General features: G+C 37.4%; 4 protein-coding genes and 2 pseudogenes across 4 annotated transcripts; all 6 read right to left on the bottom strand.

Moving 5' to 3' along the window:
• Nucleotides 1-2,802: 2,802 nt before the first annotated feature.
• On the bottom strand, nucleotides 2,803-4,480 carry LOC141672398 (cytochrome P450 CYP736A12-like; annotated as a pseudogene).
• Nucleotides 4,481-17,011: 12,531 nt separating this feature from the next.
• LOC141670876 (uncharacterized) lies at nucleotides 17,012-19,051 on the bottom strand. The gene is made up of 3 exons (XM_074476918.1): nucleotides 18,011-19,051; nucleotides 17,815-17,933; nucleotides 17,012-17,719 (listed from the first exon to the last, which is right to left on the bottom strand). The coding sequence occupies exons 1-3, from the start codon at nucleotides 19,044-19,046 to the stop codon at nucleotides 17,273-17,275; spliced, it is 1,602 nt and encodes a 533-aa protein (XP_074333019.1). The 5' UTR covers nucleotides 19,047-19,051; the 3' UTR covers nucleotides 17,012-17,272.
• Nucleotides 19,052-20,608: 1,557 nt separating this feature from the next.
• LOC141670833 (cytochrome P450 CYP736A12-like) lies at nucleotides 20,609-22,266 on the bottom strand. The gene is made up of 2 exons (XM_074476854.1): nucleotides 21,574-22,266; nucleotides 20,609-21,467 (listed from the first exon to the last, which is right to left on the bottom strand). Exons 1-2 carry the CDS (start codon nucleotides 22,249-22,251, stop codon nucleotides 20,640-20,642), a joined length of 1,506 nt encoding a protein of 501 aa, XP_074332955.1. The 5' UTR covers nucleotides 22,252-22,266; the 3' UTR covers nucleotides 20,609-20,639.
• A 16,101-nt stretch (nucleotides 22,267-38,367) lies between these two features.
• Nucleotides 38,368-40,012, bottom strand: LOC141673831 (cytochrome P450 CYP736A12-like; annotated as a pseudogene).
• A 12,559-nt stretch (nucleotides 40,013-52,571) lies between these two features.
• On the bottom strand, nucleotides 52,572-54,587 carry LOC141670859 (uncharacterized). Its single transcript, XM_074476896.1, has 3 exons — nucleotides 53,547-54,587; nucleotides 53,351-53,469; nucleotides 52,572-53,255 (listed from the first exon to the last, which is right to left on the bottom strand). Exon 1 carries the CDS (start codon nucleotides 54,580-54,582, stop codon nucleotides 53,563-53,565), a length of 1,020 nt encoding a protein of 339 aa, XP_074332997.1. The 5' UTR covers nucleotides 54,583-54,587; the 3' UTR covers nucleotides 52,572-53,255; nucleotides 53,351-53,469; nucleotides 53,547-53,562.
• A 1,557-nt stretch (nucleotides 54,588-56,144) lies between these two features.
• LOC141670790 (cytochrome P450 CYP736A12-like) lies at nucleotides 56,145-57,813 on the bottom strand. Its single transcript, XM_074476789.1, has 2 exons — nucleotides 57,110-57,813; nucleotides 56,145-57,003 (listed from the first exon to the last, which is right to left on the bottom strand). Exons 1-2 carry the CDS (start codon nucleotides 57,785-57,787, stop codon nucleotides 56,176-56,178), a joined length of 1,506 nt encoding a protein of 501 aa, XP_074332890.1. The 5' UTR covers nucleotides 57,788-57,813; the 3' UTR covers nucleotides 56,145-56,175.
• Between the last annotated feature and the right edge of the window lie 14,276 nt (nucleotides 57,814-72,089).

Below are 72,089 nucleotides of genomic sequence, written 5' to 3'. Positions count from 1 at the left end.
CATGTTGTCGAGTCTTACCCACAGCAGATGCTTTGAAAAAAAAATGTGTAAATATTCATCAGATGTGTATGTGGTGTCAACAAGCTGTTGAAGATGATTTGCATATTTTATTTGGATGCAGTTTAGCTAAGGAAGTGTGGAGTAGTGTAAGGCTTACAGAGCTGGGACAAGTATTGCCGGATGAATCAGTTATGGAAGTACTTAAAAGAGTTTTTAAAAATGGTACGGGTGATCAGATAGGTATGGTGGCTATGTTGTGTTGGAATCTATGGCACAGGATGAATGAATGGGTCTGGAAACGGGTTAATACATCTGTTTTTGGTATTCAGTCCAGGGCTGTTAGTATGACTGTGGAGTGGGCTCGAGCGAAAGAAATGACAGATAAGTCATACTGTGGAGTATGACTGTGTTGCAGCTCATAATTTACGTCGACAAATAAAAGATAATGCGCTTGTTGATTTAATCAAACTAAGTGGTAGAATTACATTGTGGCTGTTTATTGAGCTGTGCAGCCTACTAGCCTAGAAACATCAAGTCCAACAGAAACTTAAACAGAAGGTACAGCCTTACAGGATGCAGTTGGATCTCTTAAGAAACATGGCTAGCCCGAGTCTCGTGCAAATAAGAATAAAGGTACAGATCATGGATTGGTTGATTTCCCTAATGGCGATTCAGAAAAGGTTCGAGCTTATGGAGAAAAAAATAGTGCTTGGGATGCTCTGCAGAATCTTTTGACGAGGGAAGTTGATTCAGCACTTAGTGGAAACAAAGTGGAACACTTCGGAAATAGCACTACGATGGACTTGGGATATGAGAAAGGTGCAACGCGAAAAACAACAGCAAATGATTCCTTTATTGTGTCTAATAGAGCTGAAGGATAGGTTTGAGGTAATTTGGAAGATCTTGCAAATGCTGAGAATATGCGTTTATTGATGAGCAGAGTGGAAACTGTAGATACTATGTTGTTGGTTTCAGGAAACTTGGATGGTTCTGGCCACAGAACTGTGTCAGATTTTATGCTAGAACCGTACCCGATTAAAAAGGCAACCGGAGAAGATTAGTTCGTGATGAAGCAGTCTACAAATAGAAATCCAGGGGCAAAGACCGTCTCCTGGAGCATCTTGGGCTCCAGAAATGGATTACGGAAGAGAAACAAGGTCTAGTGTTTTGCGTTGATCTCTTGCTACAAACGCAAAAGTAGGCCAATGATAGACAAGAGCAAATTGAAGAAGGTCCTTAGAAAATCTTTTAGCGATAAATTTAATTTACCATCGTTATCATTCTTAACATAAATTATATTCCACCAGGACCACAACTGTTTAATTGTCACAATACCTGTCTTAGATAGAGCTGTATCTGTCTTTTTTATATATGTGGTTGTCTGTAGCTTACTAAACCTTCTTTTCATGCATTGAAGAGATCCTACAGCAAAATCAAATTCATTAACCATGTTAAGCAGTTATAATGTGATCATCGCGTGGAACCAATCAATAATATTACATTCACCCTGACAAATTAAACTGAGAAGTATAAAACACATACAAGGGAAAGTATTGCTACCCTAACATGGAAACAATTTAAAAATACAATTGCTATAATACATAACATTCAAAGTACAAATGATCTGAAAACAACAAATAAAATTCTATCGTCTACTGACTTTCACGGCTCTAAGCTGCTGAGTGAGAAGTCTGGGCGCCAAGAACATTAGGCACACTCGATCGCTGAGTGTGTAAATCAAGGATACGGTTAATCCCGTGAACAGCGATATTAGGAGAAAGATAAAGGTTTGGATGGGTGATGATTGCTTTGTCTACCTTATAACTTGAAGGTAAAGTGCTGGTGATAAGTATAGCTTTTGAAGGAATAAGTGTTGGGAGGAGAGACAAGGGTTTTAAGGTGCAAAGATGAGAAAAAAAGAGACGGTGTTTGGGAGTTATATGGTAGGGGATGTAATAAGGGTACGTGGCTGGGGTATAATGGAGATGCGCAGCATCCGTGGGAACGAACATGGTGGCCCTTCCGCTTAAGGGGATGACAAGTTTATTCTTGGAGGTCTTCAACAGCTTAGCCCAGATTTTGAAACTGCCTTGGCGGAGCAGAGTGTCTACGATGGAGTCGACTTCTTGGTCCATAGCTGGGCACGTGAATGATGATGTAGTTGATGGGCAGATTGTTGTGGCATAGGTGGACGGGAGGAGGTTAATGATAATGAGGGCAACGAAGAACAAAACAAGGGTATCGGGACAATAGGATTTCACCATGCTAAGAAAAGGAGTTGCGTAATCTGGAATATTATGAGAATGGGGACTCAGAGAACTGGACGTCTGGATGTTTATATAGGCCTAGGCTTCAAACTTTCAAAGCCGAGTCCAAAAGGAAAAAGCTTCAAACATCATAAGATCAAGTAATGTAAACTAGTTGGTTTTAAATTTGTATTATTATATGTTTTATTTGACGAAATCATATCAAAATTCTGTTATCACTCGATTTCAACTTCTCCATACGGATTCATCATTTTGTAAGTTACTGATTTAGTGCCAAAATTTTGAATACTTAATTTGTAATGACACTTTTTTATTAAAATATTATAAAGAGATTTTAATTTAAGATTATACCCAATCTTATTTTGCGTATTCAATCGTGAAAGAATATAATATTTAAATAATAGCCAAGCTGCCCTTACGTATCATATTTTTAAAATAAATTTACTACACAATATCCTAAGCAGGTTAAATATTAAATTGACAGTGAAAACGATATATCAATTCATTTATTAATCTTAACAGGTATCATTTTGATCATCAAAGTCATATAAATATGAAATATATACCTCCAAAAAATAAATATCAAGTAGTAGTAACTTTATGCTAGTGCTTTCATTACAACAGTTAATTTTCATTCCAATACTTATCATTCCACTTGTTTTGTGTTTTGGGAGAACAACAGTACTATACCACATTATTGTGAGCTAGCAAACCGAGCTGCATGCTACATTGCTACTGTCCAGGAATGACAATTCAAATTTGGCGAATCTTGGGGATGGCTAGAAGATGTTCAGCTCTGGGCGACGTCAAACCAAATGTTTCCTTCATATTTAAAGCATCAGGTGACATGCCAAAAGGTACCTCCCACTCAAAACTGTGAACCAACTGAGCTACCACCAATTTAACATTTCTTAGGCCCAAGTACATACCTGGACAACCTCTCCTGCCTGAACCAAATGGTATCAGTTGAAAATTTTGTCCTCCAAGATCTATATCACTACCTCTAAATCTCTCCGGCAAGAATTCTTCCACATTATCTGACCAAATTTTAGGATCTCGTCCGAGCCCCAATTATTGATGATAATGCGTGATTTCTTCTGTATGTAATATCCATATACCACAATGTCCTCCATGGACTCATGAGGAACTAACAACGGGACCACCGGATGTAGTCTCATGCTTTCCTTCACTACCATATGTAAATATTCTAGTTTTGATAAATGCGTTTCTTCTACAAACTCGCAATTTACCATGACATTTCTGATTTCTTCTTGGACTAGTTTCATCACCCTTTTGTGTCGTATGAGTTCTGTCATGATCCATTCGATGGCAGTTTGGGCGGTTCCTACAGATCCGAAAATTATGTCCAAAACAATAGCCTTGATGTTTGATCTGTCAATGTTTTTCGCTAATTGCTCATGAGTGCCTGTAGGATTGCTTTTCAAAGATAGAAGGACATCTACAAAGTCCTTATCAGGCTTTTCATAGCCTTCAGCAGCTTCTTGTTCATGATCATCGATGATAATTTCCAAGATGTTGTCTAATTCCTTGCCAGTAACTTTGGTCCTCCGAGTAATTCCCTGACACGAATATAGGTAAAAATGATACTACTAATTCTCTAATAGTTCCAATATATGAAGATCATGTATTCATTCTTATGGTCATGTCTTCCATCAGACCAGCCACCTTCCCGCTAACATCCACCACCTGACGCGTGTGTGAAGCTTCTTTTAGCGAATCCACGAGAAACCCCAGCTCCTCCCTTCTTAGCCCCGCCATAGAGTCGATCTTGGTGGGGCTGAGAAGTTCCAAGGAGCAAAACTTTCTGACGCTCCGCCAGTAAGCACCAAACTCAGCAAATGCTATGGTTTTGGAGCCGTAAAAGTGGTCTACGGCTAGCTGTACTCTGGGACGGTTAGCAAAAGTGGAGTCGTGGGTCTTGAGGAAGAGCTCGGCTGCAGCTGGAGAGGAGACTACAATTGTAGGAATAAGGCCCAGGCGGAGGGACATTATGGGACCATATTTTTGGGAGAGTTTGTAGAGAGTGCGGTGTGGAAGTTTTCCTAACAAATGGAGATTGCCAATAAGTGGTAAACCCATGGGACCTGGTGGTGGCTTGTGGCCACCAAGTGAGGTCAAGATGCGCCAAAACCTCCCCAACGCCACCATGAATACAACAAGAACAGCAAAAGCAGTGACACACATTTTGAGAAGTGCTTGAAACTGCTTTTTTTTTTATCTGATCAGTTGTCTTAAGTAGTAATTTTTGTTTGTTGATGAAAGGTGTTTACATAGAGTGCAACGGCAACATATGTTAAACACGTTTCATTTGTCTCAATTGGACTAATTTCGATCATGAAGCAAATTTTTTAAAGTCATATTAACAGTGACAATTACAACCATGTGATATATAGCGGCTGCAAATTAAAACGACTTTCGGAACATAACAACGTGGTTCAGAGAAAACAAATAAAGTCAAGCTTACAAAGCATGACTATGATTAATAAACCCGTATCAGAAAATCTTAAACAGTAAGAGATGGAGTGTGGGAGAAATTTCTATTTACACTACATTTTTTCAAAACCTCAGGGGTTTAAATTTATTTATATTCAAGTTATGAGTCTTTTTTCAGAAATTGTTTAATTATTAAAATGTTATTATAAATTCTGGTGTGCGTAACTATTTTTTTAAAATGAAAATGTGATTTCAGCTACATGTTTTCATAATCTACACTATTTATTTATACTTTGTTAGCTCGTGTACTAACAATTTCAAGGGGCCGTGAAGGAAGTATATGAGAATTAGGATGACATTAGACATAAACAAGGCTCTGAAGCGGCGTATGAAAATTCGGAAATCGGAGAATGAATGGATATGGGTTCCGTTTAAGTACGAAAATGTACCAACTTTTTGCTTCATATGTGGTTTGATGGGACACGCTGATAAATTTTACAGTCGTAATTTTTACATGTCTGAGAATGAGATTGTAAGACCCTATAGATGAGAACACCATTTAGACGCCAGACTAAGTTGATCCGAACAAAGTGGCCCAGGAACGAGGAAGATGACGTATCTGGTCAGGACGGAGAAGGTGCCAGTTAGGGTGAGAAATTTACTTCTAAATTTCAGGAGAGAAGTACGGATGAAAAGAAAGCTGGTGGTGAGATCCCTCAAAATCTAGTAAATGGCGGGATGTCAGAAAATTCGAAAAATGAGTACGCAACAGTTGAAGGGAACGTTTTCAAAAATAATAAAGAAGTCACCACAATGGAAAAAAAAGAAGAACAGAAGTGAGTTATGGGAGCATGATGGGCTTAACACGGAATTGGGCCTAGAATCGGACGAGGAGAAAAATATAAATATGGATTTGGATAAAAGTGATGGGTCAAAAAAGGTGTTTGTGGCGGATACCGGGGACCGAACCCGCCTCTCAATATTAAGTTGGGGACTCTGTGGGCTTTTCAATTCCTAAAAGAAATAGTCGTCCAATACAAGCCCAACTTTATTAGTTGCTTCTTGGAATGCCGTCGTTCAACTTTATTTTCTTATGTAACATTATGTAAGCAGGATAAAATTGAAAAAGCAAAAAAAGATTTAGGTTTCGACAACATATATGCAGTCTAACTGTCAGGGGCAATAGACTGTCAGGGGTAAGGAGGAGATTTAGCCTTCCTATGTAGAAATAAAGAGGAGGCTAATCTGAGTACTTATAACATGAACCACATAAACATGGTAATAACAGTCCATGGGTGGCAGCAGTTTTAATTCACAGGCTCGTATGGAGAGCCGGATAGATCAAAACGGAGTCGTATATGGGATTTGTTACGGAAGATTGCATCCACAAACAACTTTCCTTAGTGTATAATGGGAGACATGAATAATATTTGGAGTCAATCAGAAAAAGAAGGGAGAAGTTACCCAAATTGGTTGATATATGGATTTCGAGACGTAATGGATGATTGTAACCTTGTTGATATGGAGATGCAAGGGTATCAATATACCTAGGAAAGGGGATGTGACACGCATAATTGGATTAAAATTTGATTGAATAGAGATTTGGTATCGAGGTCTTGGCTAGGTGTTTTTAAGAATGCAAAACTCTCAAACCTAGAGGTGACAACTTCAGATCACACCCTTATTCTACTGGAACCTTACATCCAACAACTGGCAGTGGTAGTTTAGAGATTTAAATTTGAGAATGCGTGGCTCCACGACCCTACGTGTAAGAAAATTGTAGAGGAATCTTGGGAGAGGCATAAAGAATAGCCCTTGAATGACAAAATTAGAGAATGTTCAACTCAATTAGCAGTTTGGGGGAACGAAATCACTAGTAGCTTCAAGAAAAGAATTTCTTGAAATAAGAAAATTATCTGCACACTAAAAAGTCGGAGAGATGCTTACTCAGTTAAGAGGTATATAGAGGAAAATATAAATCTGACAAATATTTTGACTCAATAAGAAGTCTTTTGGAAACAGCGCTCCAAACAGTTGTGGTTAAAAGAAGGCGACCAAAATAGCAAGTTCTTTCACACAGCAGCAAAAACACGGAAAATAACAAATCTTATCAAAAGCTTGGTGAATGATGAAGGTAGAGAGGTAGACTGGGAATCAGGATTGCAAGACACGATGATAAGCTACTTTCAGAATTTGTTTAAGGCGACTGAAATAGACTGGGATGAAGTCGTAAACTGCATTTCAAGTACTATCACAGCAGAAGACAACGAGAACTTGTTGAGACCAGTTGAGATTATGGAATTCAACAAAGCTCTGTTTAATATGCATCCAGACAAGAGTCCGGGGCCAGATGGATTAAGTCCAGGGTTTTATCAAAAGTATTGGAGCATTGTAGGTAATTACATCATCAAGTTAGTTCAGGAGTTCTTTACCACAGGTGTACTTCTAGATCAGCTCACGGACACGAATATTGTCTCTATGCCTAAGAAACAACACCCGAGCAGAATAGCAGATCTTCGTCTGATTTCCTTATGCAATGTGACCTATAAAATTATATCTAAGGTTCTCGCCAATAGATTCACATGTGTGGTGAATATTTTAATCTCAGAAACACAAAGTGCTTTCATTCCCGGGCATTTGATTATGGATAATATAATGATTGCATATATGATGCACTATATGAAGAGGAAGACATCGGGTAATAAGGGTTGGATGGCACTTAAATTAGACATGAGTAAAGCCTATAATCGTGTGGAATGGAGTTATCTCAAGGCAGTTCTTTGTAATATGGGATTTGATGGTAATGTTGTTTCCTTAATTATAAAGTGTGTAACATCTGCATAATACCAAATCACTTATGCAGGGAGGGAGTTTGGTAATATTGTTTGGGCACGAGGCCTTCGACAAGGTGATCCCTTATCTTCCTACCTATTCCTTGTCTGTATAGAGGGGTTTACTTCACTCATTAAGAAATACAAAAGCAGAAGGTTATTAAGGGTCATTCAAGTAGCTAGGGAGGCTTCTCAAATTTCCCTTATTTTTTTTGTGGATGACTGTTACATATATTGTAAAGCTGATAAGGAGGAAGCAGCCCATATAAGTCACATGTTAACGGTTTTCGAGAGAGCCTCAGGATAAAAATTAAATGTGGACAAGTCAAGTGTATTTTTTAGCCGGAATATGGATGAAATGATCAAACAAGAGGTGGGTGAAGTATTGAGGTTTTGAGAAGCATACAATAACAGCTATTATCTTGGTTTGCCTATATAATTGGGAGGAATAAAACATTCATGCTGGGGTATTTGAAGGAAAGGATCCAAGACCGAGTACGAAGTTGGGATGGTAAATTTCTCAGGAAGACAGGAAGGGACATCCTTATAAAGTCAATAGCCCAATCTATACCTAATTATGCCATGAATGTTTTCCTTCCTCTCGAATTATGTAGGGAAATGGAAAGCATAATGTGCCGATTTTGGTGGCGTAAATCCTCGAAGGACATAGGGATACATTGGATGTGTTGGGATATATTGTGTGTACCAAAATTAAGAGGTGGACTGGGTTTCAAGCACACGCGTGATTTTAATATCACTCTATTAGGTTAGCAAGGGTGGCAATTCATGTGCAATCCAAAAAGCTTGGTAGCCAAAGTTTCAAATCTAGGTATTATCCTAAATCTTCATTTCTTGCAGCTACTATGGGAAGTAGCCCTAGTTTCATTTGAAGAAGTTTACTAGCAGCCCAGGATTTTCTGAAACAGGGTACCATTTGTAAGGTTGAGTTTGGTGCATCTATAAACCGAACGGCTAATCCATGGCTTCTGAACACAGATAACCCTTGTGTCTTAAGTGATAATGCATCTCTAATGAATAAACCGGTGTCGTCTTTAATGGTAACATGGGAGAGAGAATGGGATGTAGACCTTATACATGATATGTTTGAGGCACACAATGTTAATCTCATTTTATCTATTCCGTTGAGCAACAATGATGTCGACTCTCGATACTGGAAGAAAGAAAAACTTGGATTCTATTCAGTAAAGTTAGCTTACGTCTTAATACAAGAAGGTAAGACTATGCAGAGTACTGAGGTGGGTCATAGAGTGTGGGGAAGGCTATAGAACCTTAAGGTCCCTCCTAAATTGAAGCACTTGATGTGGAGGGCAGCGACAGATTACTTACCAACGAAGACACAGTTACTCCAGAAGCAGGTAGATGTAAATCATTTGTGTCCCATGTGCAATAATGTATTTGAGTCTATTCACCATATTCTTTTACAGTGTGATTTTTCTAAATCATGTTGGCAGGAACTTGGTGTTCCCCAAAATAAGCTAGCTGTATTATTATGCTACTGTAATCAAAGTGTTTGAATGTATTCAACTATTATAAAGTCTCTCTTTAATTTTATATTTATTCAAACTTATTTAAATTCCATTTTTCCATTAATAATTTAAAATAAAAGTGAAATTAAAATGCTTGTCATAAATTAATTTGAATAATAGTGATTCAATCATTTTCAATTGTAAAAACTTGAATTTTAAACTATTTTATAATTACAGTTAAAACTCGAAAAAATAATAATCTATTTTATAATTTCTAGTGAATTTTGTATTAAAAACTTGTGTTAGAACTTTGAATGTGAAATGTGGAATTTGCCCAGATGCATTATGAGTAAAAAAATATTATATATTTTTTTAATATATTATGTCGTGTCCCGTACCCGTGTCTAAAATCCTGACGGTGTCCCCGTGTCCTAGATTTTCGGAGGTGCCGAGTCCGACACTCGGATACGTGTCGTGTCCGACACTCCGTACCCGAGTCTGAGCAACTTAGCTTATTTGTAATTGCGTCTTATGTTAATCCTTTTAATTAGGTTTACTTATTTGTAAGTTTGTCTTTTGGCTGGTTGCACAGGGTAAAAAAGACGTTATATACTCCGCGACTTTGCCTCTTCATAACGAGTTTGAACGCAGGCCATGGTGAGTTGCGATTATGGATTATTAATCTTTACCTGGTCTAATTGTGAACATCTTATTTAGTAATTTTGACATGTCTCGTTACATCTCAAGGTCATGGTTTTGTTTCTTTACAAGCTAATTACTGATGTTAGTTTTTAAGCGCTCTAGACTTATTAAAGTTCATACATCAGACAGGCATGTAACTGAATTGGAACTACTTCTCAGTTTAGTAATTAAAGAAGCCTTAATTTTATAAATTTCAGAAAATATGTTGACGTTTCACATAAAGAGGTCGTGAATCTTGAATCTCCTTGTAATACATAATGTTTTTTGCATCTGGACCTGCTAAGTGCTGTGGTTGCTCAGCGAAACACTTTTTAATGTTATCGGAGAAAGTGAAAACCTTGGTCTTGTAGAAACTTGAAAATTAGCCTAAAATAATATAAATTTGCCAAACTGAGAATTTTAAGGAACTTAGGTCTTAGGTAGCTTCCTGGACATCAATTAAACTATTAGGACCGAAGCCCAACGGAGTTTTATGTCCCCGCCTACTTGTAGTATAAGAAAATTCCTTTTACATGTGCTCTGGAATAAATGTCAGGGTTAATTCAGGCTTTAATTGTGTTTCTACAGGGTTGGGGATGATTGGTACATTTGTAGTTTATGGTTTTAGGTTTCAATTTGTCCATTTTGTTAGAATGAACGGGAACCAAAGTGCACTATAAAAGCAACACAACATGGTTTAATCCATGACAGATTTGAATGAGAATTCAACTAGCAGCAGTTGGTCTCCATATTATGGGGATAAGAAATTGCTGAATGGACAGAACTATAATGGCATTTTGAAGAAGACGGTAAAAGAAGAATATATAGGATATGATAAAAATGTATCAAGACAGAAGATGATTAAGTATGACATGATATTCATATAACTCAGGTATATACTTTATCAGATATCTACTGTCTATCATGTGTCTTACTACTTATTTGCTGCATGATATGGGCTCAATTGCAGCTCTTCTGTCCACATTTTCATTTATGGTAATTTATTATATTGTGTCATGTGTGAAGGTATGGTTTTAAAAACGTAAAACATTATTTTATGTTTATAATTTAGTGCTACTCTAGAATCAATATTATCATGCTCTATCGTTGTTGAGGAATATTGGCTTCCTACACCCTTAGTGCAGTTATCCGGTTTCAAATTTACGAATGTTATAATTTTAACATATCTGCATCCTATGTTCTTGCGTCAACTCTTTTATGTTATTTTATTATAATCGTCTGGTCATGTGTTTCATATAATTATTTATTCACTAAGAAGTTCCTAGATTTAGAATACTTCTAGAGCTCTACTCTAATATAAATTATAAGGATTTTTTTTGAAAAATACCCAAGTCTAAAAATATTTTTACAAAAATACTGCCATTTTAAAAAACAATTACAAAAATACTTTTTAAATTTGCGAAAATACTATTTTTCAAATTATTTTTGCAAAAATACGGTTTTTGGCAACTGAAATCAACTGCATGCAACATTTGACGAGTTTTTGCAACTATATGCAACCTCAAATGCAACCAAAAAAACTCTTTTTATAAATTCTAGCATTGGTAAAAAAATAAGGTCTGTTTGAAACTCTTTTTTTTGTGCTCTGAATATTGCTAATATTTTTTTTGCAGAAGATACAACATAAGCGATAACCTACTGCTGATGTATTGTTCTACCCGACACATACTAGAAATGTGAAGAAAAAATAAGATCCCAAATGGCGATACTGAAGATAATGGCATGGATGACGAGGAATTTGAGGTTGTATGGGTTGACAAAAAAAGCCAACAAATATATGTAAGTGAAGCTGATGTCACTTTTGTTTTGTTTTTGATAAATCTGTCTCTTCTTTCGGTTCTTGATATTAGCAATTTAATAGCCTTCATGATTAACATTTTTTATTTGAATTGACTTAGATTAGGCTTTCAAGTTGCTATTGATCTTTGTTTCCAGAACTTGGTTCATGTTAAATTAGATTTTTTTTAGATTTTTTTAATAAAATAGTTGACTTTGTGCAGCTGCTTATTGATCCTCGTCCAATTTCCTGGAAACTCAAGCCTCTAAATTCCCGTTAGCTCCATTCTTCATTGAATAAGCAACTAGTCCAGGCTCGCCATTGTCTAGCATAACATGGTTTAAAATTAAAGAGTTACAAATAAAAATAGATGATCACTAGTATGATAATAATTATTTACCCCGCACCGGTGAAATTCTAAATCAAACATAAATAAAGTTTGTAGTCATGCCTTCTAGTTCTACTACACTGCATACCTGCTGAATATTTGTTTGCTATATATCGTTATTTTTATTATTTACTTTATGAGTAGTACAATTAGTGTAGAATTTTAGAGCTATGACAACCTTTGGTTTATTGAGTTATAACGGTCGCTGATAGCTTATACAATTCTATTATAGATATATAGTTACAGGGTTTGTAGTTCTTATTTAGTTGTGTTTGTGCATATGTTTTATTGACGATCATTTAATCAGATACTTTTTCTGGCATATCTTCTTCTATATGTTATTCAGTCAATTCAGCTTAGTGTTTTACTCAGAGCAACAATTTTATCCGTAATGTAAGCTAGAAATTGAGGTCTAAAACATTCTACATTTTACTTTTTGTTGAACTAGCTCATTTGGAAGAGTAATGTCTTACGAGTTGGAGTTCAGATGATTATAGATATACAGAATCATGATGAGCCTACAAACCAAATCCCAAACAAAATGATAACATAACTGCTGTCCCTGATCCAAAGTATGTAGATGCAAATATATATAGTAATAATTTAACAGCGAGCGATCGGCAATCTGCTTTTGCATTGCTTAACATGGCCTTTGATATTCTGCCTATCAATTTGTTTTGTTACAACTTAATTGTATTTTAGTTATGCAGATATTCTGTTGCTTCTCTACATTATAAAAATCGTGTTTTTGGCAAATGAAAAAACACAACTGAAAAATGATATTAGAATACATTGGAATGTCGATCATGCTTATTCATTTTCTTTTTCTTTCTTTTTTTTCTTTTTGATAGTTTATTCATATTCAACTTTACCTGAATTGCTAAAAAGATTCAAAGGTAACTGATTTTTTCTTAAACATCCTATATGTGGGTGTTTTCCACTTTAAGAAGTAATACGACAACTTGATAAGTAGTTTACTTGTTATATGGCATTCTCATTGCAGAGGATGAATTATAACCAGTGAAGCAACATGATATGGACTTATGAATCACTGCTTAAACTGATAATAAATTAATTGTGTCTAGTAAATTATACCTAGTTCTTAAAAAACAGAACTACCAGAGGAGTTGCAGTTTTAGTATGCTATATTTCTAATATTTAAATGTGTAATGCAGTTTCTGTGTGGCTTAGTATTTTAATACTGTAACATTTATTGATTCACCATAAAATGCTTAAAATGTGTAAATGCGGCTTATTGTTATTTTCGGAGAAACCAAGTTTGAGTTCAGAGTCCCAAAGAACTTTCTATAGAATCAGTGAAATTATTTAGTTGAAAATTAAGATGGCAAGAGCTCAGTTTTAAACCAAGTTCTAATATAATTTTTGTAGCTAATATAATTTACTAGAGAAGAAGATGAACGCCTTCTGGTGGGGGAATGGGGAGAGGGGTAGAGGGATAATGTGGATGTCTTGAGATCGACTTTGTTCTGTAAAGGAAGATGGTGGTCTAGGATTCAAAAAACTGCGGGAATTCAATGTGGCGATGTTGGCTAAACAAGCGTGGCGGATAGTAAATGAGGTGAATCCTCTAGTGACAAAGGTTATGAGAGCTCGTTATTTTGCTGGGTCAAATTTCTTAGAGGCTAAACTGGGTAATAACCCTAATTATGTTTGGAGAAGTTTAATGGAAACGCAGGAAGTAATTCGCCAAGGTTGTAGACGTCGTATTGGTACGGGTCAGAACACGAAGATTGGACGGGTGCCTTGGTTGCCATGTCAGACAAATGGGTGTATAACTTCTGAAATACCAGACAGTTTAAACGATGCCCAGGTTAGTAGTTTATTTGCTGAGCAGGGGGGAAACTGGGATGATGATGTGATAAGGGATATCTTTAATGACCGAGATTATGAGTTAATTAGGCAGATTCCTATATCCAGTTGTGCTAAACAGGATTCATGGTATTGGTGCTTTGATAGTAAGGGACAATTTTCAGTTAAAGATTGTTATAGACGTTTGATAGGGGAAGCAGTTTGCTCAGAAAAAGTGTTCTGGAAAAGGTTATGGGGACTGAACCTCCCAGGGAAGGTTGTAAATTTTCTATGGAGATCATGTTGTCGAGTCTTACCCACAGCAGATGCTTTGAAAAAAAAATGTGTAAATATTCATCAGATGTGTATGTGGTGTCAACAAGCTGTTGAAGATGATTTGCATATTTTATTTGGATGCAGTTTAGCTAAGGAAGTGTGGAGTAGTGTAAGGCTTACAGAGCTGGGACAAGTATTGCCGGATGAATCAGTTATGGAAGTACTTAAAAGAGTTTTTAAAAATGGTACGGGTGATCAGAAAGGTATGGTGGCTATGTTGTGTTGGAATCTATGGCACAGGATGAATGAATGGGTCTGGAAACGGGTTAATACATCTGTTTTTGGTATTCAGTCCAGGGCTGTTAGTATGACTGTGGAGTGGGCTCGAGCGAAAGAAATGACAGATAAGTCATACTGTGGAGTATGACTGTGTTGCAGCTCATAATTTACGTCGACAAATAAAAGATAATGCGCTTGTTGATTTAATCAAACTAAGTGGTAGAATTACATTGTGGCTGTTTATTGAGCTGTGCAGCCTACTAGCCTAGAAACATCAAGTCCAACAGAAACTTAAACAGAAGGTACAGCCTTACAGGATGCAGTTGGATCTCTTAAGAAACATGGCTAGCCCGAGTCTCGTGCAAATAAGAATAAAGGTACAGATCATGGATTGGTTGATTTCCCTAATGGCGATTCAGAAAAGGTTCGAGCTTATGGAGAAAAAAATAGTGCTTGGGATGCTCTGCAGAATCTTTTGACGAGGGAAGTTGATTCAGCACTTAGTGGAAACAAAGTGGAACACTTCGGAAATAGCACTACGATGGACTTGGGATATGAGAAAGGTGCAACGCGAAAAACAACAGCAAATGATTCCTTTATTGTGTCTAATAGAGCTGAAGGATAGGTTTGAGGTAATTTGGAAGATCTTGCAAATGCTGAGAATATGCGTTTATTGATGAGCAGAGTGGAAACTGTAGATACTATGTTGTTGGTTTCAGGAAACTTGGATGGTTCTGGCCACAGAACTGTGTCAGATTTTATGCTAGAACCGTACCCGATTAAAAAGGCAACCGGAGAAGATTAGTTCGTGATGAAGCAGTCTACAAATAGAAATCCAGGGGCAAAGACCGTCTCCTGGAGCATCTTGGGCTCCAGAAATGGATTACGGAAGAGAAACAAGGTCTAGTGTTTTGCGTTGATCTCTTGCTACAAACGCAAAAGTAGGCCAATGATAGACAAGAGCAAATTGAAGAAGGTCCTTAGAAAATCTTTTAGCGATAAATTTAATTTACCATCGTTATCATTCTTAACATAAATTATATTCCACCAGGACCACAACTGTTTAATTGTCACAATACCTGTCTTAGATAGAGCTGTATCTGTCTTTTTTATATATGTGGTTGTCTGTAGCTTACTAAACCTTCTTTTCATGCATTGAAGAGATCCTACAGCAAAATCAAATTCATTAACCATGTTAAGCAGTTATAATGTGATCATCGCGTGGAACCAATCAATAATATTACATTCACCCTGACAAATTAAACTGAGAAGTATAAAACACATACAAGGGAAAGTATTGCTACCCTAACATGGAAACAATTTAAAAATACAATTGCTATAATACATAACATTCAAAGTACAAATGATCTGAAAACAACAAATAAAATTCTATCGTCTACTGACTTTCACGGCTCTAAGCTGCTGAGTGAGAAGTCTGGGCGCCAAGAACATTAGGCACACTCGATCGCTGAGTGTGTAAATCAAGGATACGGTTAATCCCGTGAACAGCGATATTAGGAGAAAGATAAAGGTTTGGATGGGTGATGATTGCTTTGTCTACCTTATAACTTGAAGGTAAAGTGCTGGTGATAAGTATAGCTTTTGAAGGAATAAGTGTTGGGAGGAGAGACAAGGGTTTTAAGGTGCAAAGATGAGAAAAAAAGAGACGGTGTTTGGGAGTTATATGGTAGGGGATGTAATAAGGGTACGTGGCTGGGGTATAATGGAGATGCGCAGCATCCGTGGGAACGAACATGGTGGCCCTTCCGCTTAAGGGGATGACAAGTTTATTCTTGGAGGTCTTCAACAGCTTAGCCCAGATTTTGAAACTGCCTTGGCGGAGCAGAGTGTCTACGATGGAGTCGACTTCTTGGTCCATAGCTGGGCACGTGAATGATGATGTAGTTGATGGGCAGATTGTTGTGGCATAGGTGGACGGGAGGAGGTTAATGATAATGAGGGCAACGAAGAACAAAACAAGGGTATCGGGACAATAGGATTTCACCATGCTAAGAAAAGGAGTTGCGTAATCTGGAATATTATGAGAATGGGGACTCAGAGAACTGGACGTCTGGATGTTTATATAGGCCTAGGCTTCAAACTTTCAAAGCCGAGTCCAAAAGGAAAAAGCTTCAAACATCATAAGATCAAGTAATGTAAACTAGTTGGTTTTAAATTTGTATTATTATATGTTTTATTTGACGAAATCATATCAAAATTCTGTTATCACTCGATTTCAACTTCTCCATACGGATTCATCATTTTGTAAGTTACTGATTTAGTGCCAAAATTTTGAATACTTAATTTGTAATGACACTTTTTTATTAAAATATTATAAAGAGATTTTAATTCAAGATTATACCCAATCTTATTTTGCGTATTCAATCGTGAAAGAATATAATATTTAAATAATAGCCAAGCTGCCCTTACGTATCATTTTTTTAAAATAAATTTACTACACAATATCCTAAGCAGGTTAAATATTAAATTGACAGTGAAAACGATATATCAATTCATTTATTAATCTTAACAGGTATCATTTTGATCATCAAAGTCATATAAATATGAAATATATACCTCCAAAAAATAAATATCAAGTAGTAGTAACTTTATGCTAGTGCTTTCATTACAACAGTTAATTTTCATTCCAATACTTATCATTCCACTTGTTTTGTGTTTTGGGAGAACAACAGTACTATACCACATTATTGTGAGCTAGCAAACCGAGCTGCATGCCATGGTTGTTAAGTCGACAAGTCGACAAGTCGAGCCCGAGTACCGTGGAATTGACTAGTCGACAAGTCGCCCGACTAGTCGTAAAAAGTCGTAAATAGTCGACAATATCCTATTTAGAGTAATTATAATATATAATATAAGTAAACAAACTTCAAAATAATAGTTGAAGTAAAAACTAATAGATAATAAGTTCAAATATCCAAAGTCAAACATCTCTAATAAAATAAAAACATAACTAGAGAGTCAAATCAACTAAACAAACACAATCATGCATCATAATCATCCATCTCAGAATCATCTCCATCTCCTCCTTGGGTATTCTCCTCGGGTGGGACACCATAATCATCTTCCACTTCCTCATCATCGAAAGGAATATTATCTTCATCTTCATCTTCTTCATCAATCCGATCTTGTGTCGAACTAGTGTTCCGTCGAGTATAGGTTAGAGTGGAACCACCTCTAGCTCTCCTCGGAAAATTACGTCCCTCAAGTGATTCAGATGCACCCGAAGCTATATCCACCGCTTCCCAAAACCTATCCTCAATGCCAACCCACTCATTAGCCCATTCCAAGTCCTCAAATACAAGTGGATCAAATTTCCTTCCTAGCTCACGTCTCTTTTTGAATCTTGAATCAATCTTCCGGTTGTATTGGACATACACCAAGTCATTCAAACGTTGATGTTCCAACCTATTCCTCTTCTTTGTATGTATCTAAATTAATTAAATGTAATTAGACCAACAATAGGAGAAATAGTTGCAAATTGGCAATAAAGTAATAAACACTTTAAAAAAGACGAGGCACTTACAAACTCAAATGTACTCCAATTACGTTCACAACCGGAAGATGATGCACATAAACCAACAATACGCCTAGCAAATGCTTGAAGCTCAATCGCACGGCCTCCATATGCATCCCACCAATCAACTAATATATAAACAAGAATAACACAAAATAAGCATTCTTTTTTTTATGAAATTTACAAAGTTTTGAAATGAACTTACGAGGACTTTTTGACTTTCTATGCTCAATTGCCATTTCCCTTGTAAAGCCTTCCCGAGTATTTTTGTAGGCATCCGCATAATCACTTATTTTGTTCCTTGTATCCCTATCCTTGACCATCTTCTCAAGCACATCGTTGAAATCTTCTCTAAGTCGTGAGGCATAATCGGGATCGTTTTCAAGAAGATCAAAGTATCTCCCGGGATTAAGAAACAAAGAAGCTCCATGTAATGGTTTTCCCATTTGAATATTCCAACGATCATCAATGATTTTCACCACTTTGTTCCTGATTGCCATTTTTCCACCTCCAAATTTCTTCTTGACTTCGGCTTTTGCATAATCAATAGCAGCTGCAATTTCAGCCAAAGCAGGCCTTTCATCACCATCCGCAATGCGCAACACTTGAAGAAGTGGCAATGATGCATCTACACAATCTCCAACATTACTCCAAAAGACGGACGAGAGAACAGTGTCACAAACTTTCCTTCCATTTTCTGATTTTGATAACTTTGACATGGTCCAATCCGACCCACAAAACAAGAAACGCAATGGTTCCTGTTTTTTTTGCAAACTATCCAATGTAAGAAAAGCAGTGGCAAACCTCGTAGCTCCAGTCCTGATTAGGTCCCTCCCATTAGTCTTCTCCCTCATAGCATCAAGAACACGCCCATGCCTATAGATAAATGTAGTGCATCTTCTTGCCTGGTTGATTGTCTTCTTAAATGCTGGAATTTTGCCAATGTCCTCCAACATCAAATCAACACAATGTGCAGCACATGGAGTCCAAAATAAAGTAGGCATCCTTATTTCCAAGATCTGACCGGCTAGCTTGTAGTTCGCCCCATTGTCCGTCACAACTTGCACAACATTTTTCTCACCAATTTCCTTTATCTTACTTTCAAGCAAGTTTGCCAACATTTGTGCATCATGTGATTCACTTGAAGCATTAACCGAACCCAAAAAGAAAGTACCTTCGGGACTATTCGCAAGGAAGTTTATGAGACTTCTTCCTCGCCTATCGGTCCACCCATCGGACATAAGAGTACAACAACATAGTCAAGGCCTTGACAGAAACAATTTTCATTAACATAGAAGCTACTGACTTGCTGCTCCCTAACGGCGGCTTTTTGGAGTTAGATGGCTGGGCAGCAGCCTTCCCTTTACTTCCAGCAGTAGATTTTGAACTTGGTAAGGTATTTGATGCTGCGGTTGATGGAATTTCCTGAACATCATCATCGTCGCTGTCCTCTTCAAAATTCTGCACATTTTTCTTACTCCTCTTCTTCTTATTTTGAACAAAGTCGTTTATTTCTTTTGTAATATCTTTGGTTGTTTTGGGACATTTAACAATATCCGGATAACCACCAATCAAGTGTTGTTTAAACCGATTAATTCCCCCATGATTTGAATTCCCGCAAAGAATACACTTAACAACATCTTTGTTAACTTCCGGCATAGGATAAAAAGCATACTTCCATCCGGGATCATTTGATCGACTAGCTTTTCTTTTAGGATCTTTAGCCAATTCCCTCCGCGTACTTTCAGTTTCGATATCCATTTTTTTCTGCAGAAAGCATGTTGAAATTAATGTTATAATGTTATACAGGTGCAAGCAGTGGGTGTACTGTAATGAAGCAGAGTGAAGTGAAGCAGAGTGAAGTTAAGCAGAGTGGGAGCAGAAGATCATTTTTTGATTCTGCTCTTTTTTTTGCAACAGAAGAAATAGTTAAAGAAGAAAGACCCACTGTAATTTGATGACGATGTGTAAATGTACACACAGTTTGTTTGATTGTGAAATATAAATAAAATTGAAAACTTGCTTTTGAAAAATTGATAAATTAAAATTCAGATGTAATTAAAAAATAAGGGGACTTTGTTTTTTACAGTAAATATTAAAATTATTTTGAAAGAATAACAATAATATTATGTGAAATAAGAATAATTAAAAAAATAAAAGTAATGAAAAAACCAGTGAACAAAATTAAAATGAAAATAATGAAAACAATTTTTGATAATTAAAGTAAAAATCAAAATTGAAATTTTAAAAAGAAAGTTTAATTTTTTTTAAAAGAAAGTAAAAAGAAATTATATTAAATTTTTAAAAAGAAAGTTTAATATATATACCTGTATGTATATACAGTATATACATACGCACACGACGTTAAAAAAAATTAAAAAAGATGGAGATAAGAAGTTAAAAAGATGAAGAGGGAAGAAGCAGAAACACACAGAAGAAGAGATAGAAGATTGGAGAAGAAGAGACGAAGAGAAGAAAGACTTACCGGAGAAAATGGAGACGAGCCGCCGCCGGAGAAGAGAGAGGATTTAAGTCGTGCTGTGCCCTTTCTTTCTTTGTGTTTGAGACAAACAAAACGTAAGTTAAACTCCAACAAACCCTTTTTTTTCCAAGTCGGGTCAGTAATAAACCGGGTTTTTGGTCGGGTTTCGGGCCGGGTTCCGGGTCGGATACGGGTCGGATCCGGGTAAAGCCCATGAACTTCAAACTCACAAGTCGAGCCTCGACTTTTTCCCACCTGTCGACTTGTCGACTAGTCGCCGACTAGTCGACGACTAGTCGTCGACGTAACAACAGTGCTGCATGCTACATTGCTACTGTCCAGGAATGACAATTCAAATTTGGCGAATCTTGGGGATGGCTAGAAGATGTTCTGCTCTGGGCGACGTCAAACCAAATGTTTCCTTCATATTTAAAGCATCAGGTGACATGCCAAAAGGTACCTCCCACTCAAAACTGTGAACCAACTGAGCTACCACCAATTTAACATTTCTTAGGCCCAAGTACATACCTGGACAACCTCTCCTGCCTGAACCAAATGGTATCAGTTGAAAATTTTGTCCTCCAAGATCTATATCACTACCTCTAAATCTCTCCGGCAAGAATTCTTCCACATTATCTGACCAAATTTTAGGATCTCGTCCGAGCCCCCAATTATTGATGATAATGCGTGATTTCTTCTGTATGTAATATCCATCTACCACAATGTCCTCCATGGACTCATGAGGAACTAACAACGGGACCACCGGATGTAGTCTCATGCTTTCCTTCACTACCATATGTAAATATTCTAGTTTTGATAAATGCGTTTCTTCTACAAACTCGCAATTTACCATGACATTTCTGATTTCTTCTTGGACTAGTTTCATCACCCTTTTGTGTCGTATGAGTTCTGTCATGATCCATTCGATGGCAGTTTGGGCGGTTCCTACAGATCCGAAAATTATGTCCAAAACAATAGCCTTGATGTTTGATCTGTCAATGTTTTTCGCTAATTGCTCATGAGTGCCTGTAGGATTGCTTTTCAAAGATAGAAGGACATCTACAAAGTCCTTATCAGGCTTTTCATAGCCTTCAGCAGCTTCTTGTTCATGATCATCGATGATAATTTCCAAGATGTTGTCTAATTCCTTGCCAGTAACTTTGGTCCTCCGAGTAATTCCCTGACACGAATATAGGTAAAAATGATACTACTAATTCTCTAATAGTTCCAATATATGAAGATCATGTATTCATTTTATATTTTGCAGAGCAGAAATTTTAGTATACCTGGAGATCAAGTCCAGTTAAAAAAGGTATAAAATCGGCTACATTGAACTCTCCAGCACTCTTTGTCATCTCCTTCAGTACCTCCCTTAAGTTAAATCTGGCATCCCTGCTCTTCCCTAACAACATTCTTATGGTCATGTCTTCCATCAGACCAGCCACCTTCCCGCTAACATCCACCACCTGACGCGTGTGTGAAGCTTCTTTTAGCGAATCCACGAGAAACCCCAGCTCCTCCCTTCTTAGCCCCGCCATAGAGTCGATCTTGGTGGGGCTGAGAAGTTCCAAGGAGCAAAACTTTCTGACGCTCCGCCAGTAAGCACCAAACTCAGCAAATGCTATGGTTTTGGAGCCGTAAAAGTGGTCTACGGCTAGCTGTACTCTGGGACGGTTAGCAAAAGTGGAGTCGTGGGTCTTGAGGAAGAGCTCGGCTGCAGCTGGAGAGGAGACTACAATTGTAGGAATAAGGCCCAGGCGGAGGGACATTATGGGACCATATTTTTGGGAGAGTTTGTAGAGAGTGCGGTGTGGAAGTTTTCCTAACAAATGGAGATTGCCAATAAGTGGTAAACCCATGGGACCTGGTGGTGGCTTGTGGCCACCAAGTGAGGTCAAGATGTGCCAAAACCTCCCCAACGCCACCATGAATACAACAAGAACAGCAAAAGCAGTGACACACATTTTGAGAAGTGCTTGAAACTGCTTTTTTTTTTTTATCTGATCAGTTGTCTTAAGTAGTAATTTTTGTTTGTTGATGAAAGGTGTTTACATAGAGTGCAACGACAACATATGTTAAACACGTTTCATTTGTCTCAATTGGACTAATTTCGATCATGAAGCAAATTTTTTAAAGTCATATTAACAGTGACAATTACAACCATGTGATATATAGCGACTGCAAATTAAAACGACTTTCGGAACATAACAACGTGGTTCAGAGAAAACAAATAAAGTCAAGCTTACAAAGCATGACTATGATTAATAAACCCGTATCAGAAAATCTTAAACAGTAAGAGATGGAGTGTGGGAGAAATTTCTATTTACACTACATTTTTTCAAAACCTCAGGGGTTTAAATTTATTTATATTCAAGTTATGAGTCTTTTTTCAGAAATTGTTTAATTATTAAAATGTTATTATAAATTCTGGTGTGCGTAACTATTTTTTTAAAATGAAAATGTGATTTCAGCTACATGTTTTCATAATCTACACTATTTATTTATACTTTGTTAGCTCGTGTACTAACAATTTCAAGGGGCCGTGAAGGAAGTATATGAGAATTAGGATGACATTAGACATAAACAAGGCTCTGAAGCGGCGTATGAAAATTCGGAAATCGGAGAATGAATGGATATGGGTTCCGTTTAAGTACGAAAATGTACCAACTTTTTGCTTCATATGTGGTTTGATGGGACACGCTGATAAATTTTACAGTCGTAATTTTTACATGTCTGAGAATGAGATTGTAAGACCCTATAGATGAGAACACCATTTAGACGCCAGACTAAGTTGATCCGAACAAAGTGGCCCAGGAACGAGGAAGATGACGTATCTGGTCAGGACGGAGAAGGTGCCAGTTAGGGTGAGAAATTTACTTCTAAATTTCAGGAGAGAAGTACGGATGAAAAGAAAGCTGGTGGTGAGATCCCTCAAAATCTAGTAAATGGCGGGATGTCAGAAAATTCGAAAAATGAGTACGCAACAGTTGAAGGGAACGTTTTCAAAAATAATAAAGAAGTCACCACAATGGAAAAAAAAAGAAGAACAGAAGTGAGTTATGGGAGCATGATGGGCTTAACACGGAATTGGGCCTAGAATCGGACGAGGAGAAAAATATAAATATGGATTTGGATAAAAGTGATGGGTCAAAAAAGGTGTTTGTGGCGGATACCGGGGACCGAACCCGCCTCTCAATATTAAGTTGGGGACTCTGTGGGCTTTTCAATTCCTAAAAGAAATAGTCGTCCAATACAAGCCCAACTTTATTAGTTGCTTCTTGGAATGCCGTCGTTCAACTTTATTTTCTTATGTAACATTATGTAAGCAGGATAAAATTGAAAAAGCAAAAAAAGATTTAGGTTTCGACAACATATATGCAGTCTAACTGTCAGGGGCAATAGACTGTCAGGGGTAAGGAGGAGATTTAGCCTTCCTATGGAGAAATAAAGAGGAGGCTAATCTGAGTACTTATAACATGAACCACATAAACATGGTAATAACAGTCCATGGGTGGCAGCAGTTTTAATTCACAGGCTCGTATGGAGAGCCGGATAGATCAAAACGGAGTCGTATATGGGATTTGTTACGGAAGATTGCATCCACAAACAACTTTCCTTAGTGTATAATGGGAGACATGAATAATATTTGGAGTCAATCAGAAAAAGAAGGGAGAAGTTACCCAAATTGGTTGATATATGGATTTCGAGACGTAATGGATGATTGTAACCTTGTTGATATGGAGATGCAAGGGTATCAATATACCTAGGAAAGGGGATGTGACACGCATAATTGGATTAAAATTTGATTGGATAGAGATTTGGTATCGAGGTCTTGGCTAGGTGTTTTTAAGAATGCAAAACTCTCAAACCTAGAGGTGACAACTTCAGATCACACCCTTATTCTACTGGAACCTTACATCCAACAACTGGCAGTGGTAGTTTAGAGATTTAAATTTGAGAATGCGTGGCTCCACGACCGTACGTGTAAGAAAATTGTAGAGGAATCTTGGGAGAGGCATAAAGAATAGCCCTTGAATGACAAAATTAGAGAATGTTCAACTCAATTAGCAGTTTGGGGGAACGAAATCACTAGTAGCTTCAAGAAAAGAATTTCTTGAAATAAGAAAATTATCTGCACACTAAAAAGTCGGAGAGATGCTTACTCAGTTAAGAGGTATAAAGAGGAAAATATAAATCTGACAAATATTTTGACTCAATAAGAAGTCTTTTGGAAACAGCGCTCCAAACAGTTGTGGTTAAAAGAAGGCGACCAAAATAGCAAGTTCTTTCACACAGCAGCAAAAACACGGAAAATAACAAATCTTATCAAAAGCTTGGTGAATGATGAAGGTAGAGAGGTAGACTGGGAATCAGGATTGCAAGACACGATGATAAGCTACTTTCAGAATTTGTTTAAGGCGACTGAAATAGACTGGGATGAAGTCGTAAACTGCATTTCAAGTACTATCACAGCAGAAGACAACGAGAACTTGTTGAGACCAGTTGAGATTATGGAATTCAACAAAGCTCTGTTTAATATGCATCCAGACAAGAGTCCGGGGCCAGATGGATTAAGTCCAGGGTTTTATCAAAAGTATTGGAGCATTGTAGGTAATTACATCATCAAGTTAGTTCAGGAGTTCTTTACCACAGGTGTACTTCTAGATCAGCTCACGGACACGAATATTGTCTCTATGCCTAAGAAACAACACCCGAGCAGAATAGCAGATCTTCGTCTGATTTCCTTATGCAATGTGACCTATAAAATTATATCTAAGGTTCTCGCCAATAGATTCACATGTGTGGTGAATATTTTAATCTCAGAAACACAAAGTGCTTTCATTCCCGGGCATTTGATTATGGATAATATAATGATTGCATATATGATGCACTATATGAAGAGGAAGACATCGGGTAATAAGGGTTGGATGGCACTTAAATTAGACATGAGTAAAGCCTATAATCGTGTGGAATGGAGTTATCTCAAGGCAGTTCTTTGTAATATGGGATTTGATGGTAATGTTGTTTCCTTAATTATAAAGTGTGTAACATCTGCATAATACCAAATCACTTATGCAGGGAGGGAGTTTGGTAATATTGTTTGGGCACGAGGCCTTCGACAAGGTGATCCCTTATCTTCCTACCTATTCCTTGTCTGTATAGAGGGGTTTACTTCACTCATTAAGAAATACAAAAGCAGAAGGTTATTAAGGGTCATTCAAGTAGCTAGGGAGGCTTCTCAAATTTCCCTTATTTTTTTTGTGGATGACTGTTACATATATTGTAAAGCTGATAAGGAGGAAGCAGCCCATATAAGTCACATGTTAACGGTTTTCGAGAGAGCCTCAGGATAAAAATTAAATGTGGACAAGTCAAGTGTATTTTTTAGCCGGAATATGGATGAAATGATCAAACAAGAGGTGGGTGAAGTATTGAGGTTTTGAGAAGCATACAATAACAGCTATTATCTTGGTTTGCCTATATAATTGGGAGGAATAAAACATTCATGCTGGGGTATTTGAAGGAAAGGATCCAAGACCGAGTACGAAGTTGGGATGGTAAATTTCTCAGGAAGACAGGAAGGGACATCCTTATAAAGTCAATAGCCCAATCTATACCTAATTATGCCATGAATGTTTTCCTTCTTCCTCTCGAATTATGTAGGGAAATGGAAAGCATAATGTGCCGATTTTGGTGGCGTAAATCCTCGAAGGACATAGGGATACATTGGATGTGTTGGGATATATTGTGTGTACCAAAATTAAGAGGTGGACTGGGTTTCAAGCACACGCGTGATTTTAATATCACTCTATTAGGTTAGCAAGGGTGGCAATTCATGTGCAATCCAAAAAGCTTGGTAGCCAAAGTTTCAAATCTAGGTATTATCCTAAATCTTCATTTCTTGCAGCTACTATGGGAAGTAGCCCTAGTTTCATTTGAAGAAGTTTACTAGCAGCCCAGGATTTTCTGAAACAGGGTACCATTTGTAAGGTTGAGTTTGGTGCATCTATAAACCTAACGGCTAATCCATGGCTTCTGAACACAGATAACCCTTGTGTCTTAAGTGATAATGCATCTCTAATGAATAAACCGGTGTCGTCTTTAATGGTAACATGGGAGAGAGAATGGGATGTAGACCTTATACATGATATGTTTGAGGCACACAATGTTAATCTCATTTTATCTATTCCGTTGAGCAACAATGATGTCGACTCTCGATACTGGAAGAAAGAAAAACTTGGATTCTATTCAGTAAAGTTAGCTTACGTCTTAATACAAGAAGGTAAGACTATGCAGAGTACTGAGGTGGGTCATAGAGTGTGGGGAAGGCTATAGAACCTTAAGGTCCCTCCTAAATTGAAGCACTTGATGTGGAGGGCAGCGACAGATTACTTACCAACGAAGACACAGTTACTCCAGAAGCAGGTAGATGTAAATCATTTGTGTCCCATGTGCAATAATGTATTTGAGTCTATTCACCATATTCTTTTACAGTGTGATTTTTCTAAATCATGTTGGCAGGAACTTGGTGTTCCCCAAAATAAGCTAGCTGTATTATTATGCTACTGTAATCAAAGTGTTTGAATGTATTCAACTATTATAAAGTCTCTCTTTAATTTTATATTTATTCAAACTTATTTAAATTCCATTTTTCCATTAATAATTTAAAATAAAAGTGAAATTAAAATGCTTGTCATAAATTAATTTGAATAATAGTGATTCAATCATTTTCAATTGTAAAAACTTGAATTTTAAACTATTTTATAATTACAGTTAAAACTCGAAAAAATAATAATCTATTTTATAATTTCTAGTGAATTTTGTATTAAAAACTTGTGTTAGAACTTTGAATGTGAAATGTGGAATTTGCCCAGATGCATTATGAGTAAAAAAATATTATATATTTTTTTAATATATTATGTCGTGTCCCGTACCCGTGTCTAAAATCCTGACGGTGTCCCCGTGTCCTAGATTTTCGGAGGTGCCGAGTCCGACACTCGGATACGTGTCGTGTCCGACACTCCGTACCCGAGTCTGAGCAACTTAGCTTATTTGTAATTGCGTCTTATGTTAATCCTTTTAATTAGGTTTACTTATTTGTAAGTTTGTCTTTTGGCTGGTTGCACAGGGTAAAAAAGACGTTATATACTCCGCGACTTTGCCTCTTCATAACGAGTTTGAACGCAGGCCATGGTGAGTTGCGATTATGGATTATTAATCTTTACCTGGTCTAATTGTGAACATCTTATTTAGTAATTTTGACATGTCTCGTTACATCTCAAGGTCATGGTTTTGTTTCTTTACAAGCTAATTACTGATGTTAGTTTTTAAGCGCTCTAGACTTATTAAAGTTCATACATCAGACAGGCATGTAACTGAATTGGAACTACTTCTCAGTTTAGTAATTAAAGAAGCCTTAATTTTATAAATTTCAGAAAATATGTTGACGTTTCACATAAAGAGGTCGTGAATCTTGAATCTCCTTGTAATACATAATGTTTTTTGCATCTGGACCTGCTAAGTGCTGTGGTTGCTCAGCGAAACACTTTTTAATGTTATCGGAGAAAGTGAAAACCTTGGTCTTGTAGAAACTTGAAAATTAGCCTAAAATAATATAAATTTGCCAAACTGAGAATTTTAAGGAACTTAGGTCTTAGGTAGCTTCCTGGACATCAATTAAACTATTAGGACCGAAGCCCAACGGAGTTTTATGTCCCCGCCTACTTGTAGTATAAGAAAATTCCTTTTACATGTGCTCTGGAATAAATGTCAGGGTTAATTCAGGCTTTAATTGTGTTTCTACAGGGTTGGGGATGATTGGTACATTTGTAGTTTATGGTTTTAGGTTTCAATTTGTCCATTTTGTTAGAATGAACGGGAACCAAAGTGCACTATAAAAGCAACACAACATGGTTTAATCCATGACAGATTTGAATGAGAATTCAACTAGCAGCAGTTGGTCTCCATATTATGGGGATAAGAAATTGCTGAATGGACAGAACTATAATGGCATTTTGAAGAAGACGGTAAAAGAAGAATATATAGGATATGATAAAAATGTATCAAGACAGAAGATGATTAAGTATGACATGATATTCATATAACTCAGGTATATACTTTATCAGATATCTACTGTCTATCATGTGTCTTACTACTTATTTGCTGCATGATATGGGCTCAATTGCAGCTCTTCTGTCCACATTTTCATTTATGGTAATTTATTATATTGTGTCATGTGTGAAGGTATGGTTTTAAAAACGTAAAACATTATTTTATGTTTATAATTTAGTGCTACTCTAGAATCAATATTATCATGCTCTATCGTTGTTGAGGAATATTGGCTTCCTACACCCTTAGTGCAGTTATCCGGTTTCAAATTTACGAATGTTATAATTTTAACATATCTGCATCCTATGTTCTTGCGTCAACTCTTTTATGTTATTTTATTATAATCGTCTGGTCATGTGTTTCATATAATTATTTATTCACTAAGAAGTTCCTAGATTTAGAATACTTCTAGAGCTCTACTCTAATATAAATTATAAGGATTTTTTTTGAAAAATACCCAAGTCTAAAAATATTTTTACAAAAATACTGCCATTTTAAAAAACAATTACAAAAATACTTTTTAAATTTGCGAAAATACTATTTTTCAAATTATTTTTGCAAAAATACGGTTTTTGGCAACTGAAATCAACTGCATGCAACATTTGACGAGTTTTTGCAACTATATGCAACCTCAAATGCAACCAAAAAAACTCTTTTTATAAATTCTAGCATTGGTAAAAAAATAAGGTCTGTTTGAAACTCTTTTTTTTGTGCTCTGAATATTGCTAATATTTTTTTTGCAGAAGATACAACATAAGCGATAACCTACTGCTGATGTATTGTTCTACCCGACACATACTAGAAATGTGAAGAAAAAATAAGATCCCAAATGGCGATACTGAAGATAATGGCATGGATGACGAGGAATTTGAGGTTGTATGGGTTGACAAAAAAAGCCAACAAATATATGTAAGTGAAGCTGATGTCACTTTTGTTTTGTTTTTGATAAATCTGTCTCTTCTTTCGGTTCTTGATATTAGCAATTTAATAGCCTTCATGATTAACATTTTTTATTTGAATTGACTTAGATTAGGCTTTCAAGTTGCTATTGATCTTTGTTTCCAGAACTTGGTTCATGTTAAATTAGATTTTTTTTAGATTTTTTTAATAAAATAGTTGACTTTGTGCAGCTGCTTATTGATCCTCGTCCAATTTCCTGGAAACTCAAGCCTCTAAATTCCCGTTAGCTCCATTCTTCATTGAATAAGCAACTAGTCCAGGCTCGCCATTGTCTAGCATAACATGGTTTAAAATTAAAGAGTTACAAATAAAAATAGATGATCACTAGTATGATAATAATTATTTACCCCGCACCGGTGAAATTCTAAATCAAACATAAATAAAGTTTGTAGTCATGCCTTCTAGTTCTACTACACTGCATACCTGCTGAATATTTGTTTGCTATATATCGTTATTTTTATTATTTACTTTATGAGTAGTACAATTAGTGTAGAATTTTAGAGCTATGACAACCTTTGGTTTATTGAGTTATAACGGTCGCTGATAGCTTATACAATTCTATTATAGATATATAGTTACAGGGTTTGTAGTTCTTATTTAGTTGTGTTTGTGCATATGTTTTATTGACGATCATTTAATCAGATACTTTTTCTGGCATATCTTCTTCTATATGTTATTCAGTCAATTCAGCTTAGTGTTTTACTCAGAGCAACAATTTTATCCGTAATTTAAGCTAGAAATTGAGGTCTAAAACATTCTACATTTTACTTTTTGTTGAACTAGCTCATTTGGAAGAGTAATGTCTTACGAGTTGGAGTTCAGATGATTATAGATATACAGAATCATGATGAGCCTACAAACCAAATCCCAAACAAAATGATAACATAACTGCTGTCCCTGATCCAAAGTATGTAGATGCAAATATATATAGTAATAATTTAACAGCGAGCGATCGGCAATCTGCTTTTGCATTGCTTAACATGGCCTTTGATATTCTGCCTATCAATTTGTTTTGTTACAACTTAATTGTATTTTAGTTATGCAGATATTCTGTTGCTTCTCTACATTATAAAAATCGTGTTTTTGGCAAATGAAAAAACACAACTGAAAAATGATATTAGAATACATTGGAACGTCGATCATGCTTATTCATTTTCTTTTTCTTTCTTTTTTTTCTTTTTGATAGTTTATTCATATTCAACTTTACCTGAATTGCTAAAAAGATTCAAAGGTAACTGATTTTTTCTTAAACATCCTATATTTGGGTGTTTTCCACTTTAAGAAGTAATACGACAACTTGATAAGTAGTTTACTTGTTAAATGGCATTCTCATTGCAGAGGATGAATTATAACCAGTGAAGCAACATGATATGGACTTATGAATCACTGCTTAAACTGATAATAAATTAATTGTGTCTAGTAAATTATACCTAGTTCTTAAAAAACAGAACTACCAGAGGAGTTGCAGTTTTAGTATGCTATATTTCTAATATTTAAATGTGTAATGCAGTTTCTGTGTGGCTTAGTATTTTAATACTGTAACATTTATTGATTCACCATAAAATGCTTAAAATGTGTAAATGCGGCTTATTGTTATTTTCGGAGAAACCAAGTTTGAGTTCAGAGTCCCAAAGAACTTTCTATAGAATCAGTGAAATTATTTAGTTGAAAATTAAGATGGCAAGAGCTCAGTTTTAAACCAAGTTCTAATATAATTTTTGTAGCTAATATAATTTACTAGAGAAGAAGATGAACGCCTTCTGGTGGGGGAATGGGGAGAGGGGTAGAGGGATAATGTGGATGTCTTGAGATCGACTTTGTTCTGTAAAGGAAGATGGTGGTCTAGGATTCAAAAAACTGCGGGAATTCAATGTGGCGATGTTGGCTAAACAAGCGTGGCGGATAGTAAATGAGGTGAATCCTCTAGTGACAAAGGTTATGAGAGCTCGTTATTTTGCTGGGTCAAATTTCTTAGAGGCTAAACTGGGTAATAACCCTAGTTATGTTTGGAGGAGTTTAATGGAAACGCAGGAAGTAATTCGCCAAGGTTGTAGACGTCGTATTGGTACGGGTCAGAACACGAAGATAGGACGGGTGCCTTGGTTGCCATGTCAGACAAATGGGTGTATAACTTCTGAAATACCAGACAGTTTAAACGATGCCCAGGTTAGTAGTTTATTTGCTGAGCAGGGGGGAAACTGGGATGATGATGTGATAAGGGATATCTTTAATGACCGAGATTATGAGTTAATTAGGCAGATTCCTATATCCAGTTGTGCTAAACAGGATTCATGGTATTGGTGCTTTGATAGTAAGGGACAATTTTCAGTTAAAGATTGTTATAGACGTTTGATAGGGGAAGCAGTTTGCTCAGAAAAAGTGTTCTGGAAAAGGTTATGGGGACTGAACCTCCCAGGGAAGGTTGTAAATTTTCTATGGAGATCATGTTGTCGAGTCTTACCCACAGCAGATGCTTTGAAAAAAAAATGTGTAAATATTCATCAGATGTGTATGTGGTGTCAACAAGCTGTTGAAGATGATTTGCATATTTTATTTGGATGCAGTTTAGCTAAGGAAGTGTGGAGTAGTGTAAGGCTTACAGAGCTGGGACAAGTATTGCCGGATGAATCAGTTATGGAAGTACTTAAAAGAGTTTTTAAAAATGGTACGGGTGATCAGAAAGGTATGGTGGCTATGTTGTGTTGGAATCTATGGCACAGGATGAATGAATGGGTCTGGAAACGGGTTAATACATCTGTTTTTGGTATTCAGTCCAGGGCTGTTAGTATGACTGTGGAGTGGGCTCGAGCGAAAGAAATGACAGATAAGTCATACTGTGGAGTATGACTGTGTTGCAGCTCATAATTTACGTCGACAAATAAAAGATAATGCGCTTGTTGATTTAATCAAACTAAGTGGTAGAATTACATTGTGGCTGTTTATTGAGCTGTGCAGCCTACTAGCCTAGAAACATCAAGTCCAACAGAAACTTAAACAGAAGGTACAGCCTTACAGGATGCAGTTGGATCTCTTAAGAAACATGGCTAGCCCGAGTCTCGTGCAAATAAGAATAAAGGTACAGATCATGGATTGGTTGATTTCCCTAATGGCGATTCAGAAAAGGTTCGAGCTTATGGAGAAAAAAATAGTGCTTGGGATGCTCTGCAGAATCTTTTGACGAGGGAAGTTGATTCAGCACTTAGTGGAAACAAAGTGGAACACTTCGGAATAGCACTACGATGGACTTGGGATATGAGAAAGGTGCAACGCGAAAAACAACAGCAAATGATTCCTTTATTGTGTCTAATAGAGCTGAAGGATAGGTTTGAGGTAATTTGGAAGATCTTGCAAATGCTGAGAATATGCGTTTATTGATGAGCAGAGTGGAAACTGTAGATACTATGTTGTTGGTTTCAGGAAACTTGGATGGTTCTGGCCACAGAACTGTGTCAGATTTTATGCTAGAACCGTACCCGATTAAAAAGGCAACCGGAGAAGATTAGTTCGTGATGAAGCAGTCTACAAATAGAAATCCAGGGGCAAAGACCGTCTCCTGGAGCATCTTGGGCTCCAGAAATGGATTACGGAAGAGAAACAAGGTCTAGTGTTTGCGTTGATCTCTTGCTACAAACGCAAAAGTAGGCCAATGATAGACAAGAGCAAATTGAAGAAGGTCCTTAGAAAATCTTTTAGCGATAAATTTAATTTACCATCGTTATCATTCTTAACATAAATTATATTCCACCAGGACCACAACTGTTTAATTGTCACAATACCTGTCTTAGATAGAGCTGTATCTGTCTTTTTTATATATGTGGTTGTCTGTAGCTTACTAAACCTTCTTTTCATGCATTGAAGAGATCCTACAGCAAAATCAAATTCATTAACCATGTTAAGCAGTTATAATGTGATCATCGCGTGGAACCAATCAATAATATTACATTCACCCTGACAAATTAAACTGAGAAGTATAAAACACATACAAGGGAAAGTATTGCTACCCTAACATGGAAACAATTTAAAAATACAATTGCTATAATACATAACATTCAAAGTACAAATGATCTGAAAACAACAAATAAAATTCTATCGTCTACTGACTTTCACGGCTCTAAGCTGCTGAGTGAGAAGTCTGGGCGCCAAGAACATTAGGCACACTCGATCGCTGAGTGTGTAAATCAAGGATACGGTTAATCCCGTGAACAGCGATATTAGGAGAAAGATAAAGGTTTGGATGGGTGATGATTGCTTTGTCTACCTTATAACTTGAAGGTAAAGTGCTGGTGATAAGTATAGCTTTTGAAGGAATAAGTGTTGGGAGGAGAGACAAGGGTTTTAAGGTGCAAAGATGAGAAAAAAGAGACGGTGTTTGGGAGTTATATGGTAGGGGATGTAATAAGGGTACGTGGCTGGGGTATAATGGAGATGCGCAGCATCCGTGGGAACGAACATGGTGGCCCTTCCGCTTAAGGGGATGACAAGTTTATTCTTGGAGGTCTTCAACAGCTTAGCCCAGATTTTGAAACTGCCTTGGCGGAGCAGAGTGTCTACGATGGAGTCGACTTCTTGGTCCATAGCTGGGCACGTGAATGATGATGTAGTTGATGGGCAGATTGTTGTGGCATAGGTGGACGGGAGGAGGTTAATGATAATGAGGGCAACGAAGAACAAAACAAGGGTATCGGGACAATAGGATTTCACCATGCTAAGAAAAGGAGTTGCGTAATCTGGAATATTATGAGAATGGGGACTCAGAGAACTGGACGTCTGGATGTTTATATAGGCCTAGGCTTCAAACTTTCAAAGCCGAGTCCAAAAGGAAAAAGCTTCAAACATCATAAGATCAAGTAATGTAAACTAGTTGGTTTTAAATTTGTATTATTATATGTTTTATTTGACGAAATCATATCAAAATTCTGTTATCACTCGATTTCAACTTCTCCATACGGATTCATCATTTTGTAAGTTACTGATTTAGTGCCAAAATTTTGAATACTTAATTTGTAATGACACTTTTTTATTAAAATATTATAAAGAGATTTTAATTCAAGATTATACCCATCTTATTTTGCGTATTCAATCGTGAAAGAATATAATATTTAAATAATAGCCAAGCTGCCCTTACGTATCATTTTTTAAAATAAATTTACTACACAATATCCTAAGCAGGTTAAATATTAAATTGACAGTGAAAACGATATATCAATTCATTTATTAATCTTAACAGGTATCATTTTGATCATCAAAGTCATATAAATATGAAATATATACCTCCAAAAAATAAATATCAAGTAGTAGTAACTTTATGCTAGTGCTTTCATTACAACAGTTAATTTTCATTCCAATACTTATCATTCCACTTGTTTTGTGTTTTGGGAGAACAACAGTACTATACCACATTATTGTGAGCTAGCAAACCGAGCTGCATGCCATGGTTGTTAAGTCGACAAGTCGAGCCCGAGTACCGTGGAATTGACTAGTCGACAAGTCGCCCGACTAGTCGTAAAAAGTCGTAAATAGTCGACAATATCCTATTTAGAGTAATTATAATATATAATATAAGTAAACAAACTTCAAAATAATAGTTGAAGTAAAACTAATAGATAATAAGTTCAAATATCCAAAGTCAAACATCTCTAATAAAATAAAAACATAACTAGAGAGTCAAATCAACTAAACAAACACAATCATGCATCATAATCATCCATCTCAGAATCATCTCCATCTCCTCCTTGGGTATTCTCCTCGGGTGGGACACCATAATCATCTTCCACTTCCTCATCATCGAAAGGAATATTATCTTCATCTTCATCTTCTTCATCAATCCGATCTTGTGTCGAACTAGTGTTCCGTCGAGTATAGGTTAGAGTGGAACCACCTCTAGCTCTCCTCGGAAAATTACGTCCCTCAAGTGATTCAGATGCACCCGAAGCTATATCCACCGCTTCCCAAAACCTATCCTCAATGCCAACCCACTCATTAGCCCATTCCAAGTCCTCAAATACAAGTGGATCAAATTTCCTTCCTAGCTCACGTCTCTTTTTGAATCTTGAATCAATCTTCCGGTTGTATTGGACATACACCAAGTCATTCAAACGTTGATGTTCCAACCTATTCCTCTTCTTTGTATGTATCTAAATTAATTAATGTAATTAGACCAACAATAGGAGAAATAGTTGCAAATTGGCAATAAAGTAATAAACCTTTAAAAAAGACGAGGCACTTACAAACTCAAATGTACTCCAATTACGTTCACAACCGGAAGATGATGCACAAAAACCAACAATACGCCTAGCAAATGCTTGAAGCTCAATCGCACGGCCTCCATATGCATCCCACCAATCAACTAATATATAAACAAGAATAACACAAAATAAGCATTCTTTTTTTTATGAAATTTACAAAGTTTTGAAATGAACTTACGAGGACTTTTTGACTTTCTATGCTCAATTGCCATTTCCCTTGTAAAGCCTTCCCGAGTATTTTTGTAGGCATCCGCATAATCACTTATTTTTGTTCCTTGTATCCCTATCCTTGACCATCTTCTCAAGCACATCGTTGAAATCTTCTCTAAGTCGTGAGGCATAATCGGGATCGTTTTCAGAAGATCAAAGTATCTCCCGGGATTAAGAAACAAAGAAGCTCCATGTAATGGTTTTCCCATTTGAATATTTCCAACGATCATCAATGATTTTCACCACTTTGTTCCTGATTGCCATTTTTTCCACCTCCAAATTTCTTCTTGACTTCGGCTTTTGCATAATCAATAGCAGCTGCAATTTCAGCCAAAGCAGGCCTTTCATCACCATCGCAATGCGCAACACTTGAAGAAGTGGCAATGATGCATCTACACAATCTCCAACATTACTCCAAAAGACGGACGAAGAGAACAGTGTCACAAACTTTCCTTCCATTTTCTGATTTTGATAACTTTGACATGGTCCAATCCGACCCACAAACAAGAAACGCAATGGTTCCTGTTTTTTTTTGCAAACTATCCAATGTAAGAAAAGCAGTGGCAAACCTCGTAGCTCCAGTCCTGATTAGGTCCCTCCCATTAGTCTTCTCCCTCATAGCATCAAGAACACGCCCATGCCTATAGATAAATGTAGTGCATCTTCTTGCCTGGTTGATTGTCTTCTTAAATGCTGGAATTTTGCCAATGTCCTCCAACATCAAATCAACACAATGTGCAGCACATGGAGTCCAAAATAAAGTAGGCATCCTTATTTCCAAGATCTGACCGGCTAGCTTGTAGTTCGCCCCATTGTCCGTCACAACTTGCACAACATTTTTCTCACCAATTTCCTTTATCTTACTTCAAGCAAGTTTGCCAACATTTGTGCATCATGTGATTCACTTGAAGCATTAACCGAACCCAAAAAGAAAGTACCTTCGGGACTATTCGCAAGGAAGTTTATGAGACTTCTTCCTCGCCTATCGGTCCACCCATCGGACATAAGAGTACAACAACATAGTCAAGGCCTTGACAGAAACAATTTTCATTAACATAGAAGCTACTGACTTGCTGCTCCCTAACGGCGGCTTTTTGGAGTTAGATGGCTGGGCAGCAGCCTTCCCTTTACTTCCAGCAGTAGATTTTGAACTTGGTAAGGTATTGATGCTGCGGTTGATGGAATTTCCTGAACATCATCATCGTCGCTGTCCTCTTCAAAATTCTGCACATTTTTCTTACTCCTCTTCTTCTTATTTGAACAAAGTCGTTTATTTCTTTTGTAATATCTTTGGTTGTTTTGGGACATTTAACAATATCCGGATAACCACCAATCAAGTGTTGTTTAAACCGATTAATTCCCCCATGATTTGAATTCCCGCAAAGAATACACTTAACAACATCTTTGTTAACTTCCGGCATAGGATAAAAAGCATACTTCCATCCGGGATCATTGATCGACTAGCTTTTCTTTTAGGATCTTTAGCCAATTCCCTCCGCGTACTTTCAGTTTCGATATCCATTTTTTTCTGCAGAAAGCATGTTGAAATTAATGTTATAATGTTATACAGGTGCAAGCAGTGGGTGTACTGTAATGAAGCAGAGTGAAGTGAAGCAGAGTGAAGTTAAGCAGAGTGGGAGCAGAAGATCATTTTTGATTCTGCTCTTTTTTTTGCAACAGAAGAAATAGTTAAAGAAGAAAGACCCACTGTAATTTGATGACGATGTGTAAATGTACACACAGTTTGTTTGATTGTGAAATATAAATAAAATTGAAAACTTGCTTTTGAAAAATTGATAAATTAAAATTCAGATGTAATTAAAAAATAAGGGGACTTTGTTTTTTACAGGTAAATATTAAAATTATTTTGAAAGAATAACAATAATATTATGTGAAATAAGAATAATTAAAAAATAAAAGTAATGAAAAAACAGTGAACAAAATTAAAATGAAAATAATGAAAACAATTTTGATAATTAAAGTAAAAATCAAAATTGAAATTTTAAAAAGAAAGTTAATTTTTTTTAAAGAAAGTAAAAAGAAATTATATTAAATTTTTAAAAAGAAAGTTAATATATATACCTGTATGTATATACAGTATATACATACGCACACGACGTTAAAAAAAATTAAAAAAGATGGAGATAAGAAGTTAAAAAGATGAAGAGGGAAGAAGCAGAAACACACAGAAGAAGAGATAGAAGATTGGAGAAGAAGAGACGAAGAGAAGAAAGACTTACCGGAGAAAATGGAGACGAGCCGCCGCCGGAGAAGAGAGAGGATTTAAGTCGTGCTGTGCCCTTTTCTTTCTTTGTGTTTGAGACAAACAAACGTAAGTTAAACTCCAACAAACCCTTTTTTTTCCAAGTCGGGTCAGTAATAAACCGGGTTTTTGGTCGGGTTCGGGCCGGGTTCCGGGTCGGATACGGGTCGGATCCGGGTAAAGCCCATGAACTTCAACTCACAAGTCGAGCCTCGACTTTTTCCCACCTGTCGACTTGTCGACTAGTCGCCGACTAGTCGACGACTAGTCGTCGACGTAACAACAGTGCTGCATGCTACATTGCTACTGTCCAGGAATGACAATTCAAATTTGGCGAATCTTGGGGATGGCTAGAAGATGTTCTGCTCTGGGCGACGTCAAACCAAATGTTTCCTTCATATTTAAAGCATCAGGTGACATGCCAAAAGGTACCTCCCACTCAAAACTGTGAACCAACTGAGCTACCACCAATTTAACATTTCTTAGGCCCAAGTACATACCTGGACAACCTCTCCTGCCTGAACCAAATGGTATCAGTTGAAAATTTTGTCCTCCAAGATCTATATCACTACCTCTAAATCTCTCCGGCAAGAATTCTTCCACATTATCTGACCAAATTTTAGGATCTCGTCCGAGCCCCCAATTATTGATGATAATGCGTGATTTCTTCTGTATGTAATATCCATCTACCACAATGTCCTCCATGGACTCATGAGGAAATAACAACGGGACCACCGGATGTAGTCTCATGCTTTCCTTCACTACCATATGTAAATATTCTAGTTTTGATAAATGCGTTTCTTCTACAAACTCGCAATTTACCATGACATTTCTGATTTCTTCTTGGACTAGTTTCATCACCCTTTTGTGTCGTATGAGTTCTGTCATGATCCATTCGATGGCAGTTTGGGCGGTTCCTACAGATCCGAAAATTATGTCCAAAACAATAGCATTGATGTTTGATATGTCAATGTTTTTCGCTAATTGCTCATGAGTGCCTGTAGGATGCTTTTCAAAGATAGAAGGACATCTACAAAGTCCTCTATCAGGCTTTTTCATAGCCTTCAGCAGCTTCTTGTTCATGATCATCGATGATAATTCCAAGATGTTGTCTAATTCCTTGCCAGTAACTTGGTCCTCCGAGTAATTCCCTGACACGAAATATAGTAAAATGATATACTAATTCTCTAATAGTTCCAATATATGAAGATCATGTATTCATTTTATATTTTGCAGAGCAGAAATTTTTAGGTATACTGGAGATCAAGTCCAGTTAAAAAAAGGTATAAAATCGGCTACATTGAACTCTCCAGCACTCTTTGTCATCTCCTTCAGTACCTCCCTTAAGTTAAATCTGGCAATCCCATGCTCTTCCCTAACAACATTCTTATGGTCATGTCTTCCATCAGACAGCCACCTTCCCGCTAACATCCACCACCTGAGCGTTGTGTGAAGCTTCTTTTAGCGAATCCACGAGAAACCCCAGCTCCTCCCTTCTTAGCCCCGCCATAGAGTCGATCTTGGTGGGGCTGAGAAGTTCCAAGGAGCAAACTTTCTGACGCTCCGCCAGTAAGCACCAAACTCAGCAAAATGCTATGGTTTTGGAGCCGTAAAAGTGGTCTACGGCTAGCTGTACTCTGGGACGGTTAGCAAAAGTGGAGTCGTGGGTCTTGAGGGAAGAGCTCGGCTGCAGCTGGAGAGGAGACTACAATTGTAGGAATAAGGCCCAGGCGGAGGGACATTATGGGACCATATTTTTGGGAGAGTTTGTAGAGAGTGCGGTGTGGAAGTTTTCCTAACAAATGGAGATTGCCAATAAGTGGTAAACCCATGGGACCCTGGTGGTGGCTTGTGGCCACCAAGTGAGGTCAAGATGTGCCAAAACCTCCCCAACGCCACCATGAATACAACAAGAACAGCAAAAGCAGTGACACACATTTTGAGAAGTGCTTGAAACTGCTTTTTTTTTTTTTATCTGATCAGTTGTCTTAAGTAGTAATTTTTGTTTGTTGATGAAAGGTGTTTACATAGAGTGCAACGACAACATATGTTAAACACGTTTCATTTGTCTCAATTGGACTAATTTCGATCATGAAGCAAATTTTTTAAAGTCATATTAACAGTGACAATTACAACCATGTGATATATAGCGACTGCAAATTAAAACGACTTTCGGAACATAACAACGTGGTTCAGAGAAAACAAATAAAGTCAAGCTTACAAAGCATGACTATGATTAATAAACCCGTATCAGAAAATCTTAAACAGTAAGAGATGGAGTGTGGGAGAAATTTCTATTTACACTACATTTTTTCAAAACCTCAGGGGTTTAATTTATTTATATTCAAGTTATGGAGTCTTTTTTCAGAAATTGTTTAATTATTAAAATGTTATTATAAATTCTGGTGTGCGTAACTATTTTTTTAAAATGAAAATGTGATTTCAGCTACATGTTTTCATAATCTACACTATTTATTTATACTTTGTTAGCTCGTGTACTAACAATTTCAAGGGGCCGTGAAGGAAGTATATGAGAATTAGGATGACATTAGACATAAACAAGGCTCTGAAGCGGCGTATGAAAATTCGGAAATCGGAGAATGAATGGATATGGGTTCCGTTTAAGTACGAAAATGTACCAACTTTTTGCTTCATATGTGGTTTGATGGGACACGCTGATAAATTTTACAGTCGTAATTTTTTACATGTCTGAGAATGAGATTGTAAGACCCTATAGATGAGAACACCCATTTAGACGCCAGACTAAGTTGATCCGAACAAAGTGGCCCAGGAACGAGGAAGATGACGTATCTGGTCAGGACGGAGAAGGTGCCAGTTAGGGTGAGAAATTTACTTCTAAATTTCAGGAGAGAAGTACGGATGAAAAGAAAGCTGGTGGTGAGATCCCTCAAATCTAGTAAATGGCGGGATGTCAGAAAATTCGAAAAATGAGTACGCAACAGTTGAAGGGAACGTTTTCAAAAATAATAAAGAAGTCACCACAATGGAAAAAAAAAGAAGAACAGAAGTGAGTTATGGGAGCATGATGGGCTTAACACGGAATTGGGCCTAGAATCGGACGAGGAGAAAAATATAAATATGGATTTGGATAAAAGTGATGGGTCAAAAAAGGTGTTTGTGGCGGATACCGGGGACCGAACCCGCCTCTCAATATTAAGTTGGGGACTCTGTGGGCTTTTCAATTCCTAAAAGAAATAGTCGTCCAATACAAGCCCAACTTTATTAGTTGCTTCTTGGAATGCCGTCGTTCAACTTTATTTCTTATGTAACATTATGTAAGCAGGATAAAATTGAAAAAGCAAAAAAGATTTAGGTTTCGACAACATATATGCAGTCTAACTGTCAGGGGCAATAGACTGTCAGGGGTAAGGAGGAGATTTAGCCTTCCTATGGAGAAATAAAGAGGAGGCTAATCTGAGTACTTATAACATGAACCACATAAACATGGTAATAACAGTCCATGGGTGGCAGCAGTTTTAATTCACAGGCTCGTATGGAGAGCCGGATAGATCAAAACGGAGTCGTATATGGATTTGTTACGGAAGATTGCATCCACAACAACTTTCCTTAGTGTATAATGGGAGACATGAATAATATTTGGAGTCAATCAGAAAAGAAGGGAGAAGTTACCCAAATTGGTTGATATATGGATTTCGAGACGTAATGGATGATTGTAACCTTGTTGATATGGAGATGCAAGGGTATCAATTATACCTAGGAAAGGGGATGTGACACGCATAATTGGATTAAAATTTGATTGGATAGAGATTTGGTATCGAGGTCTTGGCTAGGTGTTTTTAAGAATGCAAAACTCTCAAACCTAGAGGTGACAACTTCAGATCACACCCTTATTCTACTGGAACCTTACATCCAACAACTGGCAGTGGTAGTTTAGAGATTTAAATTTGAGAATGCGTGGCTCCACGACCGTACGTGTAAGAAATTGTAGAGGAATCTTGGGAGAGGCATAAAGAATAGCCCTTGAATGACAAAATTAGAGAATGTTCAACTCAATTAGCAGTTTGGGGGAACGAAATCACTAGTAGCTTCAAGAAAAGAATTTCTTGAAATAAGAAAATTATCTGCACACTAAAAAGTCGGAGAGATGCTTACTCAGTTAAGAGGTATAAAGAGGAAAATATAAATCTGACAAATATTTTGACTCAATAAGAAGTCTTTTGGAAACAGCGCTCCAAACAGTTGTGGTTAAAAGAAGGCGACCAAAATAGCAAGTTCTTTCACACAGCAGCAAAAACACGGAAAATAACAAATCTTATCAAAAGCTTGGTGAATGATGAAGGTAGAGAGGTAGACTGGGAATCAGGATTGCAAGACACGATGATAAGCTACTTTCAGAATTTGTTTAAGGCGACTGAAATAGACTGGGATGAAGTCGTAAACTGCATTTCAAGTACTATCACAGCAGAAGACAACGAGAACTTGTTGAGACCAGTTGAGATTATGGAATTCAACAAAGCTCTGTTTAATATGCATCCAGACAAGAGTCCGGGGCCAGATGGATTAAGTCCAGGGTTTTATCAAAAGTATTGGAGCATTGTAGGTAATTACATCATCAAGTTAGTTCAGGAGTTCTTTACCACAGGTGTACTTCTAGATCAGCTCACGGACACGAATATTGTCTCTATGCCTAAGAAACAACACCCGAGCAGAATAGCAGATCTTCGTCTGATTTCCTTATGCAATGTGACCTATAAAATTATATCTAAGGTTCTCGCCAATAGATTCACATGTGTGGTGAATATTTTAATCTCAGAAACACAAAGTGCTTTCATTCCCGGGCATTTGATTATGGATAATATAATGATTGCATATATGATGCACTATATGAAGAGGAAGACATCGGGTAATAAGGGTTGGATGGCACTTAAATTAGACATGAGTAAAGCCTATAATCGTGTGGAATGGAGTTATCTCAAGGCAGTTCTTTGTAATATGGGATTTGATGGTAATGTTGTTTCCTTAATTATAAAGTGTGTAACATCTGCATAATACCAAATCACTTATGCAGGGAGGGAGTTTGGTAATATTGTTTGGGCACGAGGCCTTCGACAAGGTGATCCCTTATCTTCCTACCTATTCCTTGTCTGTATAGAGGGGTTTACTTCACTCATTAAGAAATACAAAAGCAGAAGGTTATTAAGGGTCATTCAAGTAGCTAGGGAGGCTTCTCAAATTTCCCTTATTTTTTTTGTGGATGACTGTTACATATATTGTAAAGCTGATAAGGAGGAAGCAGCCCATATAAGTCACATGTTAACGGTTTTCGAGAGAGCCTCAGGATAAAAATTAAATGTGGACAAGTCAAGTGTATTTTTTAGCCGGAATATGGATGAAATGATCAAACAAGAGGTGGGTGAAGTATTGAGGTTTTGAGAAGCATACAATAACAGCTATTATCTTGGTTTGCCTATATAATTGGGAGGAATAAAACATTCATGCTGGGGTATTTGAAGGAAAGGATCCAAGACCGAGTACGAAGTTGGGATGGTAAATTTCTCAGGAAGACAGGAAGGGACATCCTTATAAAGTCAATAGCCCAATCTATACCTAATTATGCCATGAATGTTTTCCTTCTTCCTCTCGAATTATGTAGGGAAATGGAAAGCATAATGTGCCGATTTTGGTGGCGTAAATCCTCGAAGGACATAGGGATACATTGGATGTGTTGGGATATATTGTGTGTACCAAAATTAAGAGGTGGACTGGGTTTCAAGCACACGCGTGATTTTAATATCACTCTATTAGGTTAGCAAGGGTGGCAATTCATGTGCAATCCAAAAAGCTTGGTAGCCAAAGTTTCAAATCTAGGTATTATCCTAAATCTTCATTTCTTGCAGCTACTATGGGAAGTAGCCCTAGTTTCATTTGAAGAAGTTTACTAGCAGCCCAGGATTTTCTGAAACAGGGTACCATTTGTAAGGTTGAGTTTGGTGCATCTATAAACCTAACGGCTAATCCATGGCTTCTGAACACAGATAACCCTTGTGTCTTAAGTGATAATGCATCTCTAATGAATAAACCGGTGTCGTCTTTAATGGTAACATGGGAGAGAGAATGGGATGTAGACCTTATACATGATATGTTTGAGGCACACAATGTTAATCTCATTTTATCTATTCCGTTGAGCAACAATGATGTCGACTCTCGATACTGGAAGAAAGAAAAAACTTGGATTCTATTCAGTAAAGTTAGCTTACGTCTTAATACAAGAAGGTAAGACTATGCAGAGTACTGAGGTGGGTCATAGAGTGTGGGGAAGGCTATAGAACCTTAAGGTCCCTCCTAAATTGAAGCACTTGATGTGGAGGGCAGCGACAGATTACTTACCAACGAAGACACAGTTACTCCAGAAGCAGGTAGATGTAAATCATTTGTGTCCCATGTGCAATAATGTATTTGAGTCTATTCACCATATTCTTTTACAGTGTGATTTTTCTAAATCATGTTGGCAGGAACTTGGTGTTCCCCAAAATAAGCTAGCTGTATTATTATGCTACTGTAATCAAAGTGTTTGAATGTATTCAACTATTATAAAGTCTCTCTTTAATTTTATATTTATTCAAACTTATTTAAATTCCATTTTTCCATTAATAATTTAAAATAAAAGTGAAATTAAAATGCTTGTCATAAATTAATTTGAATAATAGTGATTCAATCATTTTCAATTGTAAAAACTTGAATTTTAAACTATTTTATAATTACAGTTAAAACTCGAAAAAATAATAATCTATTTTATAATTTCTAGTGAATTTTGTATTAAAAACTTGTGTTAGAACTTTGAATGTGAAATGTGGAATTTGCCCAGATGCATTATGAGTAAAAAAATATTATATATTTTTTTAATATATTATGTCGTGTCCCGTACCCGTGTCTAAAATCCTGACGGTGTCCCCGTGTCCTAGATTTTCGGAGGTGCCGAGTCCGACACTCGGATACGTGTCGTGTCCGACACTCCGTACCCGAGTCTGAGCAACTTAGCTTATTTGTAATTGCGTCTTATGTTAATCCTTTTAATTAGGTTTACTTATTTGTAAGTTTGTCTTTTGGCTGGTTGCACAGGGTAAAAAAGACGTTATATACTCCGCGACTTTGCCTCTTCATAACGAGTTTGAACGCAGGCCATGGTGAGTTGCGATTATGGATTATTAATCTTTACCTGGTCTAATTGTGAACATCTTATTTAGTAATTTTGACATGTCTCGTTACATCTCAAGGTCATGGTTTTGTTTCTTTACAAGCTAATTACTGATGTTAGTTTTTAAGCGCTCTAGACTTATTAAAGTTCATACATCAGACAGGCATGTAACTGAATTGGAACTACTTCTCAGTTTAGTAATTAAAGAAGCCTTAATTTTATAAATTTCAGAAAATATGTTGACGTTTCACATAAAGAGGTCGTGAATCTTGAATCTCCTTGTAATACATAATGTTTTTTGCATCTGGACCTGCTAAGTGCTGTGGTTGCTCAGCGAAACACTTTTTAATGTTATCGGAGAAAGTGAAAACCTTGGTCTTGTAGAAACTTGAAAATTAGCCTAAAATAATATAAATTTGCCAAACTGAGAATTTTAAGGAACTTAGGTCTTAGGTAGCTTCCTGGACATCAATTAAACTATTAGGACCGAAGCCCAACGGAGTTTTATGTCCCCGCCTACTTGTAGTATAAGAAAATTCCTTTTACATGTGCTCTGGAATAAATGTCAGGGTTAATTCAGGCTTTAATTGTGTTTCTACAGGGTTGGGGATGATTGGTACATTTGTAGTTTATGGTTTTAGGTTTCAATTTGTCCATTTTGTTAGAATGAACGGGAACCAAAGTGCACTATAAAAGCAACACAACATGGTTTAATCCATGACAGATTTGAATGAGAATTCAACTAGCAGCAGTTGGTCTCCATATTATGGGGATAAGAAATTGCTGAATGGACAGAACTATAATGGCATTTTGAAGAAGACGGTAAAAGAAGAATATATAGGATATGATAAAAATGTATCAAGACAGAAGATGATTAAGTATGACATGATATTCATATAACTCAGGTATATACTTTATCAGATATCTACTGTCTATCATGTGTCTTACTACTTATTTGCTGCATGATATGGGCTCAATTGCAGCTCTTCTGTCCACATTTTCATTTATGGTAATTTATTATATTGTGTCATGTGTGAAGGTATGGTTTTAAAAACGTAAAACATTATTTTATGTTTATAATTTAGTGCTACTCTAGAATCAATATTATCATGCTCTATCGTTGTTGAGGAATATTGGCTTCCTACACCCTTAGTGCAGTTATCCGGTTTCAAATTTACGAATGTTATAATTTTAACATATCTGCATCCTATGTTCTTGCGTCAACTCTTTTATGTTATTTTATTATAATCGTCTGGTCATGTGTTTCATATAATTATTTATTCACTAAGAAGTTCCTAGATTTAGAATACTTCTAGAGCTCTACTCTAATATAAATTATAAGGATTTTTTTTGAAAAATACCCAAGTCTAAAAATATTTTTACAAAAATACTGCCATTTTAAAAAACAATTACAAAAATACTTTTTAAATTTGCGAAAATACTATTTTTCAAATTATTTTTGCAAAAATACGGTTTTTGGCAACTGAAATCAACTGCATGCAACATTTGACGAGTTTTTGCAACTATATGCAACCTCAAATGCAACCAAAAAAACTCTTTTTATAAATTCTAGCATTGGTAAAAAAATAAGGTCTGTTTGAAACTCTTTTTTTTGTGCTCTGAATATTGCTAATATTTTTTTTGCAGAAGATACAACATAAGCGATAACCTACTGCTGATGTATTGTTCTACCCGACACATACTAGAAATGTGAAGAAAAAATAAGATCCCAAATGGCGATACTGAAGATAATGGCATGGATGACGAGGAATTTGAGGTTGTATGGGTTGACAAAAAAAGCCAACAAATATATGTAAGTGAAGCTGATGTCACTTTTGTTTTGTTTTTGATAAATCTGTCTCTTCTTTCGGTTCTTGATATTAGCAATTTAATAGCCTTCATGATTAACATTTTTTATTTGAATTGACTTAGATTAGGCTTTCAAGTTGCTATTGATCTTTGTTTCCAGAACTTGGTTCATGTTAAATTAGATTTTTTTTAGATTTTTTTAATAAAATAGTTGACTTTGTGCAGCTGCTTATTGATCCTCGTCCAATTTCCTGGAAACTCAAGCCTCTAAATTCCCGTTAGCTCCATTCTTCATTGAATAAGCAACTAGTCCAGGCTCGCCATTGTCTAGCATAACATGGTTTAAAATTAAAGAGTTACAAATAAAAATAGATGATCACTAGTATGATAATAATTATTTACCCCGCACCGGTGAAATTCTAAATCAAACATAAATAAAGTTTGTAGTCATGCCTTCTAGTTCTACTACACTGCATACCTGCTGAATATTTGTTTGCTATATATCGTTATTTTTATTATTTACTTTATGAGTAGTACAATTAGTGTAGAATTTTAGAGCTATGACAACCTTTGGTTTATTGAGTTATAACGGTCGCTGATAGCTTATACAATTCTATTATAGATATATAGTTACAGGGTTTGTAGTTCTTATTTAGTTGTGTTTGTGCATATGTTTTATTGACGATCATTTAATCAGATACTTTTTCTGGCATATCTTCTTCTATATGTTATTCAGTCAATTCAGCTTAGTGTTTTACTCAGAGCAACAATTTTATCCGTAATTTAAGCTAGAAATTGAGGTCTAAAACATTCTACATTTTACTTTTTGTTGAACTAGCTCATTTGGAAGAGTAATGTCTTACGAGTTGGAGTTCAGATGATTATAGATATACAGAATCATGATGAGCCTACAAACCAAATCCCAAACAAAATGATAACATAACTGCTGTCCCTGATCCAAAGTATGTAGATGCAAATATATATAGTAATAATTTAACAGCGAGCGATCGGCAATCTGCTTTTGCATTGCTTAACATGGCCTTTGATATTCTGCCTATCAATTTGTTTTGTTACAACTTAATTGTATTTTAGTTATGCAGATATTCTGTTGCTTCTCTACATTATAAAAATCGTGTTTTTGGCAAATGAAAAAACACAACTGAAAAATGATATTAGAATACATTGGAACGTCGATCATGCTTATTCATTTTCTTTTTCTTTCTTTTTTTTCTTTTTGATAGTTTATTCATATTCAACTTTACCTGAATTGCTAAAAAGATTCAAAGGTAACTGATTTTTTCTTAAACATCCTATATTTGGGTGTTTTCCACTTTAAGAAGTAATACGACAACTTGATAAGTAGTTTACTTGTTAAATGGCATTCTCATTGCAGAGGATGAATTATAACCAGTGAAGCAACATGATATGGACTTATGAATCACTGCTTAAACTGATAATAAATTAATTGTGTCTAGTAAATTATACCTAGTTCTTAAAAAACAGAACTACCAGAGGAGTTGCAGTTTTAGTATGCTATATTTCTAATATTTAAATGTGTAATGCAGTTTCTGTGTGGCTTAGTATTTTAATACTGTAACATTTATTGATTCACCATAAAATGCTTAAAATGTGTAAATGCGGCTTATTGTTATTTTCGGAGAAACCAAGTTTGAGTTCAGAGTCCCAAAGAACTTTCTATAGAATCAGTGAAATTATTTAGTTGAAAATTAAGATGGCAAGAGCTCAGTTTTAAACCAAGTTCTAATATAATTTTTGTAGCTAATATAATTTACTAGAGAAGAAGATGAACGCCTTCTGGTGGGGGAATGGGGAGAGGGGTAGAGGGATAATGTGGATGTCTTGAGATCGACTTTGTTCTGTAAAGGAAGATGGTGGTCTAGGATTCAAAAAACTGCGGGAATTCAATGTGGCGATGTTGGCTAAACAAGCGTGGCGGATAGTAAATGAGGTGAATCCTCTAGTGACAAAGGTTATGAGAGCTCGTTATTTTGCTGGGTCAAATTTCTTAGAGGCTAAACTGGGTAATAACCCTAGTTATGTTTGGAGGAGTTTAATGGAAACGCAGGAAGTAATTCGCCAAGGTTGTAGACGTCGTATTGGTACGGGTCAGAACACGAAGATAGGACGGGTGCCTTGGTTGCCATGTCAGACAAATGGGTGTATAACTTCTGAAATACCAGACAGTTTAAACGATGCCCAGGTTAGTAGTTTATTTGCTGAGCAGGGGGGAAACTGGGATGATGATGTGATAAGGGATATCTTTAATGACCGAGATTATGAGTTAATTAGGCAGATTCCTATATCCAGTTGTGCTAAACAGGATTCATGGTATTGGTGCTTTGATAGTAAGGGACAATTTTCAGTTAAAGATTGTTATAGACGTTTGATAGGGGAAGCAGTTTGCTCAGAAAAAGTGTTCTGGAAAAGGTTATGGGGACTGAACCTCCCAGGGAAGGTTGTAAATTTTCTATGGAGATCATGTTGTCGAGTCTTACCCACAGCAGATGCTTTGAAAAAAAAATGTGTAAATATTCATCAGATGTGTATGTGGTGTCAACAAGCTGTTGAAGATGATTTGCATATTTTATTTGGATGCAGTTTAGCTAAGGAAGTGTGGAGTAGTGTAAGGCTTACAGAGCTGGGACAAGTATTGCCGGATGAATCAGTTATGGAAGTACTTAAAAGAGTTTTTAAAAATGGTACGGGTGATCAGAAAGGTATGGTGGCTATGTTGTGTTGGAATCTATGGCACAGGATGAATGAATGGGTCTGGAAACGGGTTAATACATCTGTTTTTGGTATTCAGTCCAGGGCTGTTAGTATGACTGTGGAGTGGGCTCGAGCGAAAGAAATGACAGATAAGTCATACTGTGGAGTATGACTGTGTTGCAGCTCATAATTTACGTCGACAAATAAAAGATAATGCGCTTGTTGATTTAATCAAACTAAGTGGTAGAATTACATTGTGGCTGTTTATTGAGCTGTGCAGCCTACTAGCCTAGAAACATCAAGTCCAACAGAAACTTAAACAGAAGGTACAGCCTTACAGGATGCAGTTGGATCTCTTAAGAAACATGGCTAGCCCGAGTCTCGTGCAAATAAGAATAAAGGTACAGATCATGGATTGGTTGATTTCCCTAATGGCGATTCAGAAAAGGTTCGAGCTTATGGAGAAAAAAATAGTGCTTGGGATGCTCTGCAGAATCTTTTGACGAGGGAAGTTGATTCAGCACTTAGTGGAAACAAAGTGGAACACTTCGGAAATAGCACTACGATGGACTTGGGATATGAGAAAGGTGCAACGCGAAAAACAACAGCAAATGATTCCTTTATTGTGTCTAATAGAGCTGAAGGATAGGTTTGAGGTAATTTGGAAGATCTTGCAAATGCTGAGAATATGCGTTTATTGATGAGCAGAGTGGAAACTGTAGATACTATGTTGTTGGTTTCAGGAAACTTGGATGGTTCTGGCCACAGAACTGTGTCAGATTTTATGCTAGAACCGTACCCGATTAAAAAGGCAACCGGAGAAGATTAGTTCGTGATGAAGCAGTCTACAAATAGAAATCCAGGGGCAAAGACCGTCTCCTGGAGCATCTTGGGCTCCAGAAATGGATTACGGAAGAGAAACAAGGTCTAGTGTTTTGCGTTGATCTCTTGCTACAAACGCAAAAGTAGGCCAATGATAGACAAGAGCAAATTGAAGAAGGTCCTTAGAAAATCTTTTAGCGATAAATTTAATTTACCATCGTTATCATTCTTAACATAAATTATATTCCACCAGGACCACAACTGTTTAATTGTCACAATACCTGTCTTAGATAGAGCTGTATCTGTCTTTTTTATATATGTGGTTGTCTGTAGCTTACTAAACCTTCTTTTCATGCATTGAAGAGATCCTACAGCAAAATCAAATTCATTAACCATGTTAAGCAGTTATAATGTGATCATCGCGTGGAACCAATCAATAATATTACATTCACCCTGACAAATTAAACTGAGAAGTATAAAACACATACAAGGGAAAGTATTGCTACCCTAACATGGAAACAATTTAAAAATACAATTGCTATAATACATAACATTCAAAGTACAAATGATCTGAAAACAACAAATAAAATTCTATCGTCTACTGACTTTCACGGCTCTAAGCTGCTGAGTGAGAAGTCTGGGCGCCAAGAACATTAGGCACACTCGATCGCTGAGTGTGTAAATCAAGGATACGGTTAATCCCGTGAACAGCGATATTAGGAGAAAGATAAAGGTTTGGATGGGTGATGATTGCTTTGTCTACCTTATAACTTGAAGGTAAAGTGCTGGTGATAAGTATAGCTTTTGAAGGAATAAGTGTTGGGAGGAGAGACAAGGGTTTTAAGGTGCAAAGATGAGAAAAAAAGAGACGGTGTTTGGGAGTTATATGGTAGGGGATGTAATAAGGGTACGTGGCTGGGGTATAATGGAGATGCGCAGCATCCGTGGGAACGAACATGGTGGCCCTTCCGCTTAAGGGGATGACAAGTTTATTCTTGGAGGTCTTCAACAGCTTAGCCCAGATTTTGAAACTGCCTTGGCGGAGCAGAGTGTCTACGATGGAGTCGACTTCTTGGTCCATAGCTGGGCACGTGAATGATGATGTAGTTGATGGGCAGATTGTTGTGGCATAGGTGGACGGGAGGAGGTTAATGATAATGAGGGCAACGAAGAACAAAACAAGGGTATCGGGACAATAGGATTTCACCATGCTAAGAAAAGGAGTTGCGTAATCTGGAATATTATGAGAATGGGGACTCAGAGAACTGGACGTCTGGATGTTTATATAGGCCTAGGCTTCAAACTTTCAAAGCCGAGTCCAAAAGGAAAAAGCTTCAAACATCATAAGATCAAGTAATGTAAACTAGTTGGTTTTAAATTTGTATTATTATATGTTTTATTTGACGAAATCATATCAAAATTCTGTTATCACTCGATTTCAACTTCTCCATACGGATTCATCATTTTGTAAGTTACTGATTTAGTGCCAAAATTTTGAATACTTAATTTGTAATGACACTTTTTTATTAAAATATTATAAAGAGATTTTAATTCAAGATTATACCCAATCTTATTTTGCGTATTCAATCGTGAAAGAATATAATATTTAAATAATAGCCAAGCTGCCCTTACGTATCATTTTTTTAAAATAAATTTACTACACAATATCCTAAGCAGGTTAAATATTAAATTGACAGTGAAAACGATATATCAATTCATTTATTAATCTTAACAGGTATCATTTTGATCATCAAAGTCATATAAATATGAAATATATACCTCCAAAAAATAAATATCAAGTAGTAGTAACTTTATGCTAGTGCTTTCATTACAACAGTTAATTTTCATTCCAATACTTATCATTCCACTTGTTTTGTGTTTTGGGAGAACAACAGTACTATACCACATTATTGTGAGCTAGCAAACCGAGCTGCATGCCATGGTTGTTAAGTCGACAAGTCGAGCCCGAGTACCGTGGAATTGACTAGTCGACAAGTCGCCCGACTAGTCGTAAAAAGTCGTAAATAGTCGACAATATCCTATTTAGAGTAATTATAATATATAATATAAGTAAACAAACTTCAAAATAATAGTTGAAGTAAAAACTAATAGATAATAAGTTCAAATATCCAAAGTCAAACATCTCTAATAAAATAAAAACATAACTAGAGAGTCAAATCAACTAAACAAACACAATCATGCATCATAATCATCCATCTCAGAATCATCTCCATCTCCTCCTTGGGTATTCTCCTCGGGTGGGACACCATAATCATCTTCCACTTCCTCATCATCGAAAGGAATATTATCTTCATCTTCATCTTCTTCATCAATCCGATCTTGTGTCGAACTAGTGTTCCGTCGAGTATAGGTTAGAGTGGAACCACCTCTAGCTCTCCTCGGAAAATTACGTCCCTCAAGTGATTCAGATGCACCCGAAGCTATATCCACCGCTTCCCAAAACCTATCCTCAATGCCAACCCACTCATTAGCCCATTCCAAGTCCTCAAATACAAGTGGATCAAATTTCCTTCCTAGCTCACGTCTCTTTTTGAATCTTGAATCAATCTTCCGGTTGTATTGGACATACACCAAGTCATTCAAACGTTGATGTTCCAACCTATTCCTCTTCTTTGTATGTATCTAAATTAATTAAATGTAATTAGACCAACAATAGGAGAAATAGTTGCAAATTGGCAATAAAGTAATAAACACTTTAAAAAAGACGAGGCACTTACAAACTCAAATGTACTCCAATTACGTTCACAACCGGAAGATGATGCACATAAACCAACAATACGCCTAGCAAATGCTTGAAGCTCAATCGCACGGCCTCCATATGCATCCCACCAATCAACTAATATATAAACAAGAATAACACAAAATAAGCATTCTTTTTTTTATGAAATTTACAAAGTTTTGAAATGAACTTACGAGGACTTTTTGACTTTCAATGCTCAATTGCCATTTCCCTTGTAAAGCCTTCCCGAGTATTTTTGTAGGCATCCGCATAATCACTTATTTTGTTCCTTGTATCCCTATCCTTGACCATCTTCTCAAGCACATCGTTGAAATCTTCTCTAAGTCGTGAGGCATAGTCGGGATCGTTTTCAAGAAGATCAAAGTATCTCCCGGGATTAAGAAACAAAGAAGCTCCATGTAATGGTTTTCCCATTTGAATATTCCAACGATCATCAATGATTTTCACCACTTTGTTCCTGATTGCCATTTTTCCACCTCCAAATTTCTTCTTGACTTCGGCTTTTGCATAATCAATAGCAGCTGCAATTTCAGCCAAAGCAGGCCTTTCATCACCATCCGCAATGCGCAACACTTGAAGAAGTGGCAATGATGCATCTACACAATCTCCAACATTACTCCAAAAGACGGACGAGAGAACAGTGTCACAAACTTTCCTTCCATTTTCTGATTTTGATAACTTTGACATGGTCCAATCCGACCCACAAAACAAGAAACGCAATGGTTCCTGTTTTTTTTGCAAACTATCCAATGTAAGAAAAGCAGTGGCAAACCTCGTAGCTCCAGTCCTGATTAGGTCCCTCCCATTAGTCTTCTCCCTCATAGCATCAAGAACACGCCCATGCCTATAGATAAATGTAGTGCATCTTCTTGCCTGGTTGATTGTCTTCTTAAATGCTGGAATTTTGCCAATGTCCTCCAACATCAAATCAACACAATGTGCAGCACATGGAGTCCAAAATAAAGTAGGCATCCTTATTTCCAAGATCTGACCGGCTAGCTTGTAGTTCGCCCCATTGTCCGTCACAACTTGCACAACATTTTTCTCACCAATTTCCTTTATCTTACTTTCAAGCAAGTTTGCCAACATTTGTGCATCATGTGATTCACTTGAAGCATTAACCGAACCCAAAAAGAAAGTACCTTCGGGACTATTCGCAAGGAAGTTTATGAGACTTCTTCCTCGCCTATCGGTCCACCCATCGGACATAAGAGTACAACAACATAGTCAAGGCCTTGACAGAAACAATTTTCATTAACATAGAAGCTACTGACTTGCTGCTCCCTAACGGCGGCTTTTTGGAGTTAGATGGCTGGGCAGCAGCCTTCCCTTTACTTCCAGCAGTAGATTTTGAACTTGGTAAGGTATTTGATGCTGCGGTTGATGGAATTTCCTGAACATCATCATCGTCGCTGTCCTCTTCAAAATTCTGCACATTTTTCTTACTCCTCTTCTTCTTATTTTGAACAAAGTCGTTTATTTCTTTTGTAATATCTTTGGTTGTTTTGGGACATTTAACAATATCCGGATAACCACCAATCAAGTGTTGTTTAAACCGATTAATTCCCCCATGATTTGAATTCCCGCAAAGAATACACTTAACAACATCTTTGTTAACTTCCGGCATAGGATAAAAAGCATACTTCCATCCGGGATCATTTGATCGACTAGCTTTTCTTTTAGGATCTTTAGCCAATTCCCTCCGCGTACTTTCAGTTTCGATATCCATTTTTTTCTGCAGAAAGCATGTTGAAATTAATGTTATAATGTTATACAGGTGCAAGCAGTGGGTGTACTGTAATGAAGCAGAGTGAAGTGAAGCAGAGTGAAGTTAAGCAGAGTGGGAGCAGAAGATCATTTTTTGATTCTGCTCTTTTTTTTGCAACAGAAGAAATAGTTAAAGAAGAAAGACCCACTGTAATTTGATGACGATGTGTAAATGTACACACAGTTTGTTTGATTGTGAAATATAAATAAAATTGAAAACTTGCTTTTGAAAAATTGATAAATTAAAATTCAGATGTAATTAAAAAATAAGGGGACTTTGTTTTTTACAGTAAATATTAAAATTATTTTGAAAGAATAACAATAATATTATGTGAAATAAGAATAATTAAAAAAATAAAAGTAATGAAAAAACCAGTGAACAAAATTAAAATGAAAATAATGAAAACAATTTTTGATAATTAAAGTAAAAATCAAAATTGAAATTTTAAAAAGAAAGTTTAATTTTTTTTAAAAGAAAGTAAAAAGAAATTATATTAAATTTTTAAAAAGAAAGTTTAATATATATACCTGTATGTATATACAGTATATACATACGCACACGACGTTAAAAAAAATTAAAAAAGATGGAGATAAGAAGTTAAAAAGATGAAGAGGGAAGAAGCAGAAACACAGAGAAGAAGAGATAGAAGATTGGAGAAGAAGAGACGAAGAGAAGAAAGACTTACCGGAGAAAATGGAGACGAGCCGCCGCCGGAGAAGAGAGAGGATTTAAGTCGTGCTGTGCCCTTTCTTTCTTTGTGTTTGAGACAAACAAAACGTAAGTTAAACTCCAACAAACCCTTTTTTTTCCAAGTCGGGTCAGTAATAAACCGGGTTTTTGGTCGGGTTTCGGGCCGGGTTCCGGGTCGGATACGGGTCGGATCCGGGTAAAGCCCATGAACTTCAAACTCACAAGTCGAGCCTCGACTTTTTCCCACCTGTCGACTTGTCGACTAGTCGCCGACTAGTCGACGACTAGTCGTCGACGTAACAACAGTGCTGCATGCTACATTGCTACTGTCCAGGAATGACAATTCAAATTTGGCGAATCTTGGGGATGGCTAGAAGATGTTCTGCTCTGGGCGACGTCAAACCAAATGTTTCCTTCATATTTAAAGCATCAGGTGACATGCCAAAAGGTACCTCCCACTCAAAACTGTGAACCAACTGAGCTACCACCAATTTAACATTTCTTAGGCCCAAGTACATACCTGGACAACCTCTCCTGCCTGAACCAAATGGTATCAGTTGAAAATTTTGTCCTCCAAGATCTATATCACTACCTCTAAATCTCTCCGGCAAGAATTCTTCCACATTATCTGACCAAATTTTAGGATCTCGTCCGAGCCCCCAATTATTGATGATAATGCGTGATTTCTTCTGTATGTAATATCCATCTACCACAATGTCCTCCATGGACTCATGAGGAACTAACAACGGGACCACCGGATGTAGTCTCATGCTTTCCTTCACTACCATATGTAAATATTCTAGTTTTGATAAATGCGTTTCTTCTACAAACTCGCAATTTACCATGACATTTCTGATTTCTTCTTGGACTAGTTTCATCACCCTTTTGTGTCGTATGAGTTCTGTCATGATCCATTCGATGGCAGTTTGGGCGGTTCCTACAGATCCGAAAATTATGTCCAAAACAATAGCCTTGATGTTTGATCTGTCAATGTTTTTCGCTAATTGCTCATGAGTGCCTGTAGGATTGCTTTTCAAAGATAGAAGGACATCTACAAAGTCCTTATCAGGCTTTTCATAGCCTTCAGCAGCTTCTTGTTCATGATCATCGATGATAATTTCCAAGATGTTGTCTAATTCCTTGCCAGTAACTTTGGTCCTCCGAGTAATTCCCTGACACGAATATAGGTAAAAATGATACTACTAATTCTCTAATAGTTCCAATATATGAAGATCATGTATTCATTTTATATTTTGCAGAGCAGAAATTTTAGTATACCTGGAGATCAAGTCCAGTTAAAAAAGGTATAAAATCGGCTACATTGAACTCTCCAGCACTCTTTGTCATCTCCTTCAGTACCTCCCTTAAGTTAAATCTGGCATCCCTGCTCTTCCCTAACAACATTCTTATGGTCATGTCTTCCATCAGACCAGCCACCTTCCCGCTAACATCCACCACCTGACGCGTGTGTGAAGCTTCTTTTAGCGAATCCACGAGAAACCCCAGCTCCTCCCTTCTTAGCCCCGCCATAGAGTCGATCTTGGTGGGGCTGAGAAGTTCCAAGGAGCAAAACTTTCTGACGCTCCGCCAGTAAGCACCAAACTCAGCAAATGCTATGGTTTTGGAGCCGTAAAAGTGGTCTACGGCTAGCTGTACTCTGGGACGGTTAGCAAAAGTGGAGTCGTGGGTCTTGAGGAAGAGCTCGGCTGCAGCTGGAGAGGAGACTACAATTGTAGGAATAAGGCCCAGGCGGAGGGACATTATGGGACCATATTTTTGGGAGAGTTTGTAGAGAGTGCGGTGTGGAAGTTTTCCTAACAAATGGAGATTGCCAATAAGTGGTAAACCCATGGGACCTGGTGGTGGCTTGTGGCCACCAAGTGAGGTCAAGATGCGCCAAAACCTCCCCAACGCCACCATGAATACAACAAGAACAGCAAAAGCAGTGACACACATTTTGAGAAGTGCTTGAAACTGCTTTTTTTTTTATCTGATCAGTTGTCTTAAGTAGTAATTTTTGTTTGTTGATGAAAGGTGTTTACATAGAGTGCAACGACAACATATGTTAAACACGTTTCATTTGTCTCAATTGGACTAATTTCGATCATGAAGCAAATTTTTTAAAGTCATATTAACAGTGACAATTACAACCATGTGATATATAGCGACTGCAAATTAAAACGACTTTCGGAACATAACAACGTGGTTCAGAGAAAACAAATAAAGTCAAGCTTACAAAGCATGACTATGATTAATAAACCCGTATCAGAAAATCTTAAACAGTAAGAGATGGAGTGTGGGAGAAATTTCTATTTACACTACATTTTTTCAAAACCTCAGGGGTTTAAATTTATTTATATTCAAGTTATGAGTCTTTTTTCAGAAATTGTTTAATTATTAAAATGTTATTATATATTCTGGTGTGCGTAACTATTTTTTTAAAATGAAAATGTGATTTCAGCTCGTGTACTAACAATTTCAAGGGGCCGTGAAGGAAGTATATGAGAATTAGGATGACATTAGACATAAACAAGGCTCTGAAGCGGCGTATGAAAATTCGGAAATCGGAGAATGAATGGATATGGGTTCCGTTTAAGTACGAAAATGTACCAACTTTTTGCTTCATATGTGGTTTGATGGGACACGCTGATAAATTTTACAGTCGTAATTTTTACATGTCTGAGAATGAGATTGTAAGACCCTATAGATGAGAACACCATTTAGACGCCAGACTAAGTTGATCCGAACAAAGTGGCCCAGGAACGAGGAAGATGACGTATCTGGTCAGGACGGAGAAGGTGCCAGTTAGGGTGAGAAATTTACTTCTAAATTTCAGGAGAGAAGTACGGATGAAAAGAAAGCTGGTGGTGAGATCCCTCAAAATCTAGTAAATGGCGGGATGTCAGAAAATTCGAAAAATGAGTACGCAACAGTTGAAGGGAACGTTTTCAAAAATAATAAAGAAGTCACCACAATGGAAAAAAAAGAAGAACAGAAGTGAGTTATGGGAGCATGATGGGCTTAACACGGAATTGGGCCTAGAATCGGACGAGGAGAAAAATATAAATATGGATTTGGATAAAAGTGATGGGTCAAAAAAGGTGTTTGTGGCGGATACCGGGGACCGAACCCGCCTCTCAATATTAAGTTGGGGACTCTGTGGGCTTTTCAATTCCTAAAAGAAATAGTCGTCCAATACAAGCCCAACTTTATTAGTTGCTTCTTGGAATGCCGTCGTTCAACTTTATTTTCTTATGTAACATTATGTAAGCAGGATAAAATTGAAAAAGCAAAAAAAGATTTAGGTTTCGACAACATATATGCAGTCTAACTGTCAGGGGCAATAGACTGTCAGGGGTAAGGAGGAGATTTAGCCTTCCTATGGAGAAATAAAGAGGAGGCTAATCTGAGTACTTATAACATGAACCACGTAAACATGGTAATAACAGTCCATGGGTGGCAGCAGTTTTAATTCACAGGCTCGTATGGAGAGCCGGATAGATCAAAACGGAGTCGTATATGGGATTTGTTACGGAAGATTGCATCCACAAACAACTTTCCTTAGTGTATAATGGGAGACATGAATAATATTTGGAGTCAATCAGAAAAAAAAGGGAGAAGTTACCCAAATTGGTTGATATATGGATTTCGAGACGTAATGGATGATTGTAACCTTGTTGATATGGAGTTGCAAGGGTATCAATATACCTAGGAAAGGGGATGTGACACGCATAATTGGATTAAAATTTGATTGGATAGAGATTTGGTATCGAGGTCTTGGCTAGGTGTTTTTAAGAATGCAAAACTCTCAAACCTAGAGGTGACAACTTCAGATCACACCCTTATTCTACTGGAACCTTACATCCAACAACTGGCAGTGGTAGTTTAGAGATTTAAATTTGAGAATGCGTGGCTCCACGACCCTACGTGTAAGAAAATTGTAGAGGAATCTTGGGAGAGGCGTAAAGAATAGCCCTTGAATGACAAAATTAGAGAATGTTCAACTCAATTAGCAGTTTGGGGGAACGAAATCACTAGTAGCTTCAAGAAAAGAATTTCTTGAAATAAGAAAATTATCTGCACACTAAAAAGTCGGAGAGATGCTTACTCAGTTAAGAGGTATAAAGAGGAAAATATAAATCTGACAAATATTTTGACTCAATAAGAAGTCTTTTGGAAACAGCGCTCCAAACAGTTGTGGTTAAAAGAAGGCGACCAAAATAGCAAGTTCTTTCACACAGCAGCAAAAACACGGAAAATAACAAATCTTATCAAAAGCTTGGTGAATGATGAAGGTAGAGAGGTAGACTGGGAATCAGGATTGCAAGACACGATGATAATCTACTTTCAGAATTTGTTTAAGGTGACTGAAATAGACTGGGATGAAGTCGTAAACTGCATTTCAAGTACTATCACAGCAGAAGACAACGAGAACTTGTTGAGACCAGTTGAGATTATGGAATTCAACAAAGCTCTGTTTAATATGCATCCAGACAAGAGTCCGGGGCCAGATGGATTAAGTCCAGGGTTTTATCAAAAGTATTGGAGCATTGTAGGTAATTACATCATCAAGTTAGTTCAGGAGTTCTTTACCACAGGTGTACTTCTAGATCAGCTCACGGACACGAATATTGTCTCTATGCCTAAGAAACAACACCCGAGCAGAATAGCAGATCTTCGTCTGATTTCCTTATGCAATGTGACCTATAAAATTATATCTAAGGTTCTCGCCAATAGATTCACATGTGTGGTGAATATTTTAATCTCAGAAACACAAAGTGCTTTCATTCCCGGGCATTTGATTATGGATAATATAATGATTGCATATATGATGCACTATATGAAGAGGAAGACATCGGGTAATAAGGGTTGGATGGCACTTAAATTAGACATGAGTAAAGCCTATAATCGTGTGGAATGGAGTTATCTCAAGGCAGTTCTTTGTAATATGGGATTTGATGGTAATGTTGTTTCCTTAATTATAAAGTGTGTAACATCTGCATAATACCAAATCACTTATGCAGGGAGGGAGTTTGGTAATATTGTTTGGGCACGAGGCCTTCGACAAGGTGATCCCTTATCTTCCTACCTATTCCTTGTCTGTATAGAGGGGTTTACTTCACTCATTAAGAAATACAAAAGCAGAAGGTTATTAAGGGTCATTCAAGTAGCTAGGGAGGCTTCTCAAATTTCCCTTATTTTTTTTGTGGATGACTGTTACATATATTGTAAAGCTGATAAGGAGGAAGCAGCCCATATAAGTCACATGTTAACGGTTTTCGAGAGAGCCTCAGGATAAAAATTAAATGTGGACAAGTCAAGTGTATTTTTTAGCCGGAATATGGATGAAATGATCAAACAAGAGGTGGGTGAAGTATTGAGGTTTTGAGAAGCATACAATAACAGCTATTATCTTGGTTTGCCTATATAATTGGGAGGAATAAAACATTCATGCTGGGGTATTTGAAGGAAAGGATCCAAGACCGAGTACGAAGTTGGGATGGTAAATTTCTCAGGAAGACAGGAAGGGACATCCTTATAAAGTCAATAGCCCAATCTATACCTAATTATGCCATGAATGTTTTCCTTCTTACTCTCGAATTATGTAGGGAAATGGAAAGCATAATGTGCCGATTTTGGTGGCGTAAATCCTCGAAGGACATAGGGATACATTGGATGTGTTGGGATATATTGTGTGTACCAAAATTAAGAGGTGGACTGGGTTTCAAGCACACGCGTGATTTTAATATCACTCTATTAGGTTAGCAAGGGTGGCAATTCATGTGTAATCCAAAAAGCTTGGTAGCCAAAGTTTCAAATCTAGGTATTATCCTAAATCTTCATTTCTTGCAGCTACTATGGGAAGTAGCCCTAGTTTCATTTGAAGAAGTTTACTAGCAGCCCAGGATTTTCTGAAACAGGGTACCATTTGTAAGGTTGAGTTTGGTGCATCTATAAACCTAACGGCTAATCCATGGCTTCTGAACACAGATAACCCTTGTGTCCTAAGTGATAATACATCTCTAATGAATAAACCGGTGTCGTCTTTAATGGTAACATGGGAGAGAGAATGGGATGTAGACCTTATACATGATATGTTTGAGGCACACAATGTTAATCTCATTTTATCTATTCCGTTGAGCAACAATGATGTCGACTCTCGATACTGGAAGAAAGAAAAACTTGGATTCTATTCAGTAAAGTTAGCTTACGTCTTAATACAAGAAGGTAAGACTATGCAGAGTACTGAGGTGGGTCATAGAGTGTGGGGAAGGCTATAGAACCTTAAGGTCCCTCCTAAATTGAAGCACTTGATGTGGAGGGCAGCGACAGATTACTTACCAACGAAGACACAGTTACTCCAGAAGCAGGTAGATGTAAATCATTTGTGTCCCATGTGCAATAATGTATTTGAGTCTATTCACCATATTCTTTTACAGTGTGATTTTTCTAAATCATGTTGGCAGGAACTTGGTGTTATTTTCATGAACGAACAATATAACCCCTTTGTGTTCTGTGTAATAACCCCAAAATTTTGAACTTTTTTTTGTAACCCTTATGAATAGTGTTTTTGCTGATATTGCTGAATAAGAAAACTTTTCATGCCACACTATGTATGGGTTCTTTTATTGTTATTCTGAGATCTTATTAGCACTCTATATGATATATAAGTGTATGTAAAGATCGTCAGAATCCAAATTCAAACATTTTGATTTTTCCCGAAAATCCACCAGATACCGAAAGAATTGAGTATAAGGTAACATGATAAAAAGGATTTAAATTCAAGGATTATAAGAGAGGATCATAAAAGGAATATAATGTATTGAGAAAGGTTAAGGAAACCCAAGTAATAAGATCCCGGGTATGATCCCTCAAACGATAAACGAAAACGAAAGTTAAGCGAACCGTATAACATATCAGCGGTCATTAGCCAAGTAATTAGAAGCTAATCAAAGAGGTTAGTGAGGATGATGCCATCAAACTAATAAGAAGAGGACAAGTGTGGGAGGATGACATAACATGATGACCTAAGCATGACCAAAGAGAAGTGTGTTGTTGGTTGATTAAGAACCACACAAAATTCACCATGGTTAAAAGTAATAAATCAAAACAAAAGCAAGCAACCAAGCAAAACAAATCACAAAATCACAAAAACACAAAGTTGACTTCATTTTCTTCAAGAAAGCTCTCGGCCTTTCTCTTTTTTTCAAGAAGAAAAATCCAAAATCCAAGATCCAAGCCTTGTTAATTAGTGAGGTAATTATCTAATACTCCTTATGCATAGATATAGCTATCCTATAAGTTTGAGCTTCAAATTCATTCACAATATCTTCCTAAAATTCATGGAAGAAGACGGTGAATAGTGTTTTTCAAGAATTTAAATTTTTGTTCTTGAGTTTTTGTTTAGATTAAGCTTGGATAAGGACTTTCAAGGGTGATTCCAAGCTAATTAGTTACTCCTACTCACAAGGAAGGTATAATCTCTTAACCTAGCTTTGTTATTGAATGTTAAGAGCTTAGCATGAGTATTATAGTTCATAAGAGGCTTGATTGTTGTGTATGTAGAGATTAGTTGGTTTTGTGATGTTTTTGGAGTTGTAAATCTTGGTTATTAGTTAAAGAACTTAAGAATAGTTTTAGTTCTTGTTTGAGATTAATATAAATTGGAAAAACTTGAGGTGTTGGGGCTGTTGTAGTGAGGTATGGATGGAGTTTGGTTGTATGGTTGAATTGTGGTTGGTTTGTGGTTGATTTGGAGTAGAATAAAAATTGGTAATCGCGTAAACATAGCCGTCGTAATGTCCGATTTACTTTAGACTGTTTTTACTCTTAACATCAGGACCCGAGAACTCACTGTTAGGTTTTGACCATTCCCATGATTAGATAGTTCATGTTACGAGCTTTGTTTTGATATGTGGTTCGTTTGAATCCGATATACGGTTTAGGAGAAACGACCGTTTTAAGTAACGGCGTTTCGCGAATGAACCATTACCACACGCCTTACTTTGAAACATAGGTTAAAGACCTTAAAGGACTAATTGGAGTATGAAACATTTATGTGAAGTGTATTATGCAGTTGGTAAGGCACTCGCGAAAGAATCGCCTTAAAATCCTTAATGGTTAATTTATTAAAAATGGTGGAGTCGAGGGTACTCGAGCGACTTAAGTGAATCGTTAAGCGCAAAAGCGTACGTTAGGGTCTAATTGGTTAAAGTATAGATTCATAGCGACTTTGGTTTAATTCCAACTTATATGTTGTTTATAGGTTACCAGACTCGTCCCAAGCCATTTATCACCCCCAGTCGCTCAGGCAAGTTTTCTACCCGTTATAATGTTGTTGTGATGTATACATATGCATATGCATTATCTTGTGATAGATGCATGGTGGTTAATTAGCAAATCTTGCGATATATTGGAGCATGTGATATGGTATATATGCATGTCTATTTCGTAATCTTGATATATATTGTTGATTCAATTGCTTATAAGTTGCATAATACCTATGCTAGAGATAAGCAATAGTTGCGTATACTCTTAGTATAGGGGACCCAAAGGTGAACATTTTTCTAAAACCGGGAGTCGATGTTCCCGAGTATATTATATATATTTATATATATATAGATATAGTTTTCAAAACTATGAATCGAATAAAGTCTATTCGATAACTTTATTTTATTAATGAATATTATTTTGAATATTCATTCGAGGGCTTATGACTCCGTTTATTTTATTAATGAATATTATTTTGAATATTCATTCGAGGGCTTATGACTCCGTTTATTTTAGTAATGAATATTATTTTGAATATTCATTCGAGGACTTATGACTCTGATTATTTACTAATTAATATTCTTTACTTTATTAAAGAATAATGTGTCGATAATCAAACTCACTTTTGATTATTCAAATAAAGATATTACTTTCGTATAAGTATATCTTTGGTTATTTAATATTCATTTCAAGTATAAGTTTTACAACTTCTACTTCAATTATTTTTATAAAGATTATTCTTTATGGGAATATTATTTAAATAATAATATTCAGATATTTTCTAATATATTGGGACTGATTTATTTTATTAAATCAGCATCACTCCAAACATTCTTAAAAATGTTTTTGAGTCTTCAAAATAATTTTAAAGGTTAGGGCGGATCCCAAAACTCATTTTTATATTTAAGATCCTCCTTTCGAAGGGGATTTAAATACTCGCTCAAAACCTGAGGGATCCGGCTCTATGGTGTATTTTATATTCGCAACAAGGTTGTTATTCTGATAAAAGAGTTTTTGATTACTTACCCACACTCGGGAAGTAAAATTCTTAGAACAAGTTAATCCATTAACAGGCATCGCCTGGGAAATATCGGTGAGTTTTCCTTTCCAACTAGATACGACTTCTTGGTGGAGCCGTATCAACCAGTTTCTACTTGGGAAAGTGGGGACGAGCTTTACGTTTCCGAGTCATGGATTTCATCTGAACTAGGAGTGGCGTAAGTGGTCGAGTGGCGCCGGCCCAGCCTTATTATATTGGCCCAAATGGCCCGGAAGTTCCGCTAAGACGGTCCATTCCTTAGGAGTCCAGTGTTCGGTTGACAAGTAAATCCGACAGGTTCTCCTCTACATGTAGAAAATGGTGGGGTTGCACTACTGCGACTGATCATCGTAAGTGGTCTTCCTGGCGCGACAAACTCTCGTAATGAGTTCATCATCCAGTTGGATATTTCTGCAACACTACCCGGAGCATTTCGATCGAAAGGCTACGAATGGGTGATTGCCGAAGCATTGACAAGGGTCAAACAATTATAATGGTATTTCCATTGAATGAAGTATCTCATAACTTCATTTCCTTTAAAAATTAATTCAAAGATTGAATCTATTCAAGTCTTAACTTGTGGTCTCATCTATGGGACGAACTTTTGAAACTTATTATACTTTGAACAGTGGTAGTTCAAGTAGATTTCTAAAAATGGTATAAGTATAGTGGAGTAATTGATAAAATCATCTTCCTTTAAGCTTATATCCAGTAAGTAATTACCTTACACTTGATAAAGGATTCTAGTAAGTTATCCATTTAGATACTTGCATTATTGTTTACACTATATATTATCTTGCGAGCTGTAATGCTCACTATTGCTTCATTTCTTCATCCCCCAACAACAGTTAGGAAAGATGGCCAGACTCAAGCAGACCCAGCACAAGCGCGTGGGAAGCATCCCGCGTCTTCCCGTTGATGTTATAGCTGCTATAGCTGCAGAGGTAGATCTATTGGTAGAACAGGCATTCTACTTTTGGGAACCAAATATTGTATAATTATAACTTGTGGCAGATAATGGCAATTAACTGTAAACTTATCAAGTAATCATTTTGGGTTGTAATAACTTTTAAATTGTGGATTCAAGAACTTGTACTTATTTCAATTTCATCTCTGAGACTATAACGGGTTGTGGTGTGTGTTAGTGTGGGGTCACAGCATGAGGTTATTTTTTTATTAATTAAGTTAAGTGATATTGTGGAAAGAAAGACCGTGATGACCCGGATCCCGACCCCGGATCTGGGGGTGTTACAAAAATGGTATCAGAGCTAAGCGTTATAAACCTCAGAGATGATGCGACGATATAATAATCAACTCACAAAGATAATAAGAACTTTTGCCAAGTTCATAGTCGGACTACTTAAAGTAGCACTGACAGTTAAAACCCTTACGGGAACCCTTACAAGTATCATGATAGTAACTTAGCTCGTTTAATGCGTAGGCACATGAGATAGAGGACCCTAAGATGTTCGAGCGTGAGCATGATGAGGCACTGCTAGATGCCGAGGATCAGGAGGAGCCTGAGATGGAGGAGGATGAGGAGGACCCCTCAGAGGAGTCAGAGACAGATGTTGTTGCTATTTCAGATGAGGAGGACCCGAATGAGGTCCCAGTAGCTGAGGAGCATGTCGGAGCTATAGTGGAGTATACTGGTACCCCTTTACCCTCACTCCCGGTGGTCAGAGCTCCTACCCCTCCACCCCTATCTTGGAGCCCCTATGATGACAGCTCAGAGACCCATACTCCCGAGCCTAGGCAGACCGAGGAGGCACCCCCAGCGGCTCCGGATTCACCACATCTCGACCCTGCCCATAGGCAGTCTTTGTTAGCTCACGGCTATGTTCAGGATGTACTGAGGACCCGAGTGGCTGTTGCTGAGGCCCGGCTGGATGAGGTCAGGAGGGAGTTGGATGCAGAGAGGGCGGGTAGGCGTGCCCGAGCTTATGAGACTAGGGCTACTATACCCCGATCCTTGAGGAGGGAGCTGACAGGGATAGAGCTCACGTCCCGAGCGAGACTCCGATCGCTCCAGGGGGACAGGCATGGTAGGATCTCCAGGCGGCAGGCCGACTATATCTTCCGTTGTGCGATGGAAAGGGTATGGGAGTTGACCCACTCCGGTGTGTGATTCAGGACCGACGATGGGATAGTCTAGTTGTCTAGTTAGTCGAGGCCATAGTAAGAGCCAATTTTCCGGGATAGTTGACTTGTATATAGCATCCTTTTTTCTGACTAGATAGGTAGACTCCTGTGTATCACTTTTGGGCAGATGGCTGTAGCACTGTTGTACTTTTGACCAGATCAAACTATGTATTTCTCGCATTATGTATATATTTATTTCCTTTCAGTTCAGTTCCTTAGTGACGAGATCACTGTTTTTATTACTGCACTTCTTATTAGAACTTTCATAAAATAATAGAATTGCGAGATACATTCTCTCCATTATAGAACTGTGCAAGGCATAATTTTGTGTATGATTGTGACCTAACGTTGAATTTCCCAAAAAAAAAAAAATTAACAGTATCATGCCGCCAAGAAAGATTGGAACTAGGGCGAACCCTGGATCTGAGGACCAGGGAAGCCATAACCAGGACGATAGGAACCAAGAACACAGTGAAGAGGAAGATGAGGATTATGTTGAACAGGATGACTCCCTGTATGAAGAGGAGGAGAAAATATATGATGTTGAGGGATTTGAGATAGAGGCTGAAGAAGGAGAAACTGATGTTGAGCAACCAGTACCAAACCCAGGCATGGATCCCATGGGACAGTTCATGCAACTACTAAGGCAGAACTTGGAACGTCAACCCAACCCACCCCCTCAAGGAAATAATAATGTTGTGGCAAACTCCTTCAGGGCTTTCAAGTCCCTTAAGCCCCCTGAGTTCCACGGATCAGCCGACCCAGTTGAGGCAAGGGCATGGTTAAAGGAAATGGAGAAATTCTTTGAGATTCTGAGTACCGATGAGGCACAGAAGACTGTATTTGCTACCTACCTTCTGAAAGAAGAGGCTAACTACTGGTGAGAGGCCAAGAAAAACATGGAGACAGATGCTATTATAACCTGGGAGAGATTCAGTCAGTTGTTTCTGGGAAAATATTTCCCGAGGTTTATGGAAAACCAGTTGGAGCTCAAGTTCTTGGAGCTAAAGCAGAATAACTTATCTGTAGCAGAGTACGAAGCAAAATTTACTGAGTTATCAAGGTTTGTGCCGGAGTTTGTGAGCACCGAGGAAAAGAAAGCTAGGAGGTTTCAGCAGGGACTGAAACCGTGGATTCAGAATAGGGTGGCAATCTTTGAGCTTACTGATTATGCCACTCTAGTGCAAAAGGCAACAATTGTGGAAGCCGGAAGTGAACAGATACAGAAGGAAAGAGAGAAGAAGGGAATAAAGAGGAAAAGTATGAGCATGGGTGGAGGTTCCGCAGGAAGGAGCTTTCCAACTAGATTTAATCGAGGAGCAGTGTCCCTACCGGGAAAGAACACTGGGTTTAAGCGGCCAATGAGTGTGAATGTGAGCCAGAGCGGCCAGAAGTCAAGAATGTCCTATTCCAACCAGTCTCGACCCCCATTGCCAGCCTGTAACACTTGTGGAAGGATGCATTCTGGGGAGTGTAAGGGAAAGCCAGTAACCTGCTTTAAGTGTGGACAAGTGGGCCACTATTCCCACAAATGCCCTTCGTCAGCCCCTGCCGTCATTCCAACCACCACTTGTCATCAGTGTGGACGCCCGGGTCATTGGAAGAGGGAATGCCCAATGAACAAACCAGCAGCTTCAGGAGAAAGCAGAGCTGCTTCTAATAAGCCACCGACTGCGAGGACTTTCAACATGACAGTCCAGGATGCTATGAAAGACTCAGATGTGATAACAGGTACCCTTTCTCTAAATTCAGTCAGTGCAAACATTTTATTTGATTCGGAAGCAACTAAATCTTTTATATCAAAGGACTTTGTGCGTAAATTAAGACTTAAGGCTGAACCCTTGATAGAACCCTTACAAGTAGAAATAGCCAATCATGAAGTTATTCCTGTTAACCAGATTCCTGTGAGTTAGGCATAGGGGAACAATCTTTTAGTATTGATCTGATTCCTTTTAAATTAGTGGAGTTTGATTTAATTTTGGGAATGGACTGGCTATCTAGCAATGATGCTCAGATAGACTGTAAGGGGAAGAAAGTTAAGTTGAATATCCGAGGAAAGAAAGAAGTCATATTTAGAGGAAAGAGGCAGACGCATAAATTTTTGACTATGGCCCAGGCCAAAAGGATGCTACGAAAAGGAAATGAGGCTTACCTAGCCTATGTGGTGGACACGCAGATGGAGGTGCCCAACTTACAAGATATTCCGGTAGTCAACGAATTTGAAGATGTATTCCCACAAGACCTTCCGGATTACCATCCGATAGAGTGATTGAATTTGCTATTGAGTTGGCCCCAGGGACGGCGCCAGTTTCAAAAGCACCTTACCGGTTAGCCCCGTTAGAAATGAAGGAATTAGCTACTCAATTGCAGGAACTCTTGGATAAGGGTATGATAAGACCTAGTGTGTCTCCGTGGGGAGCACCAGTGTTATTTGTTAAGAAGAAGGATGGGAGCATGAGGCTGTGCATCGACTACCGAGAGTTGAACAAGCTAACCATAAAGAACAGGTACCCGTTACCTCGAATAGACGATCTGTTCGACCAGCTAAAGGATGTTGTTTATTTTTCCAAGATTGACCTGGGAACTGGATATCACCAGCTAAAGATTAAACCCGAAGATATTCTCAAGACCGCATTCCGTACCAGGTATGGGCACTATGAGTTCTTGGTAATGTCCTTTGGATTAACCAACGCCCCAACAGCTTTCATGGATTTAATGAACAGAGTATTTAAGAAGTACTTGGACAAGTGTGTGATAGTTTTTATCGATGATATTTTAATCTACTCAAGGACTGAGGTAGAACATGCAGAGCATTTGAGGATAGCTCTAGGAATACTCAGAGAGGAACAGTTATATGCCAAATTCTCGAAGTGTGAATTCTGGCGGAATGAAGTACAGTTTTTAGGACATGTGATCAATAAAGAAGGAGTATTGGTCGACCCCTCCAAGATAGAGGCGGTCTCAAATTGGGAAAGGCCAACCACACCCACAGAGGTAAGAAGTTTCATAGGATTGGTCGGCTACTATCGTAGATTTGTACAGGACTTTGCAAAGATCGCAGCCCCTTTGACACGACTTACTTGTAAGACAGAGAAGTTTGAATGGACAGAAAAATGCGAGAACAGTTTTCAGGAATTAAAGAAAAGGTTGATAACGGCCCCGGTGTTGGCATTGTCGGACGGAAAAGGAGATTTTGTGATATATAGTGACGCGTCGCATAAAGGATTAGGGTGTGTGCTTATGCAGCATGGTAAGGTGATTGCGTATGCGTCGAGACAACTGAAGGAATACGAGATTATATATCCTACTCATGACCTTGAGCTCGTGGCAATAGTTTTTGCCTTAAAAATTTGGAGGCACTACTTGTATGGAGAGAAGTGCGAGATTTTCACAGACCATAAGAGCCTCAAGTACATATTTACGCAGAAAGAGCTCAATATGCGCCAGAGGAGATGGTTAGAACTAATCAAGGACTATGATTGTGAGATTCTCTATCATCCAGGGAAAGCCAATGTGGTGGCTAACGCCCTTAGCAGAAAGGAAAGACTCAAAATGATAATGACTTCGGAGGAATTGATAATGGATTTCGAGAGAATGGAAATAGAAGTAAAGGTAACCGGAACCGGAACTGAAAAACTGTTTGAGATCTAGATGCAGCCAGAGTTATTGGAAAAGATCAGATTGTGCCAAGAGAAAGTAATCAATGAAGGCAGAGAGTCAATGACTGGAGAAGAGATCCATACTGAGAAAGATGATAAAGGGATAATGAGGTACTCCTATCGGATTTGGGTTCCGAATGTTCAAGAGCTTAAAGACGAGATTTTGGATGACAGCCATAGTTCAAGGTATTCCATTCACCCGGGAAGCACCAAGATGTATAGGGATTTGAAGGAGTATTACTGGTGGCCCAACATGAAGAGGGACGTAGCAGAATGGGTAAGCAAATGCTTGACTTGCCAAAGAGTAAAGGCAGAGCACCTGAGACCCAGTGGACTTTTACGACCCCTGGATATACCCGAATGGAAATGTGAACAGATAGCCATGGATTTTGTTGTCGGTTTACCAAGGACGAAAGCCAACCATGATGCCATATGGGTGATTATAGACCGACTGACAAAGTTAGCCCATTTCATCCCTATCAATAAGAGATACACAGTCGATAGACTAGTGGACATTTACCTTAAGGAAATAGTGACGCGACATGGAGTCCCAGCGTCCATTGTCTCAGACCGAGACCCCAGGTTCAACTCCAGATTTTGGAGGAGCTTTCAAGAATGTGCGGGGACCAAGTTAAATATGAGTACCACTTACCATCCCCAGACGGATGGGCAGAGTGAAAGGACCATCCAGACACTAGAGGATATGTTGAGTGTAACACCCCCAAATCCGGGGTCGGGGATTCGGGTTGTCACGAGTTCCATTTCCTTTATCAATACTTAATCTTAACAGTCAACCAACTACTGAGTACTGTGACCCCACAATACACACACACACAAGTTATAGTCTCAGAGATGAATATCAAAAATAACACAAGTCATTTTATTCCACAATTATAAACCGTTACACCTTAAAAGGGTTTCTGAATAAATTTACATTTCTTTGCCATTATTACAATTCATAAAGATACATAAGTCTGGTACATCAAAAGTTGAAAGCCTAGCCTATTGGTAGTTCCTACCTCAGCTACAGCGACATCAACGCCTATAGAAAACTGCGGAACGTTTCCTATCCGCTCGCAAATTGGGAGCTTGGTCCTGTTCATCTTGTCTGTCTGTTGTTGTGTGATGAAAGAAGAAAGAAAGGGTG

Source organism: Apium graveolens, chromosome 7 (assembly GCF_009905375.1).
Source record: "Apium graveolens cultivar Ventura chromosome 7, ASM990537v1, whole genome shotgun sequence".
NCBI lineage: Eukaryota > Viridiplantae > Streptophyta > Magnoliopsida > Apiales > Apiaceae > Apium > Apium graveolens.
Note: the sequence above shows the minus strand (reverse complement) of the source record. Positions and strands in the feature narration are given on the sequence as shown.

Coding starts and splice junctions, on each gene's coding strand:
- LOC141670876 (XM_074476918.1), bottom strand. CDS start 19,046: ATGTCCGATGGGTGGACCGATAGGCGAGGAAGAAGTCTCATAAACTTC. Junction 17,934..18,010: donor TAGAAAGTCAAAAAGTCCTC/GTAAGTTCATTT, acceptor TTTATATATTAG/TTGATTGGTGGGATGCATAT. Junction 17,720..17,814: donor ATTGGAGTACATTTGAGTTT/GTAAGTGCCTCG, acceptor TAATTAATTTAG/ATACATACAAAGAAGAGGAA.
- LOC141670833 (XM_074476854.1), bottom strand. CDS start 22,251: ATGTGTGTCACTGCTTTTGCTGTTCTTGTTGTATTCATGGTGGCGTTG. Junction 21,468..21,573: donor TAACTGGACTTGATCTCCAG/GTATACTAAAAT, acceptor TATTCGTGTCAG/GGAATTACTCGGAGGACCAA.
- LOC141670859 (XM_074476896.1), bottom strand. CDS start 54,582: ATGTCCGATGGGTGGACCGATAGGCGAGGAAGAAGTCTCATAAACTTC.
- LOC141670790 (XM_074476789.1), bottom strand. CDS start 57,787: ATGTGTGTCACTGCTTTTGCTGTTCTTGTTGTATTCATGGTGGCGTTG. Junction 57,004..57,109: donor TAACTGGACTTGATCTCCAG/GTATACTAAAAT, acceptor TATTCGTGTCAG/GGAATTACTCGGAGGACCAA.